This window comes from Siniperca chuatsi, linkage group LG9 (assembly GCF_020085105.1).
Source record: "Siniperca chuatsi isolate FFG_IHB_CAS linkage group LG9, ASM2008510v1, whole genome shotgun sequence".
Lineage (NCBI taxonomy): Eukaryota > Metazoa > Chordata > Actinopteri > Centrarchiformes > Sinipercidae > Siniperca > Siniperca chuatsi.
In genome coordinates, this window is record NC_058050.1 from 25,444,342 (window position 1) to 25,516,430 (window position 72,089).

The 72,089-nt window shown below is 40.9% G+C and overlaps 2 protein-coding genes and 2 long non-coding RNA genes across 21 annotated transcripts in view; 3 read left to right on the plus strand and 1 right to left on the minus strand.

Moving 5' to 3' along the window:
- Positions 1-27,641: 27,641 nt before the first annotated feature.
- LOC122881563 lies at positions 27,642-29,908 on the minus strand. The gene is made up of 3 exons (XR_006379177.1): positions 29,639-29,908; positions 29,354-29,464; positions 27,642-28,249 (listed from the first exon to the last, which is right to left on the minus strand). It is a non-coding gene; the product is annotated as an uncharacterized LOC122881563 (long non-coding RNA).
- Positions 29,909-39,357: 9,449 nt separating this feature from the next.
- On the plus strand, positions 39,358-44,451 carry LOC122881562. The gene is made up of 3 exons (XR_006379176.1): positions 39,358-39,637; positions 42,739-42,869; positions 44,397-44,451. It is a non-coding gene; the product is annotated as an uncharacterized LOC122881562 (long non-coding RNA).
- A 16,977-nt stretch (positions 44,452-61,428) lies between these two features.
- Positions 61,429-65,824, plus strand: osr2 (odd-skipped related transciption factor 2). Of its 2 annotated transcripts, none has more exons than XM_044209166.1 (4): positions 61,429-61,732; positions 63,854-64,543; positions 64,905-65,004; positions 65,311-65,824. In XM_044209166.1, exons 2-4 carry the CDS (start codon positions 63,891-63,893, stop codon positions 65,491-65,493), a joined length of 936 nt encoding a protein of 311 aa, XP_044065101.1. In that variant the 5' UTR covers positions 61,429-61,732; positions 63,854-63,890; the 3' UTR covers positions 65,494-65,824. The 2 variants fall into 2 exon arrangements, with proteins under 2 accessions (XP_044065101.1, XP_044065102.1); XM_044209167.1 differs by having other exon boundaries at positions 61,444-61,732; positions 65,393-65,824.
- A 3,963-nt stretch (positions 65,825-69,787) lies between these two features.
- LOC122881231 (vacuolar protein sorting-associated protein 13B-like) overlaps positions 69,788-72,089 on the plus strand; it is a 332,781-nt gene continuing 330,479 nt past the window's right edge. For 14 of the 17 annotated variants that reach the window (XM_044207125.1, XM_044207131.1, XM_044207136.1 and 11 more), the window contains exons 1-2: positions 69,789-69,934; positions 71,342-71,500. In XM_044207125.1, the coding sequence (XP_044063060.1) occupies positions 71,354-71,500 (147 nt within the window). In that variant the 5' untranslated portion in view covers positions 69,789-69,934; positions 71,342-71,353. Of the gene's footprint in view, positions 69,935-71,341; positions 71,501-72,089 lie in introns of all 17 variants that reach the window. The other 3 variants (XR_006379131.1, XR_006379132.1, XM_044207134.1) reach the window with 1 other exon arrangement.

Sequence of the window (72,089 nt, forward strand, 5' to 3'; positions counted from 1 at the left end):
TAGATTGAAAACATTTGAGGTGAGAAATAAGCCATGCAGTTACTGAATCTGTCTTCATTTTAGATTGACAACGGTTAGTTTAAAAGTTTTTCGCAAGTTTCCAGAGGAGGCGAGTTGCACAGGGACGCCCCTGATTTGCATAAAGTAGTTTAGACCTCAACTTTATGCAAATGAGGAGCGACCAACGTGACGCCCCGTCTCTCGAAACGCACCGCAGCGCTAACAGAATGCATGGCAGGGCTGTTTACATAGACAATGAATGGGAGACGTGGAAATGATGGATCCTGTGGACACGTACCATAAGAATCCTGCTAAAACGCCCAACATCGCGACCCAGTGTGGGAATTGGGACAGAAATAAAAGCAGTTTTTCGAAAGCTGTTAAGGAGATCAAAAATAAGGATAAAATCGCCTTTTGTCAGCTCGGATTGCTGACAGGCAGTGTCATTGCAGAGTGTACTATTACTTTCCCAATTGTCCGGAATTAATCCAGGAGTCCTGGAAGTTTCTCCAGGATGTCAGAGGTAGTAGCTACCGCAGCAGCCGGTGCAGCTGCAGCAGGAGTTGTCCCAGCTGGAGCAGGGTCCGGTCCCACATGGGAAGGAGCAGCATCGGCCACGGGGACATCAGCAAGGTGAGCCGTGGCATCAGCCATGACAGTGAGCCAGCATGCAAAATACCAGAACCCTAAAACTAAAGCAGCTAAAAGAAATTCATTCATTGTATTAATGACACCTGTGCTTTTCCTGCTGTGACATGTCAAAACTTCCTCTGTGAAAAAGGTCTACTGATTGGACACTTAAAACTGAGGTGAACACAAAACTGATATCATAAAACCATGTTAAGTATTGGTGAGGAATAGTAATTGGTTGCAGCAATAAACACGTTTGTCTCATACTGTGATTAAGTAAACATGTTAAGTTCAGTACTGTCATTCATGTACTTCCACTTCATTGTGTCACAATTTGACGCACATAAAAATTTGAGATTCATCACATTGTTAGTCAACACAATTAATAATATGAATTATGGCTTTGTTCTAGTTAAATGCCCCAATGAGCCAGAGTCAACATGCACAATAGCCTTGTAATTGGTCACCCTAAATGAAATGAAGCCATTATCAATGTATAAGGTATAGCCATGGTTTTCTTGCAATAACATGTCAAAATGTCTGCTGTGAAAAAGTTCTATTACAGTATGTTTCCTCACCCAATTAGGTTTAACAAAACCAACAGATAAGTCAATATGTCAATAAATCAGCCACAGTCTGTAAATAGCACTTAATCATGGGGTTGACCATGTACGTGTACTAGGGGCTTTTACAAATTATGGATAAAAATTGATAAAATCTTATTGAAATCATATCAAAAACTGTTGTCATTAGTGTTCCTGTGTTAATGTGTATCTTACCAATAGATTAGTCAGAACATAGCCATTAGTATTCTTTTTTTTTTCTTGTCATTAGGTTTGAAGAAACAAGCATGATTTCCTGGCTGTGTTAATGGTTTTAACAGCCAGAAGCTGCTGTTGGACTATTTCCTAAAATTCATGCTTGCCATTGCCTTTCCCCTTGGATATATTCTTAAAGATTGGCTAGGAAATGCCAACTATACTGTCCAAAAACACATAACAGTTAAGATATATTTGTTTCAAGGAGCTGATGTTTATGCTTTTTTTCCAGATGTATGTATAATTCCTATCATGCTGAGGTAGAGGTCTCCTCTGTGTTCACTATACTCAGCCAGCCTGAAAAAACTAATGAAATACTGCATGAAGGTGAACTGTCCACTATGCATAAAAATGAGAAAACTTTCTTTTATGATGACAGCTATCTCATCTCAAAGACTGCCGGCTTTGACTTGTACAGTTTTAAAGAAAGTCTAAACCTTCAATTTGGTGTGCATATGTTATACAACGACCCAGATACTGAGGCCTTAAGACTGTAAGAGACCACAACTCTAAAAGTTTTACAAAATATGGTAACTTATGTAAACTTAAGATCCACTTGTCACCTACATGAGATCATGATAATCTATTCCTAAAATGATTTCCAGTCCTGTCTTTCATTAGGGATTATCCCTAAGTAGAAGAGTAGTAGTGGTCATCAATTCATAAGACACAGTCTATTCATCAGTGCAGCTGCATATATGACGCATTCAACCATCCCACAAACACAGGAAACTAAGTCATTACAATCTGACATGTTCCCTAGGAAACAGCTTCCCACTCCACTACTAGCTAAGATGATTTTTTTTAGCTTTATCTCTTCTTTTATTGCATAAAATAAATGAAGATCATGTCCATCATCTTATTGTGCTGCATCATATAACATTTAGCGGAGACAGGAAGAGAGACATAGAGAGAGAAACAGAGACAGGGAGGAAAAGAGAGATTTTCCATGCTTCAAAAGCATGCAGACCATATCCAAAATAATTTAAATCACATTTCTCTTGAGCATTCATCTCCATTTGATGAACTCTTGGTTGGTTGACTTCCAATTTAGAATGATTCAACACTCAAATGAAGGATGGCAAGTATGGCTTTGGATTTATGCCACATGAAAAGATGTGTGGAGATTCAAGAGAGGGGCAGGAGACTGATGTGTACAAGACAGCTCATTAAGTTGATATTACAAGTGTGAATATAAGTTATTGTATATTTACAGAATTAAACATATAATACAGCTTGCTCGCTGTGCTGCCTATCAACACTTAGTTTGTTACTTAGTATTTGTATGACAACAATACCTGCTTTCATTATATGGGATAAATAGAATGGATTGATTGTGATGGTATCCTGCGGCATTCAAATGGTATCTAGTTTTTTATTAATGCAGCCTGTAGTACTGACATGCAAAATGATTAATGTAACACGCTGTTGGTTTTCTCTTCTACTCAGTACGATAAGGAGCCATCAGAAATCATCCGATCAGCTGAAATCTAAGAGAAGGTGGTCAGCTGCTATATTTCATATCTGTCAAGGGACAAAAAGTTTTCACTGGTCTTTCAGCATAATGCCAGTTGACTAATGAGCTATGTCTGTTGCTCCACAAAGCTCATACAGGCATCCATTTGTGTAGTCCATTTGATCAGTGAACTATGAGCTGGATGCCCTCTGTGTAGTGCATCTTTCTTCTTCATCCATACAGGGAATATTAAGCACAAAAGCCCCAAACAGCCCTGCCGACCAACTGCAATGACAAAAAAATACTAACATGAATCAAATCCAACCGCAGTCTGCAGAAACTGGTGCGTCACAAAAACTCACAGTTGCATGTAGACACTGTGATGGCAAAATGATCTTCCACTTTTATTGCAAAAATCAGGGCCATTTGGTACCAGATTAGAATTCATATGATTCTCAGAAGGGCCGTCTTAGTCAAGTGACAAAGAAGGGAACATAATGAACATTCAGCATTGGCGGAAAGGTACATCCATGCTACTGCATAAATTTGCTTCTGCTGCCTCAATGTATTTTCAGAAGCAAACTGTCGTCCTTCAGTCTCCCTGCATCAAATGTGTTTTGAGAATAAAAAAAAAATGTAGATTGAAAATGTCAAATGAGATTTGTGCCAGAGCTTTTAACAAATAGGCCATAAATTAGGCTGAACTTGTGCATAGGCACACCTCTATGCATGCTTAAATAGAGGAAGGTCGAGTGAAGTAAATTTTATTTATATAGCCCAATATCACAAATCACAAATTTGCCTCAAGGAGCTTTACAATCTGTACAGCATATGATGCCCTCTGTCCTTAAACCCTCGATCTGAATAAGGAAAAACTCCGGAAACCTCAGGAAGAGCAACAGAAGAGGGACCCAGTAAGGACAGCCATGCAATAGATGTCGTGTGTACAGAATAGACCAATGTAAAATTACAGTATGGACAATCAGGATGACAAAATTATAGATAGATTTATAGATAAACATACTGTATATAAAAAATATGATTCCAGGAGGACATCGAGCAACTTCCAGGTGCCACCAAACAGATAGGATCTGTGCCACACCACTTCCTCTCCAACATGGAGACTTGGAAAGAAGACAGACTACACAAACACACTAGAGGCAAAGCTCCAGCACACCATTCACACAGATAAGAGAAAGGAAACAAACACACCGAGGGAGAGAGACACAGGGACCAACTTGCACACAAGGGAGGGAGAGAGACAAGAGGACAGGCTGAATCTACTGGAGGACAAAGATCCAGATTGAAACATCTGGAAAGAGGCCAGGGGAGAGAGAGGTCCCAGGACCAGCACAGAGATGCCTTAGTGAAAAGAGAGGAGAAGGAGGAGAAACTAGGGAGAAGAGAGAGCGATAGGCAGCTTTGCTTGTGGGACACAAACAAACAAACAAAGTTTACAGTATTCTCGTCAGCAGGGCAAACTGTTACAGTTTGCCTCTCATTCCCTTCCTGCAGCCGCACACTCTCATCCCCTGCCCTCTGCATTACTCTCTCTATCTGTCCCTGTCTCCAGCCCCTGCTCACTTCGCTCAGACCATATACTTTCTTCTTACTCCCCAGACCTGCCATCCTTGAGCCATCCACCAGATGCCCTCAGACTTTTCCCCAGACTTCTTAATTTCCCTGCTCACCTATTCCCCCTTTCCTCCTCAGCCACTCATGACATATACCAGTCTAGATCTTTTGTTCCTTTGCCAATTCATTCCTAGTTGCCATGTGCCTTGTTGCCATCTTGCTTTGTGTTTTCTCTGTGGACCTTCTGTCACTCAAACCTGGACCTGCCTGCCTACCTACCTGCCTGTTACCTATTACCGGTTTACTTACCTGCCTGTCTACCTGCCAGTACCTGCCTGTAAGCTTTCCTTATGCACAATAAATCATTGAATGACACCAGTTTGCTTCTGTCTGTATTTGGGTCCAATGCCCATTGCCCTACATAATCCTCTGTGACAGAATGAACTGGCCAAACATGGAAATGTGGACAGTCACCAGACCTGCCTGCTTTTTTTATGGCATGACTATGGATTGATGCACAATTTATTTTTATTTTTTTGGTGAGGAGCCAGGCTTTTTGGAGTCCTTCGCAGTCTTCTGGAAGTGCGACCCTGAGTTTGCCCAGTTGGTAGCATTCTACAGGTGGAAATTCCACACTAGCTCTGCTCCACCTCCTGTTTCTCCTGAGCCTGCCACTTCAGCCTCCTCTGCTTCTCTGCCTGCTAGCCTCCAGCCTGATTTTCTACCTGCCAGCAACCGGCCTTCACCTCGGCCTGCCAGCAAGCAGACAGTTAAGAACCAGCCCCAGTTCCCATGTTGCAGCAGTCCCCAGTTCCTGTGCTGCAACAATCCCCTGTGGCTGTGCTTCAGCAGCCTCCTGTTTCCCTGGCTCCACAGGCTCACCTGCCCATTTCCCAGCCGTTGCCGGTCCCCAGTCCTGCAGCCCTTTTGCTGGCCTCTGGTTTAGCTCTCCTGTCACCGGCCTTCTGTTCTGCACTTCAGCCTCCAGTCCTGCACTCCAGCCGCCGGCCTCCGGTCCTGTATTCCAGATGCCAAATACTTAGTGACCAGTTCCTCCATCTTGACAGACTTTCCTTCAATTGGAACCAACATTCTTCCTTCTTGGCTCATTCCAACAGAACCGCCAGATAATAACAGCAACTTCTTCCTTTACAGACTGGTAACGTAACCACCGAACATATAACTGGGCATAACATGGCATATCAGTACATGGTTAATTTGGTAGCCACATGCTAAGTTGATGTTAGTGATGTTCACACAGACATTGTCTTGCATGCAACTAACTAGCCTCTTTCTAACCTGGCACTGTTGATCCTGTACAGTTCACACATCCACTCCAATTTGACCTTTAACAGAGCCACACTCTTTTCAAACATGGCCTAGCCACAGTTTTGAATTTCCTTTCTTTGTTTAACCATACGGCTGCTGCTCAGCCGCCATTTTGAATTAGATTTCTTATGTTTGACACCATTTTTTACCCAAGCAGCCACACACACATCCCCTTTGTTCTGTAGTTTAGTGCATTTTGAGTGTTTATGTTTAATAAATGCTTGTGTAAAATTATGCTAGTTTGAGTGAATAATTTGCTAACCTCTTCTATGTTGAACTCCAAATCCTTCAACCTACTGGCTATTGGTGGTAATTCTGGTTGTAGGTATTAATTTAATTATTATTCTGAGTTCCAAATTGATAGTTTAGAATATTATGAGACTCAATCAATTGATTCGCTATCATTTCTCTTTTTTATGAAGAGTGGTGCCCCTGAGGACTTTATTAATTAAAGTTAGTTATTATTTATGATTATCTTTGATTGTAACTACACAGTTTGTTGCCCCCTTTAACCATTATAAATCCCAACACTGCACGCCTAAATACAAAAGTTTCGGACTCTGTGTGGATAGGCTCAAAGAGATGGATGGGCTTGAATTTGACGTGTGATTTATTCGCATTTGGTCTGAATCGGCCTTAAGTCTTTGAAAATGAAATGTGAAATGCCATTTTAATTTTCAAATTGTTAGAAAATTTCATGGATGCATATACGGGACAATATTCAAACGATGATTTAAACTTGAAAATGTAATTCCACAATAGCATTGTACTTTTCCACATGTATGTGTTGAAAGTGAAAATAAAATAAAACAATTTTCATGCACATACTTATATGGGCGTTGTATGGCTATATATTAAAATGAAAATGGAAAAGCTGTTTGACATTTAATTTTCAAAGTTGTAACCCGCTGTACGGTGGACAATATTCAAATGTTAATTCAAATTTGAAAATTCAATATAAACAATGTAACCTGATTTTCCATTTATGCAAGCAGTATTTAAGTCAAAATGAAAATGCAATTTTCTAACAATTTGAAAATGAAAGTTGCATTTGACATTTCATTTTCAAAGATTTAACCTGCTGTACAGTGGACAATATTCAAATGCAATAAGCAAAACAGCAGCACTAGTCTGTTGCTTAACTAGTAAGTGGTCCTATTTGCTGACTCTGCCTGGCTTGGGAGTTCAGAGCACTGGTTGAGTGATGTTGTTTACTCCGTTAGCATAGGAGCTCTGTACCGTCGAGAGGAGGAGGTTCAGGGCCGACATGTAATACAGTACCGAGGTGATTTACAGCAGCTCCGACCAGGACTCTGACGACTCTGACGTGCATGCAGGTTACTTAAAGCGCGCATGCGAGTTATAAAATGCATGTGATCATGTGAGACAATTTACAACGCATGCAATTGGTCTGTGAGTTTCCTGAGCCGCTAAACCAGTGCCATAAAGGCTAGAAAAGATGCGCCGGTTAAAATAGAAACGGTCTGTCAAAATTGAATAATTCTCAATGATTTATTGATATTCTCTACAGCAGACAGGGGGAAAGAGAGTGCGGCAGCAGCATGACAGAGGCCGGGTCAGAAATGAACAGAGTTTGGAGCAAAAGTGCCCTTGAATGGTCAGAATTTTTTGCTGTTCTCACTTGTTATTTTCAAAATAAAACTGCAAAAAGCAAAAATTGAGTGTTTATTTGACAATATAATGTAATAATTATAAATTATTTCAGAGTTTAGTAGATACCCCTAAAAATCACTTCAAGGAACAAAAAAAGGCCCAAGGAAGCCCCCCCCCTTAAGTTAATCACTTCCATAGATACAACAGAATCATATGCATATCCAGCAAAAGAGCAGCCCTAATATTCACCAAGAAAAATTGCATAGATAGAAATGTTAAACTTAACCAATCTTGAAATATCTTGACTTAACCATCTTTTTACTGTCATGGATGTCACATAAAACTTTCCTGCTGGCCATTCCAATTGGTACCAACGTTGTAGAAAATCAGGAAAGAGAGACACAAAGAGACAGCGGGGTAGAAGAAACTTCTCTAGTTAATTATAACCGTGCTGTATAATGAACTACCTCAAATCAACAATACATCCATAATTATATAATATTTCATCAAAATCCAACATTTCCTCAAATTTCATCAGATATTAAAGTTTGTGAAATGCTAAAACCCAATTCATTTCCTCTGGCCGATGCAGACTATCAGCATTTGAAGTGTCTTGCCAACCAAGGCTGGGGACACCTTGGCTGAGCTTGGTAGAAGAGGATTTCTCCAAGTAAAATCCCATAATACCATAAGACCGCTCTGTGATAGGGCTTGGGCAGCCTGGCCTTGTTTTCCACCCACAGAGCTGTTATGTTATAACGCCCAAGAGGGAACTGTGGTTCATGCACATCTCAGTCTCACACTTCTCAAAAAAATTTGAAAGTAGCAACAATGTCCTCTGTGTGATGCACAGAATGAGAAAGATCACAGTGATAAGATGCTCTTAGGTGAGTGTAGAGTGACTCTTTGGATTGCAGGAGTGTACAGACAAGAATCCAGCAGGTATTACAGGCCTAATTCAACAAAACAACCAATATGAGAGGAATGCACTAAAATGACATACCCACACTCATACATTCTGTATATGCACTCAACTGAGATTACAGCATAGGTGTACTTCAGCTCCAATCTCGGACGTATCAGCATTTTGAAAAACTTAACCCGTAAAACAAAGATACCATAAGATGCATTATTTTGTTTTGAGGTTAAATCTGAGCATGGCTTGTATTTAACCTCCTACATAGCTCTTCTATACAAAATCTCATACACAGTAGTGCCTCTGCTGCACACATCACTTAATTCATTAAATTCTAACTTGAACAGAAAATGTTTGTGAGATTTTTAGTCTTCTATTAATTTGTTTTCATTCAGGCGCTCACAGGTGGGAGTGACTATTAGTGTGCTGCTCTCAGCAGCTGTAATTGGAAATGAATGACCCCCTCCGTAGCCTTACTGTGACCGTTTAGCCATGGCGGCTGCTAGGACTCCTTGTTCACTAATTGCGAATGAGAACGCACTCTTAATGACAATTAGTTTGGCATGAAAAGATGTAAAGTGTCGTAATAAATTCTGAGACGTGTGTGTGTCTGTACAGTAAAGCCGCAGTATCTTGAAACACCCAAGCAAATAGAATGGTGGGTGGCACAGCAAATAAATTACAGCATCAATTGTCAGCTGCCTCACGAATTGTCTTTTGTGGCTGACATTCCCTTTCATTTACAGCTCCTTTCACAGAATTCCTTTGTTTGAATTACTGCACGGCTCAGCCCATTCCTCATCCTCACAACCTCCGTCCCTTCTCAACCACCTTTTCACTCATTTTCTCTACTCTGACAGGTTCTCCTGTTCTCTGTCTATCCCTCATCTTATCCTCCTCTTCTCCATTGTTTCTCTCTGCCTCTCTCTTAATGATGAGATGATAGTGCTGGTAATTAGCTTGTGAGAGGTGTGAGAGGCCCTATGTGGGCTAAAGGAATGAGAGTGTGTGCTTGACAACAGGCCAAAGATGACAAAGAGATCCAGAGCGAGAGCCCTTGGTGCAAGTCCTCTGAACTCACTGGAACTGGTGTGGAGATGAGTGACCTGCTGAAGAGAGGAGAGGAGAGGATTAGGGACATCCTTTAAAAAGTAACCAATTTACCTGCAAGTACTTCCACAGTCTGAGATGCCCCTGCAAATATACAGTACACACACACACACTGCTCCTCCTCATTTGCCAAGTAATCAAGCAGCTTTCAACCACAGCAGGCTTAGAAAAGTCACACATGCTCTATGTTCCATTTGGCTGCCAAAGTATGTGACTATCCAGTCACAATTTTGTGAAATTCACTGTGAAAGCTCAGCTACTAAAAAGAGAAAAATATGTTGAGGGGAATGAACCTTGAAAAAAGGATTTTCTCCTTATATGTAGTCTGATCAGTGCTTTTACTGATCAGACTACAGATTCATCTTGGTAGATGAAGAGCTTTAGCACTGAAGACAAACTCAGTCATTGGGAGAGATGATATAATGGGGGGGTACTGTCATTGTTTATAGTAATATAATATATAATATAGTTTTATTTTGTAATATTCTCCTTAAAAAAACACTGTTTTGCAGAATTGTTTAATATCAACATTCTTGTCTGGTGATAGGGTTGCAACGAAAAGCGTTTACAGTGTGTTTTATATGCTATCCAGAGTGATGGAGAAATAGTGTCTGGAAAAAGGTGGGGCTATTGAATTTTTTGAATGTCATTTTTCAATGCTGAGTACCACATACAAAATTCCACTCACCTCCATTATAATGGGATAGTAAGAGAAATCTCAACAATGGATTTCTCAAAACTGTCTGCATGGCTATTACTATAGGTAAGTGACAAAAAAAAGTTGACGTTTTTTGGAATTTGGGTGAACTGACCCTTTAATTTTAATCCAAAACCCAAGATCCTAAAGTTGTCCCTAAAAGTAACAAATCCGAGAAACATGTCGTCTGAGGATTTTACTTATTTTGTCATTCTTGTGCAGATATTTCATCCTCATACATATACACAAGATACAAGAACCCACATACACACATACATACTATATACACACACCGACAAGGATAAAATGGGCAGGCATCTACCACTGTTTCTAGAACATCTCTACTGTACCTGCACGTCTCCACTGAAGCAGAAAGGGCTAACATGTTATCATTTGGCTTTGATGTTTAATTAGATTCCTGATTGGTGTCTACAAACAATTAAAACATTCTAATAAATTATAGATACTGTATATAATTAATGAAATGCATGACTCTGTTTCTCGCTGTTACCAGGGAAACTTTGAGTAGATCAAAGGATCTATAACTGTCTTTCACAATTTATGAGGTTTATTTCAAAGAATACTTTCAATAGCATCAGGTGGGTGATTAATGACTCACTGCTGCAGATGTCTCTGCTCTGCTAAATGTTCACATAAAGCAAAGGAAATTGGAGTTAGGCAATGACAATGTTTTTTATCAACAGCATTTTTAGTTGGATGAATGAGCCTTTAAATGTAATTTGATTTTCCACTTGCTTGATGGGAAGTGAAACACCTTAAAGCAGCTGTACTAAAATCCATGCCAGTTAAGCAAATTTAACCTCAAATAGGAAAAGTACAGCATATGGTTGTTTTTCATTCCCCTAACACACAAATTCATGAGTCACTTAAAGTTTTAAACCCCGGTTAAAGAGAGATTTCAGCTGTTTTGATTTGGCCATAATATCAGCTATGTTATAAATTATGAAGTCATAGGATGAATATTTTTCACCACTCAACTGTCTCCTCCAACATTCACCACTGGGGCTGTGACCTCTTAAACCAATGTCATGAAACAGCTTTAACTCTTTCTTCCACTCACTCTCTATCACTCTTTATCTATTTATTGCACACACATGCACACACACAAAATGAGGGGCATGACTGAAGGCCATCACAGCAGAGATAGACCTTTTTCTCAGTGGGGAGCAGAGATACAAAGGAAAGGCAGGCAACAGACTCAAACAATACACACATACACAAACACACACAACTCACAGTCTCATATAAAAACTAGAAGCAGTGGTAAACAGCTCCAAAGGTAACAGAATCCGCCTTCGAGCCCCTCTAAAGCTCACTAATTATCATGTTATATCATGTTTGTTGAATACTTTACGTACAAAAACTTAAATGTAAACATGGCAGTGACTTCCTGGGGTCCTGGCATTATCATGAGGTTGCCAGGCAACCAACAGAGACTCCAGGCAGTCACTGCAAAGTTTGTTACCTTCAGACAGAGCTAGGCTAGCTGTTTCCCCCTGTTTCCAGTTTTTATGCTAAGCTAAGCTATCTGGCTACTGGCTGTGGATTTATATTTACCTTACAGACATGAGAGTAGTATCGATCTTCTTATCTAACTCTCCGCAAGAAAGAGATTAATAGGGTTCCCACAGGTCCTTGAAATCCTTGAAAATTTTAATTAAAGGGGGGAAAATGCTTTGAAAGTTATTTATATATTTTGTAAAAGAAAAGAAATTGGAGTTCTTTTGATATTTAGTTTTTATTTAAAGTAACATCACTGTAACACAGCACAATTGAGGTGTGGGAATCATGGATTAAGTACATTTCCCAAAATATTGAATAATTCTTTTAAATGAAATAACATGACACACCATGGCATGATATGACACAGTGTGACACGACACATGATGACATGAGATGCAATGACTTGACATGAGATGCTATGACACAACATAAAAAATAAAAATGTATAAAATCCATTAAATAAAGATAAAAATAATTGCTTACTACGTACATTTCCCCTCTTTCACTTAGAGGATTTTCCTTTTATAGATTTAATAAAGTATAATTCAATAAATCTTACAATAAATGCTCCTTAGTGTCATGTTGTTCAAAGCACTGTATGCTAGGTAATCATTCATCACAAAAAATGATAAAAGGTCAAACTAAAAGTTTTTATCACTGTGCACTAAATGCAATGCGAGGACATTTTTAATACAGCATAATCTTGATAAAATTATAAATATCATTATGAACAGATCATGATATGAGGCAATCATGCAAAACAAAAGCAATACTGGAGGTTGTTTTATTAAGTCTTCTGTCTGCCTACATATACAGTAGCATCAACAGTAATACTGCCCACCAAAGCCCACACACACTCCCTGCTGCACCCTGCCCACTCACTACAAAATATCAGGATAGAAATAGTGAGCACTCAGGACACAGGAGGCAAACACAAGAGAAATCATCCCAGGTATCAAGCTACTACAGAAATATTATTGTAATTCCTTTATACTAAATGTAACACATTGATTTAGGACTTATTCAAGTTTTGTGCATCTGACTTGTTTGAATATCACATAGAACTTTATGAAAACCTGTGACCACACATGAATTTGTGTAACCTCTGCAATTATACAGTACTGTACAGTACTTTCACGCATTGTACTGAAACTTTTTGTATTAGATGCTCATGCAGACTCTCTCACATGAAATATGATATATAGCCTCTAGAAAGAATTCATACAGTATATGTCAGCAGCTCCCCTTTGTGAAGATCAATTATTCAAGAAAAATTCAATGAAAGGTTAATGAAAACACAACTTATTAAAATTTCAGCAACTGATTTATTGATGCACGTATGTCAGAAAGCAGATGATTAATATATTTGAATGTGCATGCCATCCCCTCCACAGTTTTCTTAACAGACTCCTGCTTCTGCAAACTATTATCTGTAGGAATGTTTGCAGAGGATTATATTTGTTCAGTTGGCTTTGGGGATTCTTTTACTTCATAGTTCAGCTCTTATGTCCAAAACATACTCAACTATGACCACACAAATGCTGACAAATTTAGAGCAAGCTCTGTTTTAATAATTAATGATTTAATTTTTATGCATTCTGGTATTAATTTCATGTCTACTCTGTTTCTGAAATTTGGAGTACAATACTTTGGCTGCTCAAAGATACATGTTTGTCCTGGAGCACAGTATCACCGCTTAAATCATCTACAACTCCGCCTCAAAGAAAATTGCTTACCACCTCTTTGATGGCATTTGTCTGCATGAGAATTCTGTGGACAACTGGCCTTGCTTTGCATGTTTATGTGCTAAATAATGATAAGGAAGATTGTGTGAACACTCTTCCAGCTCAGGAATGATGGGATTTATCAACAGTCACATGATTAATTACAATGACTGTTTCACTGACTCAGCTTGCAGATGTTGGCCTCGATCAATTCTCAATGGATCTTTTTCAGACCAAAAAGGATTTAGAATGGCTTTCAGTTATGTTTTCAGAGAGTGTGTGGTGGTTTGAATGAGTCCAAAGACGTGGTTACCTGAAGTGTTTGTGCTTTGCTGTAAGTTACCATGAAATTAACCTGACAAATGATATAATCTACTATAATATTAATAAATTCCTCTTCTCTTGCTTCCCTCCACAGAAAGGTCAGAGTGCAGGTTCAGCTACAGCAGCACACATTTGGCAGAGACTACTATTTGGCTTAACTATATATGCAAATACTTGCTTTTCCTGAAAACGATTCACATATTAATAAAGCTTTTATCAAGTAAAAAGCATAAAGACAGGGTTAAGAGGTTCAGTTTCTGTTTGACTAAACAATTACAATGGGACAAAAAGTCAGATAAAAACACATTAGAATTTAGCTGTTAATTGTCAGTTCCACATACTGGTTCAACCATTTCAGAATACAGCTGCTCTGATGAGATTTTTAATGTGTAACACAATAAATAATAGTGCAATAAACAAAAAACACTCAGTGAGCAGCAGATCTGTGAGAGGTCAGAAAAAAATAGCAAGGCTTGTTAAAGCTCACAAGTGAGCATTAAGTATGCAAATCGCAACTCAGAAAGCCAAACAAGAACAGGAAACATGGATACATTGTCTCCTATAGCAAGTTCAATCCTTGGATCTTTGCCAAATAAAGAACTTGTAGAACAAGAGTGGGATGTTTGCAGCATAACAAATCTGCAGCAATGGACCAAGTACCTGTGGAAGGTTTCCAGCATCTTGTTATTTCCATGCTGCAAGGAATTCAAGTTGTTCTAAACACACAAGAGAAACTTACCAAGTAGATAGAAGGTGTATCTTAAACATGAGAGTAGACTGAATGTTCCTCAGAGAAAATTAAGACTGTTAATAGCTCCGGGACGGTGAAAATAGCTGTTTGGCTTATTTTTATCCATCCAATTATGAAATGGCCTCAGAGTGCCCCAGAGCATGACTGGATATCATTCAAGGAGCAGTTTCAGATTTATTCAAAGGAATATACACTATGTAATACTCCTACACCCCTCCCACATCTCACCTACAGTTTGACCTGATTTTAGTTGATTTTACCTGGTTCTACCTTAATCCCTGCACCACCATGGTCTACTTTATTTCCCATTCTTAACCTCAGATGCCTCTCTAGATATCTATTCCAGTTCCTCCACTCATTGTCTCGCAGACTCCCACCCGCCTCCCCTCTCACGATCCCTCTCCCCCATTGCTCCCTCTCGTTGTGCCTCCTCTCTCCTCCCCGCAATCTCCTCTACTCCTTTTTTATTTGACTTGATTTGTCTGGAGTATTGTTTTCTTCCAGTCAGAAACTTTTAGTCTCACTCGCCACAACGCCTCCCAAGGGACCGTAAGGGAAGCTGTTGATCGAAGTAATAAGTGGAGCCAGTGTGTGTCTGTGTGTGTGTGTGTAAACAAGATATAGCGTTATCTGTTCAAGGCTGTCAGGTAAAAATCTTGTAACTCCTATTTTTTGTTCTTGTAAAGGCTGAGAAAATGTTACAACCCCCTGGGCTTGTGAATGCCCTGCAAACCTCATTATATAAACCCAAAAATTAATGGTTGTCAAGCTTAAAACAAAGCTATTTCTCTTCTTGAAAAGCTGACATTTTGGTGAAACATGCAGGGTTTTCACCCTGTGTGTGACTGAGAAAAAAAAATGGACTTGAATGTCACACTTTCGAAGAATCTTTCAGACCATGACAGCCATTGTTTAGGTGTTTTATACTCTAGTGCATACACAACAGGGAGGGCTTCTTCTTTTATTCTCACACAATTGTGGCTCTGCAAAAGGCTAAAGCTACAGCTACTACTCCTATTTTATGATCATCTAAGTTTAAGGAAGGGCAAATGGTTTTCAGAGGGAAGTCGTTGTGAGATGCACACACCCAAGGTAGAAACCAAACCAAAATGACCGACAGCCTAAGAGGAGATCTTCATGAGGAATTGTTTTTGTGCCTTCAACTGCACAAATCTCAAAAGAAATGCGTTGAAAACGTTCAATATCCCAAGAAGGAATCCTTGTTAGCTCAGAGTGCATAATTGATCATTCCCTAAGCCTCACACCTCTATCGTTATCGTTGCTACACTTGTCAAGCTTTCTGTTCTGGCACGGCACGTCATCCTGAATGCCTCTGACCTTGGCTTTTATATCAGTGCTGGAGAGAAACTCATAAAGTGGTTGTCCCTAAGCCAATTTGGCACTTTTGTTGACATCATACTCTTTGATAAGAGACTTTGCATGTGTAAAAAGAAATCACTTCTGCTTACTATTTTAACTTTGGCTTTTTCCATTGAGGTGTGACAACTCATTGCTCATCAAACTGAATCTTTACAGCTGGTGAATCAGAGACTTAAAGGAATGGTACAACCGTACAATATGCAAGCTAGAATGTGTTTGTATTTTTGTGAGGAAAAAGGTGCATATCCATTTATTTCTATAATATTTACATCTGTGTATGCACATACTGTGTCAGAAGCATTCGCCAAATGCTTGCTAGATCTTTCTCCCATCCTCCTCTCTTCCTTCTCCCCTTTTTCTTGTTTTTATCCGTCCCCTTCCCCAATCATCTATCCATCCATCAGTTTCTCTGAGTCCTGTTCCTGGGCTCATACCAACCTGAGGGATGTAACATAACTTTTAGGTAAAGCTGCTGATTGCTGTGTAATGGTGGCGGTGTGGAAGTTGCCAGAGGCTGTAGATCAGCTCCGTACAGAAGGTGTTAGTTCAGCAGGCCACCAAATCGCTCTGGGAGGAACATCGCCATTATTTCCTCAGACATTTGGCACGAGCTCCTCAAACGGTGACTCAGACCGACAGGGGCAGAGGCACGGCAGAGCAGATGACGCTTCAGCCTGAGCACAAATGAACACACAGCTGCATTCACGCAGTGTAAGACCCTGTGCATAAACACATAGACTTATTCACTTACACACAAGGTGCGAATCCACAGATTGCTGTCTCATTCACACTCAGGAATTCAGTATAAAATACACTCACACTGACATTTCCTCAGGGCTGGCTGTAAATAAGAAATAGGGAATCAACAAAGTGATAAAAACCCCAAACCGAATGTTGTTTGTATTTGCGGCATGTTCAGCAAACATGACCATTGACAGAGTCATTTTGCTCTCTCAGTTGGGTGCAATCTAATTTTATTCTCTCCAAATAAACCTTCTCTTCCAGTAACTAGCCAACCACACTCTCAAAATGCACTTCACGTTGTTGGAACATAAACAGAGAAACCCAAAATAAAACAAAGAAATACAATACAAATTAAACAGCTCTGCCATAATCCAAACTGTCTGCCAAAAAAACAGAATCTTTATTCTCATGTGTGTGAAAAACCCATAACCGTAAACAGTCCAGCTGGTAATCCATTCAGAGGCCCCGGAGCTTTAGTATGTGTCAGCGCAGTGCAGAGCTGAGTGGCTTTAACAGGTCCTGGGATGCTTATGAAGGCCTGAGAGTGCCTTACCTGGATGTAATAGGCCCCAGATCCTAGATCTCCCCAAGGATGGACACGGAGAAGTACCGGGCAGATTCAGGTTGACATGTGCTGGGCAGATGTACGTGATTTAAGTGACTGAGGAACACAGCAGGTACGTTGGTCTCCTGTGATGTTACTCATGAATGATTCATTCTGTCTTTCAAAGACTATTTTTTAACAAAAGTGGACTGATGATGAAATGCAGGATAGTCTTTTCTTGAAATTAATTGTTTCATACTTGTTAGGTGATGTCCTTTTTGTTGTTTTTATCCATGGCTCTATGGACATTTTTACTTATCCTGTCAAATATCTCAACATTTACAAGATGAATGGGCACAGGTTTGTGTACAGGCATTCATGGTTCCTAGACAATGTATCCTAAAAACCTTGGTGATTCCCTGACTTTCCCTCCAGAAACACCATGACACTGACATTTTGAGTGACATGTCTCAACAACTATGGCAATGGATTGCCATGAAATTTGGTACACACATTCATCTCCCCCTCAGGATGAATTGTAATAACTTTGGTGATCCCTAGACTTTTCATAGCGCTATCACTTGGTCAAACATTGCTTTTGTCCAATACTTTGCTTAAATACCTGCAACATTAATAACATTCCCATCAGCCTCAACTGTACTTTGTTTAGTGCTAGTTAGCCAATGTTATCATGCCAACATTCTAAACTATGATGGTAAATATCAGCTAAACATCAGCATGTTAGCATTGTCATTGTAAGCATGTTAGCATGCTGACATTAGCATTTAGCTCAAAGCACCGCTGAACCATAGTACAGCCTAATAGAGCCGCTATCATGGCTGTAGACTTGTAGTCTTGTTTCTTTGCAATCAATATTTAATGGCACTTTTTCAAAGACATGCAATACACAGAGGATGCAATCAAAATTATAGCATGACACAAGCCAAAATAATCAGATAGGGGGAGAGCCTGTGATGATTAATATTTCTGTCCCAGTTGGCATCATACTCCTCCACATGGTTCATGAGTTTGCAGGAGGCGGTCTCACTGGTTGCCACAGAGTCCAACTTGCTTGTGGAAGTTCTCCTCCATTACAGAGTGAGGAAAGTTACTTTTCCTAAAGCTATAATCACATGATTAATTTTTGCATGGTTGCATAGATACAAGGAGAGGACCATCTTACGTACAGGTTGTGTCTATAGTGTAATCTGTCTCTCTTGACCTTAATCAACCCACCTGAATTGCTATTGTGCAACTATAAAATAAAATAAAAAAATCATTTACACTTTTGGAAACTATAAAAGGAACCAATGTAGTAGTTGTGAAAGGGAAAAACAGCTTTGTTTCCCTGTAAAAGTGGCAGCGAGGGAGGAAGACGGCACAATTCTGAACAAAACCCAATCACACTGTCAACCCCCAGCAGTTTGTCACTGTCCATTTCTCACAACCGATAAAGCTGCTGTCCATAGGGCACCTTCTTATCAGAGACTAGAGCTCTGCTGGATAAATAAGACTTCCCGTTCTTTCTAACAAGCCTTAGCACACCCAAGGCTTTCACGCAAGTCTTTCAAATGTAAAAGAACATCTATTGCTTGTCATGATGTCTCTCATCATCCAACATTCGTTCTTTCCACAATCAAAGAGGACAATTAAGTCATTGTGCTCAGAACTATACAGTTTCATTATGTGGGCCAATGTACTTGACAGCTCGGATGTGGGTGGCATTTTTTGAAAAATGAGGTAACTTTTGTTTTCTTAAATGAGAGGTGGTGGGTGAAGTAATCATATTCGCAGTTATCCAATACTTATGAGGATACACTGATTGCCTAAATGGGTCATTTACACCTGGTGCAAACAAACACGCTCTACTTCAGATTTAATATTTAATAGAAACTCTTAACGTGTAGCTGTCAGGAAACACCAACAGTGCCAGCAGCTTTGTGCCAAGAGACATGAACGAAAGAGAAGTAATGTGGTGATTTTAAAGATTAAATGTTTCCAACCTTTGTGCTTTCTCGTGATGTTTTTTCCTCTTATGCACCCCTCTTCTCTTTCCCTTGTGATCATTTACTAATTGTATCCCACGTTCTCTGCTCTGCTTTTTCTCTCACTCGCACGTCCCTGCTTTTCTCTCTTTGTTTTTCTCTCTTATTTATTTGTTCTCCAGAGGTATGCTTGTTTTAATCACAACACCTCATCTCAAAGACACCTTGTGCCAGGACAACAGCTAGAGATGCCAATCGCAGTCAATTCGTAAAGGTATATAACCCACTCCACCTCAAATTCCAGGGACAGAGGGAAAGCAAGAGGGGAATTAGGGAAACAGGTGGTGCAACACTCTCATCTAGTGGTGGAGAGTAAAATTGCAACTGAAAAGTCTGTGTAACAAACCCCAAGCCTCCCAATTGTGCCTCCACTGTCTGAGCTGCTATGAGCACCCATCTGTCCAGAACAAGATGATGACTTCCACAGGAATAAAGCAGCTATTTAGAATCACTTCATCATAAGTCCAATGGGCCGTGGAAAGGCAGCAGTGACTTTTCCATTACTCTACATGTAACCGTGTCTGCCTGTCCTGACCCCTGGCTCTCATACGGCAGGATGTTCCAAAACAAGTTCATAACATGGCCGTTCCCTCTACGTATCTATGCTGACTCGTAAAGTCCTTCAAGGTCCATTTTCCTCTAAGTCATCATCTCTAACCACTGTCGCCAACTCCATCTCATCCGAGTAACAACTGCTTCTCCACTCTGTCTCTGCTGTTTAATCCAGTTCTACACTGTCTGGCTTGCTGAGTTTGTTCTCATGTTTTTTATTGTATGTGTTTTTTGGAGTCCCCTCTCCATATGAATGAGAACTTCAACTTCATTTCTCATATACAAAATACTGCCTGAAAGTTAGCCTTATCCTTTCACAGTAATGCAATTTGTCTCCTCTACTTTGTCACCCATAATTTAATGCAGTTTCCTTGAGTCCCTTTGGCAACAACCCTTTCATCCCTCTTCCCACCATTTGTTCACACGATAACTTATTATAGCACAGATTTAAAGCCTTCCCTAGTCCAGACAGCTCAGGTCAGACATGAGCATCATTCTCTGTGCTAACTACAGGATGAATGCAGGCTTGTTATTACATCAACACTGGCCTTCAGTTTATCTCCTATCTCCTACAGCAGCCACAAGCCTCAATCAAAATGTCCTCTCTGGGCAGGAGGATCTTTACTCTCCTGACTACGAGCAACAACAAGGTTCTGGCGACAGCTGTTTGAAGTTGCTCTGAGGCAAGGACTACTGCTGCTGTGTTTAGGAAAAAACATTTAAAGGACATTAGGCGGCTTGGATCTTACTTCAAATGGAAACTCAATCAGGGTGTGAAAAGACTGCAGCAGCTCTCACTATTTGCTGTTGCTCAAAGTCTGGTTCTATTTGAGAGTGACAGGCAGTAAACGGCAGTTGAGTTGTGAGGATCACCCGTGTAAACATAATTTGTGGTCGAGGCAAGTGGTGGGAGAAACTTTGTTGTTGGCTGGGTTTGAGTTTAGCCGGACTTTAATTACCAAGACTTAGTTAAAACAGGCAGTCTTGGGTAAAATGAGCAGGTATTTCTTGATCGGGTGAAAGAGTTAAGCTGACTACGTTTGTTTTGAGCTGACTTGAGCTCAGATAATCTGGCCTGGGCTGTGCTGAGTCGGGAAGAACAGGCCTGACTGAAAAACGGCTGAGTTGAGCTAAACTGGTATGAGCTAAAGCCCTTCTGGTCTGAGTATGGTCTGGAGTCAGTAATGCTGGCTGGACTGCATGCAGCTGGGTTGATGAGATTCACAAAGTGGAGCTCTTTTCACCTCTTCTTCAGGGATGAGAGAACAGGCCTGATGATGTCATCGTCATGGTAACAACAGTCACTGTTTTAGGCTACAGATTCAAACCTTTCGCTGGTTACAGGAAGCTGCAGCAATCCATCAAAACTCCAAATTTTTTATTATGATACCTCTGAGGATGATAAAATCCTACACCTTCCATGCATTCATCCGCCCATTAAAACAGCTAAGGCTACTCCACAGGTCTCTGATGTGTAGTGTGTGTTTGTGTGTGTGCACAGACTTGTGCCTGTGTGAAATCATGCATGCATCAGTGTGCGTGTCATGACTGTATGTGTAAGTGTAAGAGAGATGGAGGGGGGAGATTCGCCTCATTGCCTTCGCCACCAGCCGGATTCCCCCAGCACTGGGCTCAAGGCCGGGTACTGGGGGCCTGAGAGCCGGTGTCCTGACTGGACGGCTATCTGAACAGATGCCTGACACGTTCATTAAGACCACTCACATATCCATGTAACTGCATAAAAGTTGAACAAAGGCAGATATACTGTACACCTTGACATACCATGTAGTTGTACAGAAATGTTGAACCAGTCTATGAATATTTTCAGTAACATGATTTGTCTTTTAAATTGATTCTTAAAAATGTAACTCAATTTTGATTTTTGAATCTTACATGGATTTATTGTATTGTAATGTACTCTCCTTTAAAAGTTTACTTAAATTGGGTCATGAATTCAATTTTGTGCATTTTGACTTTAGCTTTATTTGGACAACAGGTCACAGCGTCTGCTGCGCTGTAGCTAAACTGAAGGAAGAATGTTCTTGAAAAAGAGGTAGCCTACTGAAATTACATCCTAGGCTGATCAGCGCAGCCTAAACTGGATGTGTGGTCACTAAAGATTTGTTCAGACACACAATCCACTGCCAATGGCCAAGGGGGAGCAGTAATCAATTAGGCTCACATGGTATTGCAATAATTATGTACTCCAATTTACTCCTGGAGGGTGGAGAGGGAGAGAGAAAGGGGTGTGGGGGTGGAGAAAAGAGGAAGGGAGGGAGGGAAGGGGAACCATTTCATGCTACTCCAAACCACTTCCATCCATGTATCTCTCAGATCGTATCACATTATAGCGCCAGCACACCGATTCAAACTGGCACGGAAGAAACCAGGTCCCCCTAATTGGTCATTTCCAGGGGAAGCCTTGGTTTGCAAAACCTTCTTCCAGGACAGGGCTTTCTTAAACAAGCAGGGGCTTAAGACAGAGGCTACATCTGTGCGGCAGGCAGGCATTGATTGGGTCCGTCCCAGTAGTAAGTGGGCTGATTGCAGGGTAAGCAACACATTACATCAGCTTTTAGTTTCCTATTTACCTTATGTCAAAGAAGAAAGGTACATGCTGAGGGAGCTTCAAAGTGAATGGAGAGGCAGGCAGGCTGAATGCATTTCAATTACAGTGTCCTTGACTGTGAAACTACACAATTCACTGATGCTACTGATTGTAGGGCTAGGGCCCCTAATGTAAAGTCTGGACTGAATAGCTCTACATGGTGGAGTATTTTGTAATGGGAAAAACTCTGTATAACTCTTGGCTTACCGCAGTTTACTTGTCTGTATAACTATCTGTTGATTACGGGCATATACAACAGGTATACAAAAATCTGTGCCTTCCCTCACACATACAAATACAATGGAGGAACCTGGAAATACTTTATCCACACAGTACATCATGACTGTGGATGTTTAACCTCAAACTTGATCCATAAATGTCTTCATTTTACACTTCTGGAGGGCCTAATTAAAAACACAGCGTTCTATTTCACACCTTTTGCTCTGCCTCGCCTGAGGACATTTCAGACACAGGACCTTACATATATGTGGTAATATTTAACACGATATATCCACTGCTCCACGCGTGCAAAAAGTGTGCACACACACACATACTAGGCAGCTAGGAACCAGGCTGCTAAGCACTGCCAGATTTCAATCATATGACTGGCTATTGGATTTCTAGCTGCAGGTTACTGGTGATGAGTAGATCCATATCTAATAGATGCTAATGTGTAATTCCTGTGTGACTCCTGAGTGTGTGTGTATGTGTGTTTGTGTACATGCATCTGTGTGTTTCTCTTCTGTGTGTACATGTGCACCTTTGTGTGTATTTGCATCTACCATTGCAAGTGCACAGGCATGTATTTATGCAAGTGTTCATGTTTACGCACCCTGTGTGTTTAGGTGTTTGGTTTGGTGTGTGTGTGAGTGAGTGACTCCAGGGAAATATGAGGTTGCAGTGATGATTGACAAACAGTCAGTGAATCAGTGAACAGTAGGTGATCATGGATCTGATTTCAGTCATATTTTACTGGCACGGGGATGTGTTGAGCACAGGGGGGCAGTGTACTGTAGGGTTGAACCTGCCCACACAACCCATCACACTCCACATGGGTGAGCAGGTCTAACAAAAGACTGACTGTTACAGTGTTAGAGCCAGAGCTCTCCTCACCTCCACCAGCGGAAATCACGGACGGAATTTTCTACAACTGGCAGAGTGCTGAGTGAGACAGCCTCAGCACACCGTAACAGTAAAATCCATCCACTTCACAAAGTTACAGTGCTGTATGAAGATTAAAAGGTTAACCAAACATGTGTGAGCCTGGACAGCTTGTTTAGAAAAGTCACACATCACACAGAACCTAATGAATATCTCAAATGAATTATGTAATAGTAATTATTTTTAAGTACAGCATGAACAAGGTCATCTCAGGCATAGTTTTGAGTGATTTATCAGAAACATGAAGACGAGAATATGAATAACTGTCCAAGGCTGTCAAAGAGTGTGTTGGTGTGTTCATATGTGTGTTCGTCTGGGTGCCACTCTACTGTAATAACATCGGCAGGTGGCCCAGCTAGCCCCCTACCCACCCCATCCCCCATGTGCTCCACCGCAATGGAAAGCAGGTGTCCGCCCCTGGTCTGGGGACAGAATTGAATTAATGTGCAAAAACAAATGACTCCATCCGCAGCGTCTAGAGGGGCCGCAGTGACAGGCCTGCAGTCTCATACAGCCCAAAGCTGAGCACACTGTCACCCGACACTGGGCCGACCAGGCTAATATCCACACCTATTACACAAGGATTCATGGGAAAACAACACCCGGGGCCAAAGGTGAGGATGAGAAAGGAGGGAAAAGCAGAGAGCAGGAAGGAGTGTGGAGGTTAAGGAGGACAAAGCCGTATTCTTGGAATTACCTAGAGATCTCATTTAGACGTAATGGCCTGTTTGTCTGTAGTGAACATCCAAAAAGGAGTATGTTAGTCCCCGCGATCTGCAAGGCTTTGAGGAAATGTTTTGTCTAATTGGAAGCGACAGTAGTCAATACACAGGCGGGATCCCGCCCTTGAATGACATGCCCAACTCTAATACTGTCTCCAATTTCAGGATTACCCTGATAATAACTGAGGCAGCCATTTCCAACATACACACACGCACACATAGACAGGCTCACAATACACACAGACAGTTCTGGCAGTGATATTGTAGCAGGGCACAGAGAGTAAATGTCTGAAACCATTAACTGCGCTGCCTCCAATGAGGCTCTCTTGGCAGGGTGTTCATGAGAACCATCTAGAGGAGCTGTAAAAATGACAAAGTCAATATCGAAGATGACCACAATTACAGGCTTTCAGGGGACCAAAGAGTCATTGGTCTTCCTGAGAAGTGTGTCTGCATGTGTGCTGTAAACTTTTCTTTATCATGCTATTTATTAGGGGTCAACCCACACTTTGTGCTTGATGTAAAAAGTTACTAAAAGTACTTTAAATCAGAATGTCTCCAAATGAAATGTCCAGTGTCATTTTTTGGCAGAAGAACGTCTTTTTTGCCCTCTGTCTCTTCATCCTGCATCCACGCAGTTGAAGTTTGTGCTCCTCACAGTGAATACCATTCACATAAATAGGCTGCTAACAGCGGTAAGATCTAGAGTGCAGGATGGTTATATTTATAAATGTTTCCCACTGGTTTCCAGGCAACCAAGGGGTTTCCCCCATGACAACCGCCAAGCTTCCAGATGACCCCCTGCTTCCCATCCTTGCTCCTTTTCACCCCCACCACCACTACAGCTACCACTAACCCCTGGTAATCTTATCATCTCCCATCATTATGCCCTTCTCCCCCAAAAAAAAGCAGTCGGCCAGAACTGACATCCCTGAGACTCCCTTGCCCTTAACTTGCCCTCCCAAAACTCTTTTATATGATTTGGTGATTTGTAACAACGCCCCCTCCCCCCCATTGGAACTCAGAGTCAACTTTCTGTCACTTAAAATACCAGCTTGGGGGATGGATGGGTTCGGACAGAGGCCACCGTATCCCGTAATGCTCAAGCCAACAGCCAAACTTTGATATTAGGGATTAAGCTCCCGTCGGGCTGGCACAACATGGCGAGGCAAAGCGAGGCGAGGCGGCCCCATAATTTCAGCCCCCTAATTTGTGAAAAAATGTGTGGAATGACATCAGCACCTATCAAAACAAGAAAGAGCGGGGGAGGGGAAAATGGAGGGTGTCCTGGGGATTCTCGCTGGCCGACAGTGGCTGATTGAGTCGGGGTGTGGTGGTGATGAGCTTTAATGTTGTGGTCTATCAGTGCTGCGGTCTGGCCAGCTAAGGCAGACATGGGGGTTTAAGGAAAGGATGGATGGGGATCAGATGAGGGGGGACAGGCATCTCTATTTCCTTCACCCCACTAAATCCTAGTGGGGCATTGGCATGTGGGGGATGCCAGGGGGTCGAAGTCGGAGGGGGGGACATGGGGGTTCAGGGGCAGTTATCAGCTCTGATAGCTTTATCTAAGAGCAAACAGGGAATGCGCTGGGATGTGATGTATAGGGGCAGAAGAGGTTAGACTGTGGTGTGGAACGGGCCGGCCACTGTGTTACGTACAGGCCCGTCTGCATTTTCAGACTCTCACACTGTCTAAAGATATCAGCATTCTCACACAGACAAACACAACAGGCAGTCAAATCATTCATAGTATGTGCTTGGCCCAATGAGTTCATCTGTTGAGTTCAGCAATAGATCTGTCTGGGTCAGTGGAGAGGGTATCAACAAGCTAATAAGGTTTGAAGGTGCCCTTCCTTTTTAGTCGTAAACAGCTAACACACTGACAACTTTGCTTTAATTTGGTGTATTAATACTTAAGTCTATTAAAACAGTATTACAGTAAAACTCAAAGTTGTAATCACATTATTCGGTCATACATATAAATCTGTCATACAGTACACAGGAAAAATTCTAAACCACTAATGTGGAAGCTGTCACATTTCATTTAAATGAATTCATCACTTTTTCAGATTTGTCAGTTATTTGCCGTTACGTTTTAATGGTATTGGCAGTTTAAAGTGTTTACAAAAGTAAGGATTTGATGGATCACTAAGCTACCATGCTTTCATTTCTCTATCTGCGTTACTCCTGCTATCTCTCATCACTAAATTTATGACCTCCCTGAGAGGTCATCAACAGGGTTGCACATTTGGCATTCCCAACAGTGAAGAAGTAGAAGGAATGAGAGAGGGGGGTTGGTGAGGGGAAATAAAAGGAGTGAATAGTAGGTAAGGGAGTGAGGAAGAACAAGAGACCAGGAGGGAAAAAGAGAGATAACAAGTGGGAGAGAAGTGCTGATGGCTGTGGGTCAAATGCCTGAAAGCAGCAGTCAATAAAATGGAGGCCCACCTTGAAAATGTGATAAGAAATTGCCCCAAGTGTGTTCTATATATCACAACACCAACCCGACTCTAACTGCCATGTTCTGACCATAGATGGAAGTTTTCCACACAAATGGCAGGTGTTTTTCAGTCCGAGCAAGTGCAAAATTGCTTTCATTCCCAAAAATGTGGTGAATGTTCTGGTCCTGCATGTGACTTAAACTAAGGATCTTGTATCATTCCAACCAATGAAAAATAGCCTGACTTACTTCTGTTGAGAGACAAATGTAGGCTGCAATGAAACACAAAAATATAATACAAACAGGATAATCCATTTTCAAAAGAGAGATTCATTAGTGTCTGATGGACATGGTGAACAGTGCACAAAGTTCTGCAATTTATCTATGAAATGCACCTTTTCTAAAGCTAAACCCAAGGTCTGCACATAACTACAGAGCACAACTGTTTGGCTTTCATTTCAAAACCCTCTCAAAGCCCTCTAATCACTGACTTACATCAAAACATTCAGGAGTCTGGCTTAATTAGCCAAAATCAACTGGGGCTAAAGTGCATTTCTGTGCTGAACACAGTGGAATTCACATTCCAGAATGGGGCAAAGAAGTTGAAATATCAACAAAACACCACACAAACTGTCAGACCAAATCAGCTTCCCTGTTCGGTCTTTGTTTGGGTTCATTCCATTATTTCATGTTCATCAAAAACACCACGACTAATTTCTTCAGCTTAATCATCCTCATCAGCAAATACTCAGAGCTGGATTCTGTTGGTGTTGCCGTTCCCACAGTATAAACAAAGGCATTACAGACATGCTTATGACTACCGTGACTTACATAAACCCCATGGTTGTTGCCTTCAGCACACCAAATTTGCATGTGATTTCATTAAAAAAAACTTTTTTTCCAATGACAACATTGACTTTATTTTCAGCTCCTGGCGTTGGGCAGGGTAAGCTGTACAGGGATCAGTCCTCAACTTGAAACCTCAGAGTTAATTCAGATTGGGAGCGAGGATCCCAGGGGGCGTAATGGATATCTCAGTGTGGTATCAGTTGTTCTTACGTGGCCAAATACATCACAAGTTGACAGATGTTCGCTGCTCAGTTTAGCCGCTGTTGTGTAGGATGTGTCAGGTTGTTGCAGTGGAACAACAGGGACTCAGAGGTATGTCAGCCGAACACATCATCAATAAATGTGATTGATGATGCAATCAACAGGCCCTAAAGTGAATGAATTTATTACTGTCATCTCACTCAACCACTCAACCCTTAGCTGAACCACCCACACACAGCCAGCCCCCACTCACATACCCATACACATCCTCCCACACATGCACACAAAAGACAAATTACAACTCTCTCTTACTCTCATCCATACACACATACTCCATACAGATGCACACTTATGCCCCTAATACTCAGACATTTACATGTACACACACACACACACACACACAAGCTTGCAAAAACTGAGCAGCAACCTATTCTTCACCAGAACCTTTCTTCAACAAGTCAGCAAATTTGTCAGCCTTCAGCTCCAGCGTCCAGAGGATCCTCCGAGGGGTTTGTGGGATCCTGAAAACAGGCTGCCAAAAAGAAAAATGGAGAAGACAGGAGGGTATGAGACACACACACATAGGTAAACGAAACAGAGAAAGAGACAAGGAGAAGACAGAAAAAAGTGCAGAAAAATATGAACCCTTGGTGCATGAGGTCCCAGGCAAAATAACACTTCCCTGTTAGACCCTCCGTCTCTATCGTACCATAAATCTGGTGACCAAATTTAAAGGGGTGGGGTGCGTGCGTGTTTGAGTGTGCGTGTATGTGGGGCAGTCTAATATTTCTACCGTGACTGAGATTCAGGAAACTGCTCCATCTGCTACCAATGTAGCCACTTCCATTAAATTTCCTCCCACAAAAGGGCATCACAGAGAGCCCATCACTTCTGAGTCTTTATCTTTGGCCTGCTTAAAGCCTCTCTGGAGGCAGCTGCTGCCCCCACCCTCCACCCACCACCCCATATAACTGCACTAGCCAACGCGTACCTCCATCCATCAGATAAAAACTTATTTATTTAGTGCACAAACACAACGGCTACAGCGGTCACTGCAGAGCACTGTGGAACACACTTGTAGGCAAGCACTCAAACACAAGTGTACACACATACATACACATGCTCAGTTAAGAAACTTGCCCTGCTCAAAAGACAAGAAAAACACTACAGCTAGACCTGGGAGACACCAAGAAGATAAGGTTCTCTGCTACTTGTAATGCTGAAAACTTGACCCCATATTGCTGAGTATTGGAATCGCCAGATTTAGTGCTCTGGTCAGTGGATATTGGACACCTTGAGAATGCTATTACACAAGGGCTGGAAAAGCATCTGTAGACTGGTACTGTGTTTTAAAACTCTGCTGGAGGGTCACAACCTCGACTTCAGTCCAGACAGCCTCCACATGACCTGTTTCTCAAGCTCTGGGTGAACAGCAGTTCACTCATTTCAAAAATAGATTTTCATCTCGAGGACCTGAGACCAATCTCTGCCCACTCTGTCGCTAACATTTTTGGTCACGGTGGGTGGAAGGGAAAGACGGGGTGAGCATTGACAAATAAACACCACTCAGCATCACAGACCCAGACTGAAGAGGCCAACACAGGCCCTCCTCCCCGCCCTTCCAACATTTATTCACCTCCCCAGTGGAAAGAATAACAGGCTGAGGGTGAGGTCCAGTTGGTGTAGGTGGCTTCAGGAGGGCTAGGCAGCATGGTGACTGTAGAGTCCCACCACCACCTCTTCACATCTGTAGAGTGTTAGAATAGAAAGAGAATGAGAAGAAAGTGGGAGGACAAGAAGAAGAGACAGACAGAAGCTGAGACAAACTGACCATTACTGAAATACATGTAAGCTGAATGTCTCAAAGAAAAGGAACATTTAGTTTTTTTACACGAAAATGTGATTGCAACATTAAACTCACATTTTCATTTGCTCTATAAAATATATGTTACGTGAAGTCGAACTTGAACTCCATGACTGCTTCCTTTTTGCCCAGTAGTAGTCTCTAACTCTGGCTCAGACACCTCTGAAGAATGTCACCCATGTGGGAGGGTGGGTGAGGGCAGCGGGGCTGGGCCTGGATGGATGGATGGCTGAGCGTCAGAGACTGAAATAGCAGAGGCATTTAAACAAGTTAACTAATCAGCGCTCATTATAGACGATGTCTAGCCAGAACACAAACAGAGGCTCAACGAAGGCTCAGGGCGAACTGACACTGTGACAACTGAGCGACTGAGGTTGTTAGCTGAGCGGGCACGAGCCAGGCTCAAGCTTCACCCTGTAAAAAGTTAAATGGTGGCTTTTAAAAATACTGTATGATGCCGAATGATTTAAGTGCTTGCTCCATGCTATTACAAGTGAAGTCGGCACCTTAAAATGTAATGGCAACATGAAAATACTGAGGTGAAAAATCTGTATCTGAATTCAACTCTAAATCCACCCTAAAATAAGAATCACTGTGTCAATCCTACAGGAGCATATGTTTCTCTGAATTAATGGCTTTTCTGTCTGTCCTTCAAATGTTGATTTGGGGTTACTTCAGAAAAAATATCATTTTCAATATGATATTTGAGTTTTCAACTGACCTGTCTGTCTGTTGGTCAGTCCACCACTTTTGACCAAACTGAAATATCTCAACAACTATTGGACAGATTGCCATGAAATTTTGTACAGACATCCATGACGCTTACTGACTTTGGTCATCCCCTTACTTTACCTCTAGTGCCACCACCAGGTGGACATTTTTGTTTTTTAGTCAAATATCTTAACTCATACTAAATATGTATATAACTATTAGATGGATTGCCATGAAATCTGATACAGTCCCCTCCTTTTAGCACCATCAGCAGGTCAAATGTTTGGTGGTGAACATGGTAATTATTACCTGCTAAACATAAGCATGTTATCATTGCCATTATGAGCATGTTAGCATGCGGACTTTAGCCTCATACCTATGTCAACCCTTACAGAGCTGCTAGCATGGCTGTTGTTAAGATAATGGTGGACACTTAGTAACATGTTGTGTCATACCTGCTGCACCTAGACTACATAGACTAACTGCCAAGAAAAAAAGGAACGCATTAAGGTGCCTAAAGATAAGAACTAATGTCTTGAATCAAACATGAGGTTAAACAAAGACTTAGTAGCTGCAAATTATTCTCTGCTTTTCAAAAGAAAACATTACAACCAGTAAGACAAGTGTCACATGATTCAAATCATTTTGTACACAATGTGTCAGTTGTCTAGGAACTAATGTTTTTAATACAGTAAGTAAGACAGTGGGGAATCTTTTGAGTGACAGTCAGTGAGCTCTGCTTCTAATACCCTTTGAGCCCCACAGCACTCTTCTCCTTATCTCAAAAGATAATAAGAAATTTCCAAGCAAGGTTGGTAGCCAGCTATCAGAACACTCGGATAGATTAAAAAATATATATGTAATGCCTTTATTATGTAGCAGTCTGTGGCTTCCAGAAGATGGACAATGGCATCAATAAACAATTAACCTTTGTACTGGGCAGTCACTGTTGGTGATGGCACAGGCAGAGATGGGAGAAGGATAAGGAGATTATACAGAGCAGCACTGCATATTTACATAGATCCATGAGGTAAACAGTGTAGCATAAGACTCATTTTGAAGCTACAGTTTATATAAAATATTGATTTTGGAATAATAAATGACGGGTGGATGTAAAAGTGCACAGCAAAAACTGTTGGCACAACAGTCACTGACATGCAAAGGATTAAGGAGCGACTGTTTATTGATATAACAACCTGTTCTTATCGCATCACAATCAATATTATATAGCTTCAGCTCCATCCCAGAGTAGTTAAACAGATACACTTTATATTCTGAACCCTCTTTGTCCACCATTCACATGCCTGCAGGCCTCATTGCTCTAATGGACCTGTTAGCTGCTCTGTCATCAGCATCGGACCATCGGCCACAGAGGACATATACTAGATGGTGACTATGATATGTCGTGGTCAACTTATCGATGTGGAAGCCAGATAGCAGCCTTACCATTATCTTATCACAGGCAACTGCTCACACAGAGGATCTGCTCCCAACAGGTGCTCTTTTAAAGGTCATAATGACAACCATCATACCATAAGCTGATGACCGTCCAATCGTCTGAGATGGAAAATGCACATGTCCGTCTCTTTCACACACATAGCACAAATGAATCTCGCCTACCCACATGCACATGTGCACATAGACAAGCAGATGTACACATACAAACACATACAAGCACATAAACGCTCTTTCCCTCACACACACGTCTGGTGAGAGTAGAGAAGTATAGGAAGAGTCAACAGGCTGCAGACAGTGACGGTAAAGGGCTGGCTCCAGTCTGGAAGAGAAGCTGTTTGGATGTTATAAACTCCACCAATATAAAAGTATACACATAGAGCAATTCTCTAGAAGAAAGTAGACATATACATTATATCTCTATTGACACAGTACAATAACTGAAAGATGTGTTTCTTTAAGTACAGGCAATGTTTGTTGATTAATATGTAACAACATGCTATACCACTATATCATTTTTAGTAAGCTGTATATAAAATCCACACAGAAAATCTTTGTTTTTAATTGGTCAATTCTTCTCTCCTTCTCAATTTGTGGTTGGTATAGATTTTATAATGAATTAATCAAAATGATTGCTTAATACCAAGAATTACTGCATCAATTCACTTGATAAAACTTTCACCAGTGTTTCAGATATTCACAGTGCAAGAATTACCTCAAAGACTGCCACAAAAATAATGAATAAAAATAAAATAAATAATATGTAAAATAAATAGAAATAAATACATGTAAATATTCTTCTAATCCTGGATACAATACTTAAAATTTTAACTTTATCTAAGATGCTATTTGATAGTGATACAATTGGAAATTTCCTTTCAATACCATAAATAAAACAGGGATACCATAAACTCATTGTTGAGTACCAATGAAGTTCTTCTTTCATTAGGGCTAATCCAATGACACTGGTAATGCAATAGACTGAAGTGAAACAGATAAAGTCTTTATTTTGAAGATATGGTGCAAGACTCCTTTAATCAGGAAGTCAGAGGGAAAAAGAGGTTCAAAGTCACTTCAAGAAATCAATAGACAGTAGCTCTGATAACGCCTCGCTACTTCGTGTTTATTTGTTTTTTTGGGTTATTCGTCAAATAGAGGGCACCACTGGTGTTGTTTCCCCTCTGAACATGTCAATAATAAAGACTGATATGCAGCAGATAACAGTGAGAACATGGGACAAAGGCTATCCAAGCCACCCACTGAATTTTCGATTGTAGGTAACACAAACTGCACGCTGTCTTGAGCCCTTTTGCGCACATCCATGTGCCATCTCTGACAGCTGACAACACCGACACGCATGTATTGCTTCATATTGCTTCTGAACTTGCAGATAAACACAGTTATTATCTGAATGAACCCTGGTTAAGGACAACTAAAGAAGATGTGTGATATGATTGTAAGATATGATTAGAAACTACTATGCTGACTATGTTGTACACACTGAAGATGCACGGGATTTTTTGAATGCTCAAGTTTTATTGCATTTGCTCACAGCTGAAAGACATCTTGATAAAACGGCACTATCATTTTCTTTTCTGTGCATCTGCCGCAGTATGTGCTTTCAAACTGTTTGTGCAGCCACAGAAATTCCAGGGTTGCTTGAGGTTAATAAAACTTTTTTGGGAAGACTTTTTCACATATTGTAACAATTTTGACTGCAAAGCCCAGATGGCGTTCTATTTTATTAAACAAGATTAATTTTCCACTCATGAGCTGACTGGCCAGGAGGCCATTCTTGGTCCAACTATGACAGGTTGTAGTGTGTTCAGCTGGATTAGCCCTGGCATTTCATCATGGTGATTTATGCCTTACATAAAGAGACACTGACACGGATTCACTCTGACAAATGTACATGCATAAAATAGAAATCCTCCAAATGTGTCCAGCTTCATGTTTAAACCCATGATAAGATTTCCTGTTTTATGAAACTTCAAAATAGACAAAACGTCAGCCCGTTGATGTTTACAGTTATGGTAAGTCATTTATAACAACCAGCAAAAAATGCAAAGCATCCGAGTTGAATTATGGATCGTGTCTTTCTTTAAATGCTCTTTAACATACTGCGGTCAGCTTGTAAATCATCATACATTTGTTTCACAAAATCTCTGGCAGTAAAGAAAAAAGCTAAACGTGTGCGTTGCTTACAATATGTGAGACCCCTGAATTGGCAAACAGGCGACTGCTGACAGCACTTCCTCATTACCTAACACAAAAAACCCTGAAAACATTATCAAATCAGCGTTGAAGCCCACTGCCACTGCCCCGATCTGTGCGCAAAACAAAAAACCTTGAGCACGAAAGGAAGAAAATTCCCAACGCTTCAAGGTAAGAGTCGGTGATGATGCACTGAGCCAAGAAAGCAAATGGCGTCCTGGTTTTCTGCACCTCACCCTCCTATCAATAGAGCCCTAGGATGAGCTCCAAATAAAACAATCTTCTCCCTGCCTGGAAAGCATCTTAGGCTTTATTGTGAGCAAAGGTCTGCAGCAGCTGGCACTGAGAGGTTCGAGGCTGAAATAATCTTATCTGCCATCAGCTATAAATATTTGACAGAGAAGGGAGCGAGGGAGATATGAGGAGAGAGGAAGAGGCAAGGAGGAGGACAGGCAGGGGCGGTGGGGTGGCGGGGGTGTGTAAGGGACCTTCTGAAAGCTAGTGACAACTGCCCCTTGGAGATTTCTAACAAATTAAAAGTCCGGCCAAGCTGAGGATTTGCTGGACTCTTCGAAACAGGAACATGATGCACTTTATAGGCATGTTTTTGGCTCTCAACTGTCCAGTCGAACTTGCACAGCACAGACTGTACTTCCTTTACACTCTATGTTCCTCATCACCATCACAAGCTCATTCTTCTGTATGGAAACACAGGTGGTGCCACAAATAAACACTATAAAAACGTCTGGACAGCTTTTATATTTGTACAGCACTCCCATAACACTCCTAATCAAAGGAAACAACCCCCAAAACACATTTCAGGTGGTCTGTGGGAATGTGTGCGTGGGGGTGGATGAGGGGGGGTGGAGGGGGTCATTCTATTCTTACATCCAGTTACGTCAGATTTTTTTAATTCATTCCATATTACCTACCGACTTGTTCTGTTTCCCTCTACAGCTCATGGTCCCCACCCTCACACAAAAGGAGAAGATTAAAGGAAGAGTGGAAAAACAAAACTAATTACTCGAGGTATTTCAACCAGCCAATGCTGCTTAAAATGTAATTACATGGGTTTAGAGCTCTGTCTGAGGCTCGGGTGGCTGCAAATCTCACATTGGCAGACCTGTTCTCGGTGTAAAATCTGACTGCCTCTGAAAATGACAGCAGGAGAGAGAACTGGTGTTAGATGAGGAGATTAGTATCATGTCACGGCCGTCCACTTGAAAGAAAGTTAGAAAGAAGTCAAGATTCCCTGAACTTGATCAAGAAAGTTTAACTTCCATAACAGAGAAAGAGTTTCAAAGGAATAGGTTGACATTTTGGGAAATACGCTTATTCGCTTTCTGAGAAGATTGATGCCACTCTTATATCTATCCAGTATAAGGCTACAGCCAGCAACTGATTAGCTTAGTTTAGCATAAAGACTGGAAACAGGGGGGAAACAGCTAACCTGGTTCTGTACAACTGTAGCAAAATCCACCTACCAGCACCTCTAAAATTCAAATGAACAGGTTATATCTCATTGAAGATTTCACTTGAGGATTAAATACGGAAATATCCTCATGTTTATTGATGCTGTGCACTCTAAAGTGGCCCAATATATAATGTAATGCCACCAGTTTTTACAGGTTTTGTATTATTGCCAACAAGCCTATAAACGCCCTTAAAACAAACTTTAAAACCCAATGAAATTCTTTACATCTCTAAAAACTTTTTTAAAAACACCACAACACAGGTAGCGACATTTTACAAGGACATCTAGTCGTTTAATCACCAATTAACTACTGTAAACTGTTATCTTTGGGTGGATGCACCTTTGAACACTATCACAGGTGAAGAGACGTACACAAAGGGTGGTAAAGCCATAAAATTAGGGTAGCTATTTGACAAAAGGCAGATACCAGTCTGTATAAGGCAGAGGTGAAGGCTGCGCGCTGAGAGAGCTGATAAGAGCGGCTCATCTTTACTCAGACCACTGGCAGTTGGAGGAGAGCGCTCTTTAAAGTCTAGATAGTTATCTGTGGTAGCTTTCTTCTTTTCCATCCATAAAGAACTAGATGTAGTGGGGGGATGGTGAAAATCAGTACCTTAATACAAAATATGTGGGGGGGAAAATCAAACGAATAAGGGAGTTTGGAGTGGACTAATCCGTGTTGATCAGTGCCTCCAAGCACCTTTACCCTACATCTAATTCATTCATGTGTAGGAGTAAAATATCCAAACATTTCATAACAGCCAACATCTACCTCAGCCAAAGCTTAACCTCTTTTCTAAAGGGGGCCTGCCTGCCTCCCTGCCTCCCTGCCTGCTTATGCAATATGACAGTAAAACTCTAACTATGTCCCGGCTGTAAAACAAAGGTGTGTTTCCTCTGCCCGGTTTACTGCACGTCCTCTGTAGTCTTTCCATCACTTCACAGTCTTTTATAAGACTGTCTGTAAAAAGAATCAAATGTAAATGTTTGGGAATAAAAAGCAAACACAAGCCACTGTGCTTTCCATGAATGCAAAGTTAATTGTGCTGTTAAACTGAGGTATGGGTGTTTTTCATGTGAAAGACATTATCCTATATGACCTACTGTATTGCAAATTCACTTAAACATGGGATCGTTTTACATGTTGGTTCCGTTCTTGTTTTTAACTCTTGAAACTCTGAAAATACAACACTAGATTCTTACATAAAGAAGATGTTAGAAATTTTCTCTGACAATATAGTTTGCATCAAGAGCATCTTTCAGTGAGTCAGTTACAGCTCATTTCCATCATCTCCCACTTGGCAACATGCGTTTAGGCTTAGATTAAACAGAGAAGGAGAAGGATAAAGTATGTTACCAGTTATTGGAAGTGACAAAGAAGCAACCCGTTCTCTTTCAGTCAGCTCCTGTCTCCAACTTGATGATATATGCTGAGGGAAACTGCTCCAAAAGCAACAAAAATCAGTATTTAAAGTGTCACGGTGCTATTAGAATTGCATTAAAAACCTGTGTAAATATGCCAAGTCCCTCGACAGCCTCAGCAGTGCAGAACAGCACTTCCTCCTCAAGAATGTAGATGGAGTTTTGGAGAAGATGAAGCACACAGGCCGGGGACTGGGAGGTGATTTAATACAGCTAGCATTTAGAACAACAAAGCACAGACAAAGCAGCCACTTGGACCATGCTTCAAAGACCAGTGTGTTAAACACTTGCAGAAAGACATTCTTTGGACTCGTGATCATTCGAAATAGCGGGAAAGAAGAATTAGGGAGGAAGTTGAGGAGGAGGAAGGGAGAGAAGAAGAAGAAGAGGAAGCCAAACACACAAAACTGTCAACCTGATGATACCGCAGCCACATAAAAGGGAGGGAGAATTTGCCGTCCACTTTCATTGAGTTTCAGTTTAATCTGCCGAGTCCATCTTCTCATCCCACCGTCCTCGTGTCTTCCTGTCAGCGGAGCAGCCCACAGATATGCGCTCCACTGTTGCCTTTCGAATTAACGATAATTCAACGCAGGTCAGCTGGTGTCCTGTGGCTCCAAATGACCTGGTGCACATACTAGAAGTGCTGACTCAGCAGCGGGTAAAGGCCCATCTTTAGCCAGAACTCCACTCTGTCTCTCATCAGGTGGCTCAGTTCAGTTCCTGTACCAAATCTAAAACTCTGGCAGCCCGTTTTTAGGCCTGCTGGATCGGGGCTACTGGCACAGAGATCTAAGAGCCTGTACACAATATAATGTGAAATAATAAACTTCCTCAAAGTATCAGTTCTGTAAGTCAGAGCCAGTTTAGCATGTGGTTTAAGGAGGCTTTTGTTTAAAAAATTAATGGCAGATTGTTAGGGACACGTCATTATTAAAACCAGATCAAACATATCTGCAGTTCTATGTATTTGGACTATCCTCGATTACAGTCACACCTTGAACAACAGAGGGCACCAGCTGTATTTTCTCTGATTGTATCACACAAAGATGGGGAAACACCACATTCTGATATTCAAAGAAACAGAATCATGGTTTGAATGAGGTTATCCTCAGCGGGAGAAACATAGTTAAGACATAAAAAGACAACTCAAATTCTATAGTCTCCCACTTCAAATAAACATGATTTCATTATGCAAATAACAGAAATGAAAAACTGAAGTTATGTGGACTAGGCTGTCCAACAAATCTCTGTGTGTGGCAGATATGGAGGTATTGTTTTTCACTCGATATATTGTAATTTTTTGATGCAAGTTCAAAAATGTGCTTAATCTGTATTTAAAGGGAGAACAGAAGACATTTTGACATATCATCCAGTAACTCAACCTTCGTCTAAATGCTACTGAGAGCAAGAACAGGGTGTTTTCCCTGCTAATTATTTTACCAGTCCCACTTGCTTACTCTCCGAGTGATTAATCAAAGTTAAGAAAAGCCAACCATCAACTGGGGCATGTTTCGCATTTCCTTCTGCTTGTGGAGGATCTGTCTAGGGCCTGGCTGCTTGGCCTTATTACAAGTTAATTGAAACCTTGTTTAGAAATACCAAGGTCAACATTTCCAGCCATGTTATCCCAATTAGTCTGCAATGAATCCCTTTAAACAGGGGCCACTGAGTGGCCAACCCGATGTGCTACTTGAATTCCCGGTGGGACACCCACATTCAGAGCCTGGGAATGAAAGAGGGTGACTGGAGGGAGAGACACTAGAGAGAGGGGAGGGAGGGAGGGAGGAAGGATGCTGGGCAGCCTACTGCCACTACCCCTGTGTCTCCATTTCAAATATGAGTAACTTAATTACAGGAACTGTCTCTGAATGTAATCAGGCTTTCTAATACATATATAATATTGGATATTATAAGTAACGCTTTAGATTACAGCGTAATTACTCCGGAGTTATGGTGTACTCTTTTGTAGAATGTACCAGTACAGTACATACCAATACATATATGTAGGTACTGGGGAACAAGATGTGAAGTTATGGAATAAGGGGGAAACAATTCAGGATCTTACAAATAACTGGAGTTATTTTTTAATGCTTGGGAGGTATTTAGAGAGAATATATACTGCAGGAACGTGAACCTGGGTGTCCCACATGAAGGAGCAAGTTACAAATGTATAAAATGTTCATAGAAATGAAAGTCCATTATAGGCACACATTAAAACTACTCCAGTCAATTCAGTGCTTTCCTGTCTGCCTCTGCCCTTGAGAAAAGACATTTTTGTTACACACAGCATTTGTTTATGTAAATACAGAGCGAAAGAGAGAAAGGCAATCCTGTGCCATAGAGGTTGTTATGCAGGGTTTCATTCCAACCAAAGGCTTTATCAGCTGATTTCACTGATTAGAGAAGGGGAAAGAAGAGAAACTAATCATTGAAATCAGCTGGTCAGAATGAAAACCAGCACACTCACAGCCTTCAGTGGCACATGATCACACATCATTGTTATGGAGTGTGAAGCAGGTTTTAAATATGCTCACCATATTTTGTGAGTTGTAAAATATTACAAGTATTATATGTGTGATTCTTACGGTAGAACATGACTACATACTTTTAAAACAGAAAACAGTGATGGCAGAAGTTTGATGCTGTTCAAGTGCTCAAATCAAAGCTGTGCATTCACCTAACCCAGCTCAGGTGTAAACTGAATGAAGAACCTATCCACATGACTAGAACAGCAGGCTGTGGCATCATAAATCTACATGACTGTCAACCAACGTTTCGTGAGTTATTTTTGATGCAGGTTGTCTTCATACTTTATTTATTTACACTAAATAAGGGAAACATGCAGACATATTTTAAAAGTCTAGAGCCATGAGGTTGTACTCTGACATAGCTGAGCTGCTTTAAACTAAATGCTAATGTCAGCATACTAACATTCTCAAAATGACTATGCTAACATGTGTGTAGCAGGTATAATGTTTACCACGGTCACCTTCTTAGTTTAGAATGTTAGCATGCTAACATTGGCTAATTAGCACTTAAGACAAAATACAGCTGCTACTGATGGAAATTAGTTCTTCAGTTATTTAGTCAAAAACCAAAGTATTGGACAAATTAAAATTTTGACCTGATGGTGGAGCTAGATGAAAAGTTAAGGGATCACCAAAGTGATTACAATTCATCTTGAGAGGGGAATGAATGTGTGTACCATATTTCACGGCAAACCATCCAATAGTTGAGACATTTCACTGAAAACCACAAATGTCAACCTCATGGTGTTACTAGAAGAAAAATCAGGGATTCACCAAAGTCTTTAGGAGTCATCCTCTGGGTACCATTAATGTCTGTTCAAATTTCATGGCAATTCATCCAATAGATAGAGATATTCCAGGCAGGACCAAAGTGGTGGACCAACATGCCACTAGCATGGCTAAATTAGCTAAACTCTGGTTGCTGCATGCATTAATGTGATATTTCATATGAATTCAATATGAAAACATGATAATTCAGCACAAGTGTTGAAATATGTTCGGATTGCTGCATAGTTTACAGATATATGTGTATTGAGAATGTACTAACAGGAACAAAATGAAGCAGATAGGTAAGGATCAACAACAGATGGCATGATGGCATGATGGCATTATTTGTGTGTGTAAGATTAAAGTGTTGAAGTGAAAGATGAAGTGTTCTTTTCTGAAAGCCTGGTGAAGTCACTCACATTCCTACATTGATGAACCCCACTAGAGTCTGCTTGCATGTTGTAAAGACACAGATCACAAACACTCTGATGGCTGATTACATTTCTCAGAACGCGTTGCTGCATCTGGAAAGGAGCAATGCAGTCATTTCTTACAAATATCAAGCAGATTCTGTTAGACATTTTCATTTGATTGTACTCCAAACAAGAGATGCTGTTTGATTTCTGCTTACAGTCATGTACTATATTACTCAGTGCTGCTAGTGTATCTTGTAAGGGAGCAACAGCAGTTCTTACAACAGTAAAATGTGGCTGATTACCACTCGTCTGCTTCAAGACACTTGGTCCCACAAAAACATGCTTAAAGTGTTCAGTGTTCATTTGAGTTTTGGTGCATTTGAAATGGCACAAGAAAACTGAGTATCTAAGGAGAATTTACCAATACAAATTTATTTAAGCACAATAATATTTTACTTTTTCCTGTTTCTCCTCCTAAATATCTACAAATCAAAAAATATGAAATAAACCATTACCCTTTTACATGTAGAGATGACTTCATAGTTCATATTATAACAAATGGATTTTATACAGGGGTGTTGTAAAGAAAAATGAGGGTAAGTGGGTATGAGCTCAATGAACTTTCTAAAGGAAAATATTTTTGCTGTAATTCTCCTTCAATTGAGCGAAGCCAGAGGCTTCCATCACAGACGAGACGCTACAGCATGAGCAAGGACGCTGTACGAGGACTGCTTATGTAAGTACAGCATAGGATGGAGGGTAGGCATTCCAGCAGCAATCAATATCAATATCTCTCTGATGTGAGTAATAGCATGGAGTTACAATGAAGCAGTTATGGGGAGCTCCCTGCTGTGGTTTCACAGCTTCCAAAAACACAAGCAGACAGTGTCATTACTTTGCCTTTAAGCCAGCCATGTTGAGCGCCACGGCTTCTCCTTTCACTGCATTTCCACTCCAAATACACAGATCACTGTGCAAGGTTAAAAAAGCAGGGCCTGTGTATTTTGGCAGGTGGAATATATTCTGAAAGAGCAACAAATCTGCTATATTTAGTTTTTGATGGCTGAGGGAGCAGAGGGAACCAAGGCCTGTGTCGGTAAACTCCAGGACCACAGGAGGGAAGGACAAAGTACAGCATGACAGAGGTGATACAGGAGATACAAACCACATGCTTGCAGCAATGCCAGCACAGATAGAGGATAAAATCATCTTAAAAATTCATTATAACATTGCACAAATTAAAGTTTCAACATGAAATCTCTGGAGTTGGGTGTCAGAATGCTCATGATTACAGATCCGTCATTCATATTGCCATTGAAGGGTGTGCAGCTTATCCTAACCTCCCACTAGACAGTGACAGAATCGGGGTTGACATCTCTCTTTCCTGCACACAGCTCCACACAGCGCTGGCCGCCCGGCAGATTTACGGCAGAGCGTGGAAGCAGCAGCTGGCTGTGCCGCACGAGAAGGAAGCTAATCTTGTTTACATTCAATCTGCTATTTCCTCCCCACTGAAACCTTGAGAGAGCAAAGTCATGTAATACTTGTATTAAAAATAAGTGTAGCAGAAATGGGCCTACTGGCAGCGTGCAAGCGAGAGGCTTTTGTGGCCTGGCCAAGAGGGCCTGTGGCGAAAAGCAATCGATACATCCAATATTCCAGCACGTACTCTCGAATAACAATAACCCACATTTAGACCTACACCACAAGTCCTCGACCTGCTCCAGAGAAAATAAAGGAGCCTACTTTTTGTGTCCATGTCAATTGGAGCAGGGTGGTGAATATGATGAAATGTAACATTTGCTTGTGTGTGCTGAAGTGCGTGTGCCTGTGAATGTCAGCGTGTGTATCTTAATACTAGGTAAAGAAAATATAATAACGCGATCATTTCACATTGCACATTACAAGCTGGACATTCAGCAGATCCTTCACAATACTTCACAGTGACAACTTGTGATTTTGGTATTTTGATGATTAGGGGCACTTGATGGTTATGTTAAGTTAAATTCAGTTTGAATTATACACAGCAGGTTATGCTTTCTGTAAGTCAGCAGGACACTGGGTTTAGGGTCAGTACAACTTGTATCAGAATAGCTCTTGCAAATGTGATTTTTTTTTTGTAAAGGATAGATTGGCTGACTGCTGGATGTGTTTTTTCCTCTGTAGCAGATGCTGGCTGTATTGGAGTAGAAAGCTCTGCCAGAAATGGAGGCCTACAGGAAACCAGCAGCCAAAACTGCAGCCATCACAGCCCTCTGGTGTGCTCTGGAATGAAACAATTGAAACTTCCTAAAAAGGTGAGAGGCAGTTCAGAGCACAAAAGATGGTTTTGAAAGAGAACCTAACATCTCATTGTAGGAGTGAGCCAGTGGCTTGAAGTGCCCGCAGCACAGTGGGGAAGGACACAGAGGAAGCACGCCACTGCTGCAGTAGTGTCAAACCCAGTTCCTAATCAGCCATAGCTAACCATAAATGAAAACTATGGCTGGGAGTACACCTCCCTCAGGTGCCATACGCCTTTGATTTTTCCAGGACTGCTTACTTTTGCCCAGAATCCCAAAGCTCCCCTCCTTTTATTCATGGAAGTTTGCTGGATTTATGGAAGGTCTGGTACCATAGCAGCACTTTCCCAATGAAGGCACATACACACACACACACATACACTGCAAGCACATGTGTACAGATGGATGCACAAAAAAAAAAATTACGTCTGACTATGCAATGAAACCAGCTGCAGCCACTAGAGTAACCACTCTCACTCTTGTCCAGGGTTTGAAAAGAAACAATCAAAATGTGGTGGGAAAAAAAAGGTAAGTTGAGGAAGAGTTCATATCACATAAGTGATGATTTTGTGTAAGTACCTTGGAAAAAACACAAAGCTGATCATGTAAGCAACAAATGAAAGGAAATGGGAATAAAATAAGGAAAAAACACAACGGAAAAGCGCATTCTTTTTACGGAAACTAAATTTCAAACTGAAACCATGCAATCACCACATTAAAGCACTCCCATTCTTTAGACAACCACCGGTATGCAGTGTGGATGCCAGGGCAGTGTTTTCCATTAGATTTCTCTGTTTTTTTAGTTGATCTGGCAAATTAACTTACAACAGGCTGAACACAAGATGCAGCCTGGAAAGGAGCATAGCAGCAAATTGCATTTATCAAAAACACTCACTGGGACTGTTTACTTTATGTGATCTAATAAAAAAAAGCTCATGCTGAGAGTGTTTCAGTGATTGCATATGGATATAAGAGAACAGTAAGCCCCAAGTACAACCGCCCAGACCACATGAAGAAGGGCCACATTTAAACTCCATCACCGTCATTTGTTTATCACTTCAACTTATTCATGGTATCTTTGTGAGACAGTTTTTCCCATGCTGGCTCGCCTGATGGGGATGTGATTGCTCATGCTCATTGTTGCATTCTTCAAGGATAACCAGACTTTTAAAAGCTGCAGCTCATATCCTCACTGACCATTTAACACTCCTAAATTTACACAAATACAACTATTATTTCCACAAAAAAAAGTCATATTCTATTGAAGGCCAAGTTCTAGCACACACATTTTTTTGTTTCCTACCGCAGGTTTTATAGAGCCATGCCGTGGGTTCAGCAAGAGAGGAGGCAATGTGTAAGGCAGGCTTATGGTTTGTACAGCAGCATTCTCCACCCGCCACTTGGTAACCCTCAGAAGATCATATGAACTGGTTTCAATTTAAATAAAAATTGGGCTGTTTCTGCCCTCCCCTCCACCAAGGAAGATTTCTGTGTAAAGACATTTGGGATATATTAATAGTGGGGTTCTTCATTTCTCTACAGGTGTGTCCAGAAAACATATAACTGCCATTGCTCAGGCTTTTGGATGACCCTCTCAGAAAACATATACAGTACGAAGGAGGGAACAAGAGGATCATCAGTGAGAGAAGAAGGCCTCCAAATAGGCCAGTGGAGCCTGGACAAGAACAAGGATGATGACCCTGTAAAACGCATCACCATTACACGCTATTATCCAGTCCTTCTCTCCTCCCTCACAGCCTTGACGGAGAAATGCATGATGAATTTTGCAGATTCTTTGGCTGTAAATCGAACAAAAAAAAATTCAAGCTTCCTTTCACCCCTTACTCTTTTTCTTTTCAAATTATTTCCTTGTTACATATGTTAAACCTGAGGTTTGAAATGGTTTATTGTACTACATATATATATATTCCAGCCATACCAAATTGAAACCCTCCCTATAGCTCCACCTTGTTCTCAATGTCTCGGTCCGCCTTAGTCCCAGCCAACACAGGTTTTTGAGGGTCACGGTCCTGCAGTTTTTATGGATCTCTTTAAATCATCAAGTGCTTAGCAAAAATGGCTAAGTGTCCAAAAAGTAAAACAATGCAGCCAGGTACGTAATGGGGCGCTTATACTCTATAGACCACAGACCACCCAGCCAGCAGCAGCAGGCCCGGCCTGTTTGCAGCTTTTCGGTTCTAAACGGACCCCCAAGCACTGGTCATCAGCTCTGGTCAGAAAAATCCCAGGAGTCTTTAGTAGAAAAACATCCTTTAATTCAGCGAAATAAGAGCTGATGAAGATGGATTGTTGTGTGCTTTCATTTTTGCCTCTCGTTTTTGTCTCTCTGTCACTTAAAAATAAAAATTTGACATTTTCATGATCCACAAGGAGAAATTCCTTTATCTCCTGGCCTCCTCCACAGGGAGGTCAGAGGTCAGGATCAGCCACAGAGCAGCACTCCCGGAGCTGGTAGGGATTCAATGTCTTGCTCAAGGACACATCAGCTGGGTGGAAGCCTGTGGGGCTTGAAGAATTGTGTTGCTAATCTCTAGGCCACTCTGAGCTCACTCCACTTGGACTGCTACACATAGCTTTGTGTGCATTGCTCTGTGTTTCCTATCATTTGCATATTTTGCTACATTGTTCCTTCCGCCTTTAACTTGTTAGGCCACAGTACTGTGTATCTCCTTCCCTCAGGCACAGCACAGTTCATCGCCAACAAAGAGTGCTAACCACCCACAGGGAGCTGAGAGTTGCTCTCTGACCCCCCTCAGAGGAACACTAGCCAATCGCTATGGAGAGACAAGAGGAATGAGATGAGTGCAGCAAAGATACGCCAGTGTGGGAAAAGTAAAATGTCCTCAGTAAGTAGCAAGCGCCCAAACCACAAACTTCTGTTGGAAACATGACGACCGCTCATAATGGGAATTAACTGAACAGCCTGAAGAGTCTAGCTTCTTGTCTTCTATCCTCAGCATATTGTCTCTCTGGCAGCTCTGGAGTGCTTTCTTAAGGTAGACCTAGATTCTGACATGATTAAAGCTCATGAGGGGCTGTAAAAGTTTCGCGAGAGCTGCCTGCCCAACAGCATTCTTTGGATGTAAAATGTAAGCAAAGACTGTGTGGAAATAAACACTTCCAAATTCTACTGCTTCCAACCTTTTGTTTTGCAACAGAAAGGTTAGCTTAATAACAGTGAAACCACTGTGGACAGAAGTGATTATCATATGCCATATTCCCCAAGGGAGACCTGGTTTTATTATGTTGACCTTTAGAGAGTGGAAGGCCCAGTGGAATCAAAGCTCACCGTCAAATGTCCAGCCAGGCCAGAACCAGCCAGTTTCGCATGACCTTCCTTGTCACAGAGTATATTCCCAGCTTTCATCTCCCGGTGGATTTTCCTCATAAAATTCAGATAGCACAGGCCCTTCAAGCTTGATTTGAGGATGTAGACTATCTCATCCTCATTGAGCTGTGCAACAAAAACATACAAGGATTATTTTTCCAGTGATTAAGACACTCCAAAATATCAGATACTGAGAGGCTCCTCGTGGAATAAAAAAAGCAGTTAATGCAGTTTAATTTTCTTTCAGTTATGGACCAACAGGTGCTGTCACTGGTGGTCTGACTTAATTTTAGTAGCTGTAAAACATGTGGAAGCAAGCAGTCATGTTTGAAATCATTTCATCCATCAAAGCCTGTTTTATTTTCAGCATTCAGAGATCAAGTTCGGAAAATGCAACCGCAGCCTGTCTGCAGCTTCAGTGTCAAAGTACCTGAAAGTACCGTCTTGAACGTGTCTGTGTAGATGATGAATGTTTTCTTGACTTAAACCCACTCACACATACACAGGCACACTTGTACATAGTTTTTTTTTCACAGTTCACCGCTCAGCGTCACTCAGTGTCTCAGCCTCTAAACCGTTATCCCATTTTGAGCCACCCAGTCCTGCAATAAGTTAGCCCTTTAACAACCAGCCAGTTGCCCAGACAGTCAGCCAACCAGTCCAACAGTGGCAAACAAGTGTAAGAGGGTTTATGAATCAAACTTCCCCTGGCTGATGGCTGGCTGTTCAGGACATGAGTCACACACACCAGAGTGGCAGTGGCAGAAAGCGAGGCAGGCAGGGATGCATGGAAGAAGGGGAAATTCCCATTAAGGGATGGCCAAGGAACCAGGCTCATCCAAATGCTCCGGCAGAATGTGCACTTCATTAGTGGGAAAGTGCCTGAGAGAACCAGGCCAGGCCAAGTTCTTTGAGGCTCGGGAAAAGCTAATAAAAGTCCAAGCCAAAGAACCATACAAGTACACTTGAACCAAGAGACAGAGCAACGGAGCAACGCAGCAAGACAGCGGAGGTCTCATCAGAAAAATGACCAGAGAAGCATAAAGACTTGCTACATTATTCCAGTGGTCAGGTTTGTCTGTGTATGTGGCATCATCTGTTAGAGTCAACAGAAAGATGGGATTTCAGAGTTACAGAGAAATGCAGCACAAACAGCAGTTTTTGTAAGCTGTGATTCCCAGCAGAAGAATGCAAACTCTATGGAAAGGCCCTGAGAGGCTGACGAATCTCTGTATACTCTACGGTATCTGAATATCCAGATTTTGTCCAATTCCTGCCTTTGCAGCTGGGCTGGAATTGCTTAGCTTGACTTACACCACTACAGTGCAGACCGGGACCCCCAGCACTGTGGGTTAACACAGCCCCAGCAAGCACCCAGCTGTCTGAGCCGGGAGAGCTCACATAAAACACAAGCTGTTTCATTGCCTTTACGCACACGGCTACACTTATACCACACATCGCTGCTTTGACTTATGTAAAGTGAATTTCTGTTGCAATACCACAAAGACCTTTAGTGAGAGGCATAATCGTAAAGAGGAAGAAAGCGGGCAGGGATATGAAGTAGAAGCTGAATATTTATGGAATTCCAAAGAAGCTGGAATGAGAAATGTTTTCAAAAGGTGATTTCTAAGGACAGACACTGAAGTTGCGGATGTGATTCACTATATCTTTCATTTCATGAGAGAAAACACACACTATGATTCACACACTCATGTAAACACACAGTGAAGGGCCCAGAGGAGTCATCAGCAGTTGGTGTTTTTGTTGCTGTTGAAGCCCTGTACACAAAAAAGGCAGGATGGCTGAATATTTATAGGCAGAACCTCCCTTTTCACCAGTGAGCAGGGTTTGGCCAGCAGAGGCTGGGCCTGAGATAGCAGCACCTGGACAGTTACGGATCCCAACAGCCCACTTCAACTACTTGGACGCGCCATGCACCACAGGAGCCCGCTTCCCCCTACCTTCCAGCCACAGAGTCCTCTGCTTCCATCTCTCTCCATGCACTTAGCCCGTGTTCATTCTCTCAAATAGTAACAAAAGGACGGGGCCGCCGAGAACTGTATCTTTTTACAACGTGGTGACATCACTTGTAAAAGCAGCGAAGTAAACACACGGAGCTCGGGCTCCTGGTCTTCCAGGTTTACAGTTCCCTGCCTGTCCATCCAAAGAGGGGCCCGATGTAACCCCTGGTGACCTCCGTACCGCTGTCTGACTCCTGATTGGCGTCAAGAACATTGCTCATGTTGGTTTCACAGCCCAATGAAATCACCCCAATGGACACGCCGCACTTTGCTGTTAATTCAGTCAGTACGGAGCTGGGAAAATGTGTTTTTTTCTCACTTTGTGCTGTAACACAAAGCATATGAATGAACTTCTAGCACTTACAGGGTGAGTGAAAAGATAATTGAGATAATGAATAATAATATCATCCAATTTATCATAGAGAAAACAGGAACCAGCTGGAAACATGAAGACAGAGGAAACAAACAGAATCTGTTTGAGAAGCATAATTGATGTTTTTAGGTCTTTAAGGGCCTAAGAGGATAAAAGAATAGATGTATTTTATGTTATTATTTAACGTTTTGTAGGTGTATAGGGCTTAAAATATCCATAATCATCAGATGTTTTGATCAGAAGTCAAACAATTCATTGAAGTGTCTAATAGACTACCTGAGTCAGTTGAGTCTAAGCCTGCAGTTACACTTGTCATTTCAATGTGATTGTCGATATCTGATCATAAAGATCTTATAAGAGTGAATTTCTGGTTAGCCACAATTTGGCCTGAAAATGTCGGTTACGCATCTCATGTGGTTGCATTTAATTAAATCTGTTCATATTTTCCTCCATTTCTTTATGTTTCTCAGATGAACAATGTAACTGGACAGTGTCCAGACAATGCAGACTTCCACTGAAATCTGACCATCTCGGATGTGGTCTAGCTCATTTCACTGTAAGCAAAATACCACTTGGGAATGTCCCAACCTGTCAGTCAATGCATCCTTGTATGAGTGGATAGTAATAATTGTTTAAAATGGGAAACGTAGCTTGAGTTGAGTCAGCATTAGTCAACAGCTGCTACAGTGGTAGCCTTGACAAACGCTTTTGCATCATGTATTTAATTTGTTGAGTATCTCTCCTATGTTGGTACAACAATGGCTGCCACAATGTATCGTTTTTCAGCTGAAGCGAATAAGAAGTGAATGGGACTTGACTGTAAGTGAAGCCAGTGAGGATCAGCTGATCTCCAGCTGTACACTCAAAGACATGGAGATGGTTTCTGCTGGTTACTGGGCCACTGGGCTGCAGTCAGCGCTGTAATGAGGAGCATTTGTCTCTGCTTCCTCCCTGCGGTCGCTTTGACAGCATCTGTTGACTGTTGCACCCCACCCCCACCCCCACAAAAGTCCCAGATACACAACAGCTAAATAAAAACACACAAATTAGCCATGTGGACCATGGTAAAAATTTCCAGCTTCACAGTCCAGGCCAGCTGGATCTTGCCAAAGTTATGTGTGCTGTACTTCTACTCCACAGCAAAAGCCTACATCACAAGCTATGTTTCTCTAAGGAGAACTTCAACCTGAGCAACCTTCCCCTGTGTCACATCACGTCTCTGCATCGCACTGGATCAGCACAAAACTTGGACAAGAATGTAATTTTTTCAAGCTGTCATTATTCCCAAAACACTATGGGTAAGAATGACATCTTCATACTTACCCCTGTTGTCTGCAAGTTTTTAAACCTGCAATAACTGATTTTCTGGCCACTTGGGGGCAGCAGCAACAAGCTGTGAAAACACTACATCAACATACAGTATCATCACCTTTTAAGGTTTACAAACTTGTTTGCAAACCGTGACCTTTTTACACATCCAGTCGATACAGAGCAACATCAGCATTTGGTTGGAGTCGTGTTTCTGACCACCTGGCGAATTTAAGTCCAATATTCACTATTCATTTTGGCTCTGTTTTTGTTCTCCGCCAAGTCCTGAGGGAAATATCTAGCTCTTTAGCTGGTAAGTGATCCACAGTGTTCACTAGCTACTTGCTAACTTTGTCTGTTTGCAGTTTAGTGCTGGGCAGGTAGTGTACAGTGGGGTTATTTTTTTGATGAAAACAGCTGCCCACTGGAGCCAAAAACAACATTATGAGAGAGTGAACCAAAACAGCAAAGTTGCAGACCAAAAAAACAAAACAATGAGCTGAAAGATGTTTAAAGCATGCATAGAGCTGAGGGGAACTGCAGAGTCAAAGTCAACCAGTCAGTAGTTAAGTAGTGAGCAAGAAAAGGCACAGACATCAGGCATAAACTTGAAGGGCTCAAGAATGCGTTTAATATCTCAGCTGTATCAGTGTTACAGTAGAATAAAAGCGTGCACTCCTTTCCTTTCAATCAGTTTCAAACTAACGTGTACAAATCACTATGTACTACCGAAGCTGCTGTGCCAGATTCTGTAAAAAATTGTTGCCTTTATGGACTCATTTATAATTACCAAGCGCACTGTTACCAAGCCAGCAGCAATCAATTTCCATGTTTAAACCAGTTAATACATCCACCATGGCATTAGCAGAGATTTATAAATCTAAAAAGTCAGAATAATTGTGGATATGGAACTTTTATAGTATTTTTAACAGCTCCCAGAGCTGTGGAACCAGGCCCTGGGCCCCTAGAGCCTCCAGCAAGCCCTCCATGCACATCCCAAGGACTGTACTCCCCTTCTCTTCTCCTGCTTGAGCCCTGGTAGTGCTACTCCACATGTGAAATCAATATCACATCATTTATAGCCAATTCTCACTTGTACCATCAAATCTGAAACATATTGCCAAAAGCATTACCTTTTTTTTAATATTCTCTTCTCAAAGATAAAACTCACTTATTGAAAAGAAACCAAAAAAAAAAAAAAACTGGAAAGATAGCAAAAGGGTGTCAAAGATTGCCCTTTCAAAATGTATCAATGCACAATAATGTAGTTCCTTTTTCATGCTTAGTAGTAAATGGATTCATGAGAAGCATTTTAATTTCATGCCCAAATGGCAAGGACGTGTGATGAAAGCCACCAGAGAGCGTTAAGTTGGATGTGCAGGGGCCTCCACCAGCTCTAGGCCCTCTCATAGGTGTTTAATAATAAAGCCTTCGTTCACCCAGCCCAGCACTTTGACTGAGATTATGTGCTTCCCAGACCAACCCCTGGGCCCTTTAACTTTCATAAAACATAATCCTGGAACACACTTACACCATCCATCACTCTGACGCACACTGCACACGCAGAGACACATTTTTTTGTTACAGTGACAGGTAAAATTCAAGGCTTTTAGGAAATATTAAATCCACTGAAATGCCATTCCACGCCGACAGTTTTCTACACCTGTCTCATTCAGGACAGTGCTGTGTGAATTTAAAATGCAGCAACGATAGGAGTGGTATGGCCGGGGAATGCCAGAGCCAGGTTTTGAACCTCCACAGAGGTGAGAAATATGTGATTTGTGAGCAGTTTTAACACTACATCACACCTCTCTCTGCAAGCCCCTTAACGTCCAATTACAGCATTCAAACACCAGTGACAGGAGACTGTTTCCATCCAAAAGAGTAAGAGGGGAATGTGGTTTTCTTTCCTTGGTGGTATTAGGAGTAATTTACCAGAACCTGGGCACCAATCTGAAGGCTATGTAAAGACAAAATAGCCTGTTTTTCTGCGCATTTCCACTCCCATCAGACACAGCAGCACACAAAACTCACATGGTCTTGCCACAGGAGGACTTTTTCCATCCGCTTCAAACAAATACTCAAGTTGTGACTCGACTTCCCCCTGGTTTTACGACAAAGCACCAGTGTTGGTATAAAACAGGTCATTGGGACCTCCCCAGGACCAGTTTGGTGAAGCCGTGCAACCTGCCAATATCCACAACCGCCCAGGAGCACCCCCTTGACCAATAACTCCACTCTCACCCATATGTCGTAAACAGCTTAAAACCCTATTAAAAGCACAAATACATTTCAGAAACTAAGTAGACATTTATAAAACAATATTTCCTGTCTGTGAGTCGACTGTATGACTGTATTGACTGTGTGACTGTATGGATGCAGAAGCTTATAATGTATTCCTGGTGGTGGTCAAACTTTTCCCTGGCTACAAGTTGTGAACATGCATCCTATAAATGCATCAGTAAAAGACGGTGATTTACTGGGCTGGAAGGGAAGTGATTACGAGTGACTGATGAGAGAGCAAAAGCAACCTCCCTAAAGACTGCACCTGTGTACATTAACATTTACTTAGTGTGTGTGTGAGTTAGCTTGAGTGTGTGTGCCGTTGTAAAAATGCCTGAAAGCGTTTTTTGTGTGTTTGTGTGTATGCATGCCTGCGTCCACACACTAAATGCAACCATACAGGCATCCAAGCTATTAATTCAAACCACAGTGGAGCAGAAATCCATCAATAACACAACAATCCATTCAAAAAAATGATGTTATTTTAGTTCAAAGAGTGTGATGAAAATGAGAAGGAGAGGAGCAACAAGGTTGGATTCCAGCTAACAGGGATATTTTTAGCATTGAGAAAAACATTTGCCTTTTCAGTCTTTTATGATAACAACATCTCAGTGACTCATTGGCAGAATAATGATAACACACAAGATAAATTGCTCTTTGTGGGTAAATGTAATTAGATTGTCCTATTTTCATACGAGAATCTGAGAAAAGTGCCTGCCTGCAGAGTAGCTGTCCCAAAGGTCCTTCACAGCCAAAGGTCCTTCTTGTAACAGTGTCAAGATCTGTTCTCATTTTTTTAAGTGGAAAGCCATTTCCTGACTCTCTTTGTAATGTGCATATGTCTGGCACATCACAAAGGGAGAAAAAGGCAGGGGAATAAAGAAATTATATGAAATCACACAGGATGAATGTTATTGTTGTTGCTGTTGATGTGGGAAAATGACTGGGTCTATTGCATTATTCATTCCTCATCCAACAACATCACTGAAATGTTTTCAAGGAGGCCTGATTACACTAAATCATGACTAGTAGGCAACCTTTTAGAGCCATACATCCATCTCTCCATTCCTCACGTCAAACCTTTTCCATCCACCTATCTCTCCATCTTTCCACTGATTCTTCAAGCATCAGTCTATCCTTCCATTCTGCCATTCCTCCATTTCTTCATCTTTCTCTATACTTTAAACTATCCTTTACTTTCTCCACCCAAGCTCTGTGAAATCTCCCCATCCCTTGCTTTCATCACTCCATTCTCGCTCTGTTTCCATCTTTCCATCTTACCCCAGGTACAGGACGGATGCAGCAGTCACTGGGACCTTTTAAAAATGTCACTTCTGACAGACACTCTACCACTCTGTTGATTTATCCTTCTGGTGTGCTGCAGTAACTTTGTTAACGTCTCTCATCAGCCTATTAACAGCACATGAGCATGGCCAGGAAACAGGTGCTGGGAGAGTTTTACTGTCCATCACCTCACCAGCAGGAGCTGATCAGCAGTAGGGAGTGCAGGCAGCACAGTTGCACCCAGAGCTCCAACGCTTTGGGCCTACAAAGTCACAACTTCAATAACAAGTAGTATTAGGCAGTAGAATTCAAGCAAAAACAGCAGCAAAGGAGAGACACAGCAAAAGAAAACTGGAGTACTGAGCAAAATGGATACATATAACTTCAAATAATATTTTTTTTTGTGTGTCAGAGCAGTTTTAAAGCAATAGTTCAACATTTTGAGAATTAGATGAGAGTTAGATGAGAAATACCAATCTTACACTGTCAGTATGCTTCTTCAGAACTGCTTGTCGGATGGTCGAATAGCTTTGAAAACCTTTCCCACATTGGATATGGGGGTGGTGGGGGGGCTGTGTCCGACCATTTCTGTAACTTTCCGAAACTGACAATACCACATTGATACAATCACGCCGTGATTGGCCAGCTGTGCAGAGGTGAGAAAGGAGCCAGGGTTTGAACTTCTCTCTCTAGCTCTCTTTTTTCATTCTTGACACAACTATTTCTGTCACTTTTCATGTGAACAACCAAGTGCAACATACTGAATGCCTTCCAGGAGAGAGTCTGAAAATGTGCGCTGTTATCTCCATAATTAAACAATATCCCCCTCTCTCTATAATCAACAATTTTACACTCAGCGCTTCCAGTGTGGCCATTTGGAACAACTACATAGACTTTTGATTTCTGATGTGCTCGGACATGAACATGTCGTTCAAACTGTTTTTGTTTGGGCATAACCCGACCCTTATGTCTCTACGTTCAATTTTGTTAATTCAGTTTAGCCTAGCTTAGCATACAACTAGAAACAGGGAGAAATAGCTAGCCTGGCTCTGTCCACAGGTAATGAAAATCCACCCACCCCATTTTACTTTTGTTTTTAACGTTTGTTTGTTTTGGTTTTTGTTTTGGGGGGTTTTGGTGGGGCACAGCAAGACTTTCTGGAGTCTTGCTGCCAGGCAACCAGCAGATGCTCCAAGAAGTCACTGCTCCATGCCAAAATATAGTCCCTCACATCCCCACGAGATATAATCTGTGAGCTTTAGAGGTGATGTTAGGCAGATTTCGTTACTCTTGGACAGAGCCAGGTATCGATCCTCTCATCTAACTCTTGGGAAGTAGGCGAATAAGCATATTTCCAAAAATGTCTAACTTTAAGGTTTATAAACTATACACCATCACCAATACGAACTTCTTTCTATGGACATACTTGGTCCATTATTGATCTATAATGGAAACCCAATGTGTGCTATAACACAATTAAAAATGTGCAGTACCATAGCCTCCAAATGAGAATTATTATCCACAATAGTAGGGAAGGTTCCACATAAAACATCTTGGATTCATAGCAGATTTTAACTGAGCTAAGTCAGTAAACTGAGTTGCCAGTCAGTCACCGTTCAGTAAGAAAAGAGGCAAAACAGCCATGATGCAATATGTGGAGGGCAATAAGGCATAAGGCACCTTTTAAAAAGCACCACAGCTCTCACACCAGCAGAGCAGCTGAGTCCAGAGAATCCCCACCCGGCAACAAAAAGGTCACGCCTGTCACAGCTGAGCCATGAAGAGCTTCAGAACATGCTTTGGGAAAATACCTTTTTCATGACGAGCACGTATAACAATGCAAAAATGCAGTGACCTTACAGCGGGGAGAACATGCTCAAGACAGTTTGATATGACCCTCTCTGCCTATATTGTAGAAGTGGAGGAAGTGGAGCCTGGAGCCTGCAGGATATTGCTCACCTACCCCAGCTCTCCTGCTGGCTTTTTGAACATAGATCCTCCAAGACCACCACACACATACACACAGTTGTTATGGGCTGGGAAGTGATATGGTTTGCATTAATCCTCATCACTATCTTTGTTTCTCTACTTTCCATCTACTCATTATTCCATGTTTCTTCTAAAATCTTTCCATCTATCCATTCCAGCTTTTCTTCACACTTCCATCCCAACATTTCTAGCTCACTTCTCCTGCCCTTCCATCACTCCATCCCACCACAGATACCAAACAGGCACAGAAAACTATTTTGAATAGAATACGGCCTTAGTTTACACTCTTTCTTAAAGAAAAAAAAGTTAGTTAGGGGTCAAATTAACTCCAATGAATGTGGATTTATATGAACACTGACATGGTGTTGATTTTTAGGCTTCCAAGCTATCAGTTAAATGATGATGATTCAACAGAGATCAGATATCTGATCAGGCATTTTTTGAGGCACATTTATGATCATACACAGATCCCTCTCTTTGCTCCTTCTCTTCACTGCTTCTTCACTCTGTTTGCCATCAAACCAGACAACGAGTAACTAAAGATGTCATGTTAATGGCAGGGAGCTCTACAGAAGCGTCTGGCCAGCACAGGCAACCGGAGGAAGCTATTTGCTGACAAATGGGATTTGGTGCTGGGCTTGAGGAGCATTAACTGGTGGGTTTTATTGGTTGAAGGAGCACGATATCATGGCGGTTTGTTCTCTATGCCTCTCTGGCAAAGTGGATGACGTTGCAGGGAGCAAAGGCATTTGGTCACGCAAAGGTGCCGAGCGCTGTTAAACAGATGGCAGGAGACCACTGAAGAGAGTGGCAATGGACAGCAGATGGAGAAGAGATCATGCAGGAGACCAGAGGAATGCAGTGTATATACCCGCCACACTGCCAGTCCCCTGTTCCTGCTCACATAAATACTTGATTCTATCTATCTTGAGTCAATCTTGTAGTTTTTCCTCATGTATAAAGTTCAGAGTGAAATGTAAAACATTATGCATTCCCAGAAAAGATGCATAAAAGAGAACAGAACAGATATTTCTTCTTTGTTAGAGCACAGAAGTTGAATTTAAGGCATGCACAGTTTTCCTGGAGAGTGATGTGTTCATAACGGCTATTTAATGTCCTATTCTGAACATTTATCGTAGTTCTAAAACTGACAATAATGCACTCATTACTGAATGATACAGCTTATGATGATCCAACATTAAATGCTGATACCATAGTAATTTGAGGGTTAACCAATAGGGGGCAATCTTGTACAATAAAGCAAAGGTCAGAGCATGTGGCTGTCACAGCTGAACTACAGCTTGTACTGCACTGTCCAGGAAAGTCAGGTTCTGCAGAATGTCATTGTCGTCTGGTTTCTCAAACCAGTTTGAGACGGTTTACTAATTCACTGGACCGTGTGTCGAATTCAAACTGGTGGAAATATGTGTTACTCCTTTTATTTTCATTTGACTGATGTGTGTTTTATGTAATTCTCAATACGTCTATGTCAGATTCAGATAAACAGTGCTAACAATAATAGCTTCCAGTGATATTATCTAAATTCAAAACTTCCAAATGGATCTTAAATACAGTTAGTTGTAGTATTTTATGTCCATAAAAATCAGTTTTAGTGGTCTTATAATGTTCTGTTTTCAGAGCACAAAATCAGCACAATCACACAGATGAATGACATGTTCTGATAAGTCCACCTTACATCATTTATTTTAGTCGCTAAACTGGTCTTACTTGAATATTACTTCTTAAATTGCCTGAAAAAGACCTAAAACAGTTTTATATTAACTTGTCAAAACTCGTGGAAGGTTTAATGATATAAAGGATGGCAGTCACCACAGGATAGCTAATAAACCTAAACCAAACTAGTGCTGTAAAAAGACAAGTTAAACTAAAAACAAACAATAAACAGTAATAGCCTAATAATGTTTTTATAACAGCAGATATGTTATTATATGCCCAACAGAGGTGTTTACCATTTTCCTGTTTGCCTTGCTAATTATAAATGATTTGCTTGGTAATTATTTAAATCATAATGTCTGAAAAAACTCATCTGCACCTAATTCATGACATATTAATTATACATCAGAAAGAAAAAAATAGACACTATATAATTCTGTTTCACTCTCCAATAACAACAACAACAACCCATGAGACAAGGCAGGCATAACCCCCTTTCCTAGAAGTGCACAATTTCAGGTAAAAGAGTGCAATGTGGAGGAAAATATGACTACGGGGGTCTTCAAGTGAAAAACACCCATCCTGAGAGCTGCTGCTGGGACAGGATGAGTGAGAGTGTAGGTGGGGATGTGGGGGCTTTGAAACCACAGCAGGTAGGTAAGAGTGACAGGTTTACCTCCCCCTCCTTGTACAATATGGACCTGACATCCTGTCTGCCAGCAGGCACAGAGACACAGCAACACAGAGAGACAAACAGACCCAGTCAGGCTCCAGAACAGGCGAGCAGCACCACGTTCTCTGTCTGGGACTCTACGTGTGAGTATAACAGAGGTAAGGAGTAACATTTGAAAGCAAGGTGACACCATATGACAGGATATGTAAAGGTCAAAATACATATGTTGGAGCCGAATAGCATATTATGATATCAGACAGGCATTTTCAGATCTTAGGGGCTGGGACACTGAATAACATTGAAATTAATAATATCTAAACTAATAGCACAGTGTCATGACAGGAGCAGGTCATGACAAAATGTTCCACTTATTCTATTGAAGGAAGAAATAAATAGGTCCCAACCTAATCTGTGGGTCTATTGATTTGAATGTTTCCTTTAGTTGAACTTCATTTCTGATCCTGAGAAGAATATACTTTATGAACAAGGATTGTGTTACAATATTAGAATATTAGATAAAAAAAAGCCAGAATGAGACTGACATCTAAAGAATTGTATTTTAAGACCTCGATTAGAAAAGACTAGGACATGTTATATATTGCACATGAATAACCCATCATAATCACGAAATAGTCTAAATACAGTCATTCTTTGACAACTCCAAAGTCAATTTCTGCATCTAAATCTTTTGTGCAAACCCACTAGAGCTCTATAGTTCTTTATTAATAATCTCTGCTAGTCTTCTCCTCTGTCACTCAGTGTTATTGGAAGAGGAGTGTCGGCCATTACGGGCTTGGCAGCTGCACTGAGCTGCAACACTGATACTCTGTGGGAGTCAGATTATCATAGAGAATGATGGCGGCTGCAGGGGACTCAGGGCAGGGCCAAAGGGCAAGGCACTAACTCTCTGGCTCTGACATTACCCGAACTAGAACGAATACAGTAATCCTATAGCACAGATTGATGGAACTGTAAAATAGAAACTGTAAACTTGAGGCCACATACAAAATGTCCTGTCAGGAACATTAAAAAGAGGTAAAATTCCACTGTGTTCTCGGGTCGCTATAAACTTATTATGGACTATCTGAGTCATATGTTTTAGTGTATAACTGTGATATTATAGCAGATACAAGCACAATAAGACAAAATAAAAGTACAATAAGACATACACACTGGGCACCATTACTATTGTTCTCTTGTTGTCGGAACAGTAATGTAATAGTGTAGTTATGACGACACCATAAAATGTAGAAATACCATGAAGTAAAATAATTTTACTATAAAATGGATCTGGAGTCCGTGTCAAATAAGAATTATACAAAAAACATCATTCATCGTGGATGTTATAGAAATAAGGCTTGGGTGTTTCCTTTAGCAGGAGCTTTAAACGTTTAACTAAAGAATAAAGATAGGTTCCCCCAGGAAGTCGGTATTTCCCTCGCAGGAAATATTTTACATATTTTGTAAGATTTGAATGAATTTCGACTGTATAGATTACTGGTAAATGGGAATTGAATTATTGGTGATTGGATGATAGCCCAAGAGATATTAAAAAACGCACTGGTTGTTTTAATGGCCTATATCCAAGGACCGAAATTAAACAGAATTTACATTGTTATTCATTTTCACAGTGAAAAGGATATGTTGAGAAAATGCCATCATCTGTAATGTAAAAATGTGGGGTTTTATGTGTCTTCTAATCTGTCTGTAATTGCTCAGTGTTTTGACAGTGAAGATAGAGGCCTGGGTGATGTGAAACCGAACTAAAACCACAAGCATGTCGTGTGCAGAAAATGTTCTGCAGCTCTCAGAAAACGAAAATTAGGCTACATGAGCTCTTGGATAGACTAAACGTATTAGACATGTACTTTGGTTGTTATCTCTCACTTGATGAACTGAGATCTGTCTGGCAATGTGCACTCATTTGATAATTAACTCTGGTTTAAAGACTTGCATGAATAGGTCAGAAGCTTGCAGTAATGAAATTACTTATTTAAGTTGTTATTGTTTGTTCGTCTAGTAGGCTAAATGACTTGTCTTTTATGTAGATATTCATTAATTTAAAAGCATGAATCCCCCGCAGTGATGCAGCCATTTTTATGAAAGTTTTTGTTTTCAGCCATGTCGACAGAAAATCTAAAAGTTGCTCTAACAGATCGTGTTCTGTCAGAGCCGCAAACACTTGGTGCAAGTGGAAACAGCTTGTTGTTTTGTTAAAGCCCCAATAGGCGGCGCTGCAGACTTGCATTCTGTCCACCAACTCTGAACAGCAAAGACAAGAACTGCAGAAACTGCAAACCCTCATGCTGCTGCGCTGAACATTATAAATTACAGTTTCATGTTAAAAACTACTTTTCCTCCAGTCATTTTGTCATGAATAGTAAAATTCTAAGTTAATTAGAGAGAGAACAAAAACAAGATAAAATAACTGAACACAAGATGAGTGCCATCCGTGTATTTTGTCATTTCACCAAAAATAAATATCAGCAGACTGTTTCATTCTTGATTTAAATGCCAAAATATTTTTATTTCAATTTATATTCAATTAACTTTTTCGGTGACTAACGCTTTGATGGAAACTTCAACAAATGAAACATTTTCGTTTAATAACAACGTGAACGTTCAGCCTGCTCGTGTGTGTGCAGTCACTGTCGCACAAAGAGGCGCACTTTTGATTCGGCCTTTCAAAAGCATTAATTACTTTGCATCTAAATCTGTGGCCAGAAACAAACCGCAATCTAATTAAAGAGCAGTCTAATTGAGCTCATATACTCTGCCACTTCTCATAAAGTCAATACAAAAGATTGGGAAATGGTAAGTATGTAAGAATGAGACTTCATTTTTGAACAAAAAGGAGATTTCCTGATTAAGGCTGATCTCAGCACGCAGGCCACATCTAGCCCCTCGACATATTACAGCCTGTTTTATTGCACACTATTTCTCAAATATAATACAATGGCAGTTCATTTTTGGAGAACATGTGGCTGACTTGTGTGGTAATAAGCCTCTTTAGCTGTAAATAACACAGGTAAAACTGTTCAGGCGACCTGTGTGACGTTTTCATGACGATGTAATTAGCCAATTTTTATTTAAGTGTTTTCATACAATTGAATGAGAAATATCAAACTGTGCAGAAGGAAAAAAAAAGAACAGCTCATTGTCTGAAGAATACAAGAGGCATTAACTGTTTACTTTGTATTTGTTCACCATGCTGCTGATCTCAGAATGATTTTACTCTTACCACAAAGAAATAAAATGATTTAATGTAGTGGCTCTTGCATGTGCCCTCCATTTTCACAAATGGGGTCTATGGTTTAAAAAAAAAATCTTGTAAGCTGCTCTAGTATCCAAAAGCACGTTTTCAAAAGTGTGGAGTTGGAGGAAAACACGATCAGGGTTTCCTCTTGCGCTTCCAATCAGGTTTCCAAAAGAAGGTATCAGCCTTGGCTATATGGTGTATGAGAGGTGTCAGAGGAGGCAGGTTGAGCTGAACACGCATCTCTACTATGGTCTGGAGCCCTAGTTGCTATCCAAACACAAATAAACAGAGGAGGAACATTGGAGTTAATGATAGAGGAGGGGGGTGGAGGCGTGTCGGAGGGCGGGCTAGCGCTCCAGAGCCCCGGAGCCCTGAAAAGTAAAGGACCGGTGCGCATTACGCACACTTCCAGCCCCAGCTCCGGACGGGACTCCCACGCTGCTGCTGTCTCTCCTCCAAACTTCTTCGACTCATTCCACAACTTTTCACAACTTGTCACATCTCTGCAAAGGTCCGAGACATCAAACTTGACTGCATGGCTACATGAAAGTTTCATGGACTTGGAACTTGGAAAACTTTTAGCGGCGCTTTATTGGAGCTCGTCGCCTCTATAGTTACTGTGGATTACTGACATACCGCAGGACCTTTGGCAGCTATTTATTGGGGTAAGATTCTGCTTGGCAGGGTGTATGTCAGTCTTCTGCAGGAAGGGAACCGACCTCACTCAACTCACTTGTTATAACCTTTTTTATCTAAAGAAAAGATTTTACTTGTTTGAGCTATAAACCAACGAGACCAAACTGTTAGTTAAAAGGCAAACTTTTCACGAACAAAAGCTAAATTAAATGTTGTTTCTAGAGGTGATTATTGCTTCGTGATGATCGCCAGCTTGAGGTCATAGTTCACCCACGTTTTGACATCACTGGTCTCTGTCCACAGCGCATAAACATTGCTGAAACAAGCAGTGGCCTTCGAGACTGTAAAGACTTATAGAAATGTAAAACCTTGTGCCAAAAAAGAAACTGACAGGGATTCAAAGAACACGACAAGGCACTTAGGCTGCTGTCAAAGTGTAAATGAAGTCCAAAGGTTATTGAGAGAAGAACAGGTTGAACAAAGCTGTACATATGGGCAAAAAACAACACGTGCCTGCACGCTGACTTATGTTGCACCTGTGGAAAATTAAATCGAACTCTATGCCGTCTGAGAAAGGGAAAGCAAAGCAGAAATAATCCAAAGATCTGTGAAACAAATGTAACGACCTGACCGAAACAAGCGACCAGCCCTCTGGCTACCATGTACGCAGGACTTTGACTCTGCAAGCCCTCTCAAAGTGTGAATAATGCCTTAATCTCCAGAAAGTTTCATGTTCGGTAGGCTTGTGACATATTATGTTAGAATATGATTTGGTCTGATCTGTAAAAAAAATAATAATAATAATAATAATAAACTCTAAGCGTAATATTCTATTATCCAACAAGAGAAAACGGAGCTTTTTTTGTTCTTATTTTCATTCTCGAGCGAATCTAAAGGTCAGCTCGCCGTTCCACCGCTGGCTTGATGCCAGTCCTGCTTTCACCATCCGGAGTCTTGAACTAACACGGTGGACTTTTCTGTGTGGGAAAACATAACTTGTCATCCCCACAAACATGGAACCAGGCCCTCTAATTTCTTGCACTGTCAGCTCACCTTATTTGTCCTACATTGTGGAGATAGGTAGCTCCTGCTCTTATTTAAGGCAAACATTGTTTTGTGGAAAAGTAGGATAAAATGCCCAGAGGTTATTGGCTACCATGTTCTCTTGCCCAAGGGAAACTCGCCGTATACAAAACATGCAGCAGAAAATAAAATAGACCTAAAAGCAAAATATTAGGTCTATAAAATTAACTGGCTGCAATCCGCAACCATAAAAATAAAAAGCACATGCATTTCCAGCAAAGATTAAAGTAACTTTCTTGTGGGTAATAGCCAGCATTTGTGTGTTTTGCTCTGACTCATGCACTTAATAACATATTTGATCTCTGCTTGCAAAATTGAGAACTTCTACAAATCTACATACAGAGCACTTGTTTTGCATTGTGAAACAACAACTACAACCATCAAAAACAACAATGTGTCTTCTCTAATTACCACGTATGAGATTTAGTGCTTCATTCAGAGTGATCTGGATATGTAATTTACTGTGTTAATCGATGCCATATGAGTCGCTTTACACCCACTTAATTTAATTACAGTTTCGATGACTGATTTGTTTTATAAAATTGCTTTGAAGAGCATCTCCGTTTTTAAGGGACAAACTTTGCTTTTGCTAATGCGCAAAATACGGGTTTATATTAACTCTGTGGTTTTGCTTATGACAAACAGGGCTTTACTCATCATAATCATCAGTATTGGACAATATTGTTGCATCCTAACAAGATGTTCAATTTATTTACTCAGTCAGCTCCATCACTTTGTGCAAGTTGTTAAAATTAAAGTGATTCATTTGCGCCCCAATCTGAGCACAAATGATCCACTATTGATCACTGGGGGATTATATTATCCCCTTAGTGGGCAGGCGTAATTTTCATGAGATAAATGATATCGTGTTAGATTTGAATAAAACCTTTGTATAAAAAGCTCTTTGTACATTTCAAGTAAAATAGTAGCGTACAGTCAAACAGGTGGTTTTTACTGTGTCACGGTCACTAACTGAATGTCATACTTTGACTGCCTTTGTTATTTACTGGCATTTAAACACAACACTCATCATTTTGTTTGTTTGTTTGTTTTTTTGTTTTCTCCAGGGCTATCACTGTGTCTTGTGCAGAGGTCTGAGCCGACATGGGGAGCAAAGCTCTGCACGCTCCGATCCCCCTGCACCCGGCCCTCCAGCTCACAAACTACTCCTTCCTGCAGGCCGTCAACACTTTCCCCGCTGACCAGCTGCAGGGACTGTACGGCCTCAGCGCTGTGCAAACCATGCACATGAACCACTGGACTCTTGGTTACCCGCACATCCAAGGACTGAGGTCGACGATCACAGAGATGGCAGCCGCCCAGGGTCTGGTGGACCCCAGGATTCCCTTCCCAGCGTTACCCTTCACAGCCGCAGCGCAGCTCTTCCATCCAAAACAAGCCGGCGTTGCGCACGGCGTCCCCTCGCTGCACAAGGACAGGCCGAGGTTTGACTTCGCCAACCTGGCCCTAGCTGCCACTCAGGAGGACCCGCCGAAAGCTGCTGATCTGGCGAAGTTGGCATCGGGACTAGGGGGAACCATCTCTGAGCTGAGCAAGCTGTCCCCGGACAGAAAACCCACCCGGGGCAGGCTCCCATCCAAGACTAAAAAGGAATTTATTTGCAAGTTCTGCGGGAGGCATTTCACCAAGTCCTACAACCTCCTCATCCACGAGAGAACCCACACAGACGAGCGGCCATATACCTGTGATATTTGCCACAAGGCCTTCAGAAGACAAGACCATCTCAGAGACCACAGGTAAGACTAATTTTTAACAGGCACTGTGATAATTACGCACTGGGTTAGGAGGGGGTCTGAAATTCCAAGCAGTTTGCACGTGATTTAAATCACAAATGGGCCTATATGTACTTCTCTATGTAACCTCTTCAGGACTTGCAATTAAAAAATATATGCTTAATTTTGCTTTAACATACATGCAGGCAAATTCCCACTTCCCAGAGTTTTCTCCATGAGGGCGCTAAAGCACTTTTACGCATAAAGTTGGACACTGAACTTGCACAGTAGAGATTTTTCGCCCCATGACTCTGGGGTTTGTCACAGCTACAAGAAAATCCATGCATGAGCAGACATTTGATTAAGTGTTATTTCTGTTTTACAGATACATCCACTCCAAGGAAAAACCATTCAAATGTCAAGAATGTGGGAAGGGATTCTGTCAGTCTCGAACTCTAGCCGTCCATAAAACCTTACATATGCAGGTAAGCTGAAAATATTAACAGTCGCCATGATTTTATCCTCTATGAACTATGTGATCATAATTCACACATTATGCACGGTCCACTGCATGTATGGGGATATAAATAAGTCTCACAAAACGCGTTTGGCCAATTACCAAATTAAAACAAAAATGTGAGTCATACACATAAAAGTTATATGAAAATTATTGTGTAAATCAGTGTGTTATAACCGACACAATAGTGGATTTATTTAGATGATTGAAAGATACAATTTATAGACGTTCTAATTAAAGGGAATAATCATTTGCTTGCTTTAAATCTAAACAGGAGTCTCCCCACAAATGCCCCACATGCGGAAGAACCTTTAATCAAAGAAGTAACCTGAAAACTCACCTTCTCACCCATACAGACATCAAGCCCTACAGCTGTGGTCGCTGCGGAAAGGTGTTTCGGCGCAACTGTGACTTGCGACGGCACAGTTTGACGCACAGCCCACATCAGGACTACTAGCCTGGACAGACTAACAAAATAACAATGGACAAAACGCAGGAAGACAAGTCAGCGACGTTTTTTTTTTTTTTTTTTTTTTGTCCAAAGACAATCTCCGAATCAGGACACGTTTACTGCAGCACATTTTAGAGTGGGATTTGGTTGCACCTCAAGTGTGACAGCAGCGGAGCCATGGCCATGTCCAGCTTTCACACCACCTGTAAATATCAAGACCATGTACATAATGTTTATTTTTTTTCTTTCCTGACCTTGAAATGATAAAGTTGTCAAAAAACAGTCATAAGTTTAAAGTATGTTAAATTGTATTTTAGAAATAAATATTTCCATTATACATTTGCATTTGCTCTGTCTTTATTTCATGATTCCCATGCCTTGAAACACGAGACACAATGTTAAAGCCCAAAAGCAATATTTAGATGAAACCATTTACCATGGCCATCAAATTAATAGTCTGTATGTTTACAGCCAGCAGGCAGTGAGAGCTTAGTGTGCCTGACTTGTTGGGCTTTTTATAGTAGACCAGCAGATATCAGTTAGCAGCAAGGGAGCATGTCTTTCAGGACAAGTCTTGCGGACAGGAAAGTCATTAAAATGCAGAATCATCTGTCTTTTAGAGTAAAAATTGATTATGTGTAGTTAATATTCAGAATGTTTTTTTTAATAAAAATGATAATGATTATTTATGCAGAACTGTTTACCACCAAGTCTCAGAATTATTGAGCTCCATTATTATCTTCAATATCTAGAGCCTACAGAGGCTTATTAGTATTAGATTAGCCGCATTAGCAGCCATATCACATGTCTTTATCTACATCACCTCTGATATCATAATGGACCTGCAAAGCAGCAGAAGCATTCACCAGCGCAAAGAAAGCAATTTCATCCAACGAGCTGAGACGTGGCCGATAATGTCAACAGATTATTTGTTGGGGGGAATCATCATGTTTTCATTAATTCATCAATTACATGCAAAAATAAAATAAGATAAACTGTTTTGGGGTTTTTTTTGAGACCCTATTCTGTTATATCGCAGACCTAAATTAACCTGTTACCAGTTTTTTATTGAGCAACATCAATCCCACTCAACTGCGGAGATGTAGCAAAAGTCGATTCTGCAAATTAAAATGTGAGCCCATTTGAGCTGTTGTTTGATCATTGCTTAAATGATTAATTTACACAATATGGTTATCATGCAGTATATTATGAGAAGCATGTTCAGGGGGGAATGGTGAGCGCTTTGGACGTCATGGTTTGGATAGATTTGTGTAAATAAATATATAAATTCCAAGATTTGGATTTAATCCAAATAACCTTTGATCGGCCACCGATTGGATCAAACTGCGCTTGAATATTAACCATCAGAGCTATGGCCTGGGACAGAATGAGCTGATCTATAATATTTTTATTATTATTCGGTAATGACAAAGTAAGATTCTCTCCCTCTGACTCCCTCCTCATCTCTCTGTCTATATGTGTTACTTGGCCTTTAGGCCTGTTGTTTCATGATTTCACCGGCCATTATTGGCTGCTGAAGACTCGTTTGAACCCCTGATTTTCACCTGAGAGTGCAATTAATTGCTTAGAAAAATAGCATTTATATTTAATGGGCTCGAAAATAGGGTCTGGAACAAGTGGTTACAATAACAACAGAAGATTTAAAACGGCGCTCATTGTTGCTGAAAGGCCATTAACTAAGGCCCAGTTTATTACGCACTGCAGGCTTTTCCTAATTATTTTCTAAATGAAAAGGAAACAACGTGCAACGTCTCCAGCAAGCTCATATTTACAAAAAATAATAATATTAAGAGCTCCTAAATAATCATACAAAAAATTAATCACAAAAAATGAAAACCTGCAAACGATGCAAATATGAAATGATGGATGATGTACACGCAATAATAATAATAATAATAATCATAATAATCATAATCATAATAATAACGATAAAAACATGGGAATTGCACTTAATTGTTTGAGAAAGTTACTCCTAAAAATTGTATTTAAATCGGTAATATCTTGTGATGAACTAATTCGATTATAGTTAAACTAATTCTAATCAACTTAAATAAACTAAACAATTTTGAAGGCTAAATATGACCTCATAGCGTAATGCTGAAGGCGACAAATACGTATGGAACTGAAACTGATGTACAGGCTATGTATAATAAAAAATATATCATTCAAAAAGAAAATAACTTTTCAACGATTCTGGAGTCCTTTCCCAAGTGAACAAAAAACGTGGTGCATTTTTAAACAAGCACATATCTTTTAACGTCCTGAATTAGTTTTTATTTTAATTTGTTGAGACCTTTACCGATTAGAAACCGGCAATTGATCAGCATGATTTTTCAACTCAAATTCATGGATTACCATTTAACCTTAATGGAAACACTGTTCTGGAGGGGGACACCCCCCCCCCCCACACACACACACACAAATTGTATCTGTTCACAAGGATCACATTATCTAAATAGAACAATAATAGAACAAACTACGTCATCGTGTTTTAATTTATCACTGGCTCTGAAGACGTAAAATGCTTTCAAAAAGATACTGCGTTATTTTCTACACCACCACCAGATTGGACCTAATGACCAGACTATGTCGTGCATAGGCTGATCAGTTAACTTAATTAAACTCAGTTTTGTCAGCGCAAGGTACCATGATATCAAGTGCTTTACTTACTTCATTACTTTAGAGCACAACTCGGCCTGAACTGACTTCAGAATAATGACAGTAATGGTGAGTGCACGCTTACATTGACGCACGCAAGCACACATTTGGCAAAGAGTGGACAGTCACATGGTGGACTTCATCGGTGACCGGCCTATGTGGACTGTGTACTCAGGAAGTTTTATCTAACTGACAGGGGAGAGGCTTCACTGACTGCAGGCCACTGAGCTCCACTGCTCTGACTTCATATGATCTCCATATGACCCTCAACAGCCAGTGACAGTCATCCTGCCCTTAATGCCATAATCTGAAAAATCCCTAAAAACACTACATCACTTTGAATCGACACTGACATGAAATAAACTCACAATAATATAGGGCCTTTATAGTTTTCCAAACTGTAAAATCATTTGGATTTATTTGGTTTAGCAGGTTATGATTTACTGTGTGCTCTAATGACTAATTCCAATATTGTCTAGCTATTAAAAAACGACTCAGTGGAAGCAACTGACAACTGCAGAAACAAAAAGTGTTAAGAGAGACACATTTGACATACCGTAGCCAAAGAAGCCACTGGCCACAGAAATTACTGGTGTGTCAAAATTAATTTGGTTGTGAAGTAAAGATGGGGCCTAACCCAGTTTTTCCCTGTTTTTTGATATTATAGGCGGGCTGATCTAATCTTAAATATGAGATGAAGTGGCATTACAATGTTAACATATGCAACTGAAGGATCACTGAAATTTACAGATATGTTATTGGAGTAATAAATAAATACAGCCTACTGTAAATTAAAATGCATTGACAAATACCATGGACAATGAATGTTGAAGTAAAAAAGTATTTTTTTTAAATGCCTTCTTTTGTTGTTTCAGGACCGTGGGTGATCTTGAAATCATAAAAAGCTGGCTTGTTAGACTTACAGCCAATAAAGTGTTTAGAAACCAGACAAGTCACCTGTGTGACCGAAATGCAAAGACCCTTCTATTATACCCTTCTCTATTCACGTTCCCTGACTTTTCCATTGGTATCGGAATATCTGTCCGTGAAATGAAACCTGATTTGCAATGAGAATGTGGGAAATAGTCTGTTGTTTTAAATATGTCAATCATTCATCAGCCTACACACTGACACTCTTCAGGAGCTGCCCATTGTGAAGTGTATGCTCTATTCTCTCAGCAAAGGTGAGCTTCTACGGCCATATAAGGGCTAGGGGCGTGCGAAAGAAATTACGAATAGTACGTACAATGATGCCTTCTCGTGCTCCTCGTAAATCCTTACTTACACATAGCGGTCGGTGGTGTGACTACAAGCACATTTTGATTAGAAATGTTGATAAAAGTGACATTGAAATGCCAGCTATATGCTGCTATTTTTTAAACCAACTGGCACTACTACTACTGCTGCAGTAACCGAATTAGTAAGAGACAATGTCTATCAGGCATTTGCTTCATGTCCTCATGCATTTCTTTTTATTGATCTCCGATCCGGTCTTCCGAATATCACATTTCACCCGGTTATGTATTACAAAAAGTTTCGAGTGTATCTGTTGCCACTGTTTTGGGTTGTATATGTGCACTGAACACTGAAGTGCAAATTTCCTACAGTACAAAGGCAACACGGAAGCATACGGAAGCCGCATTGGTGTTTACTGATGACGTTTAAGCTGAAGCCGTTGAGCGATGTGGCTAACGTCAGTAAACGGGATGAATGCGTTATATTAAACGTCGAATTCAAGAAATAGCTACAGGATATAAGCGGGAGTCAAGTAAGGACGGGTTTTTTTTAATTTTACCTATGGCCTTACGTTTTAGCCAGCCCAAACGAAGTTAGGACGACTTCTTCTCAGCAGTTAGCTTAGCTTCTTTGCTCTGCTGTGTATAGCTAGAATGACAGGAGAGCATAGCTAGCCTCTCTGGCTAACTACTTCGCAGTAGCGTTAAGTTAAAATTCTTACTACGTAGCACCACACTGCTTAATTTAAAACACCAAGTTATATTTAGTTGCATTGCTATGCATTAACTACTGCAGGCATTTCTCTTTTAGTTGCATGCATAAAAAGTGAAGTCACATTAACAAGCAGGCTAATTCAGGCACTCATGAGAATTAAAATTAAGCCACTTAAAAGCAGAACCACTGAAATTTATAAAAAGTTTGTTAAACCTTGACCTGCAACCCACGCGAGTAGAATTCTCATTCTGCCTCTGTTGGGTGTGAATATCAGCTCTTCAGCCTGCTTAGGTTTTAGACTCAAAATTTGGTTAGTTTTTAAATGCACGTTTAATATTTATGACCCTCCCGTGATAGGATAATTAAGTAAGTTTATTTATATAGCACCTTTCAAGGGCAAACAAGGATAAATAAATAAAACAAGGCTAAACAAGTGGGTCTTGAGATGCTTTGGCATAGTTATGAACAGTAACTGAAAAACTCCTGTCCGAAACGTAGAAGGAGAAATACCCCCAAGGTTGATCCAGAGATACCTACCCAATACCTGAGCCTCTCAACCACAGTATCAAAAGCATCACTGATATCCAATAGTACCAACATAGAACATTCCCCTGCATCAATGTTAAGGATGTTACTTTACAGAGTGCCAATCAAGGAGCATTTTCTCTGGCTTAGTGAGGGTCAGAACCACAACAATGTGCACTTACTATGAAATTGTAACAAAAGAACAAGTGCTGAATTTTGCATCAGCTTGAGGTTAATATGAAACGGTTCAGATAACCGCATTTTGCATATTATAGGTAGAATATGAGCCTATAATAATAATAATAGGCATTTTTCAAACAGATATTTTGATTTGTCATAGCAGGAAAAACACAGGTGTACTGAATATCATTAATTATGGCTCCATTCCATTTAAGTGTCCCAATAAGCCATGCCAGTGAGCCGGCATGCACAGTACTGCTGCCTTGGATCCGGCACACCTAAATGGAATGCAGTCATAATTAATGTTATTAATTTCACCTGTGCTCTTGTGCTATGACATATCAAAAATATCTGCCGAAAAAAATGTCTATTCTTGGTCAAGGCTTCAGAAGCAGTAGTGGTTTTTTTAAAATAATATTGGGATATAATGGCGAAAGGAGATTTGATACATCAATATTGTACAAATAAACAGCGTTGAATAACATCACAATGTTTTGTTCAATGATTGATGTGTGTTCAGGACAGGGACAAGATGTTGGAGTCCTATGTCACACCACTCCTGATGAGCTATGTAAACAAGTATATTAAGAATCTGAAGCCATCTGACCTGCAGCTGTCTCTCTGGGGAGGAGATGTGGTGCTCAGCAAGTTGGACCTGAAGCTGGATGTGCTGGAACAGGTACTGAATGTTGAATGTATCCTCTGCTTTCTTTAACTTTTTCACAAGACTTATTGGGATGGTAGACATTGTATTTTCACATTTAATGGCACATAATAGCCAATGTGGTAATTTTGTCTGCAGGAATGCCATGCTGTTCTGATGGATGATAGTTATGAGCCAGTGCTGCTAGTGGGAGAAATATTAACTTAAGTGTTTTCGTATCCATACACACTTAATGGTCCGTATTGCTCGAGCCACACAGGTTCTTAGATTACCCTCACTGTCTCTATGTTAATGTTCATTGAAGTCGTATTAGCGTTCTAATACTAAATGTCCCTTTCCTGCATATATTAATAAAAATCATATTTTTACATTATATACTTTAATTTTTGCCGCAAAGGATTAAAGTTGTATTTGCTCATACCTCTGTTATTTTTGTAGTGACTTTGTAGTTTACTGCCATTTTGTTTATTGCTCTTGTTCATAAACATTGGTCATCCGTGCACATACCAGATACACTAAATTTAGTGGCATCTAGCGGTGAAATTGCAGTTTGCAACCATTTGAATACTGCTCGCCTCACCTTCCCCTTCCAAGCGTGTAGAAG

Coding starts and splice junctions, on each gene's coding strand:
- osr2 (XM_044209166.1), top strand. CDS start 63,891: ATGGGGAGCAAAGCTCTGCACGCTCCGATCCCCCTGCACCCGGCCCTC. Junction 64,544..64,904: donor GACCATCTCAGAGACCACAG/GTAAGACTAATT, acceptor TCTGTTTTACAG/ATACATCCACTCCAAGGAAA. Junction 65,005..65,310: donor ATAAAACCTTACATATGCAG/GTAAGCTGAAAA, acceptor AAATCTAAACAG/GAGTCTCCCCACAAATGCCC.